This window comes from Polyodon spathula, chromosome 11 (genome assembly GCF_017654505.1).
Source record: "Polyodon spathula isolate WHYD16114869_AA chromosome 11, ASM1765450v1, whole genome shotgun sequence".
NCBI classification, from domain to species: Eukaryota; Metazoa; Chordata; class Actinopteri; order Acipenseriformes; family Polyodontidae; genus Polyodon; species Polyodon spathula.
In genome coordinates, this window is record NC_054544.1 from 38,970,003 (window position 1) to 39,035,705 (window position 65,703).

Consider the following 65,703-nt stretch of genomic DNA (forward strand, 5'->3'; position numbering starts at 1 on the left):
AAAAATAAAAAAAAATATGCATTAGCAATTAAAGTAGGTGAAAACAGCTTGAAAATATAACCTGTTATGTAAACCAAAAAAGAAGAGTTACCTGTGCAGTTAATAGTCCTGAAAAGAACCAAACCACAAGCTGGCCATTTTCAAAATATTTTAATCCGTGGAAAAGCGCGCCACTCAGTCTGGTCTGCTTCTTGCAGACACTCGGCCTGAAAGTAAGCAGGATACATGACTCAATATAGGATTCCTAGTGCTGCATGAGCCAATATCAAAGTTCTGACATAGCTATCAATTATAGCTTAGGTTATTTGTGTAATTAACATACAACCTCCCTGGAAGACCTTATGTTTTTAAGATTGCTCAAGTATTTAAATAAACTCATTCTTCAACAAAATGCTGTGAACAGTAGTAGTTTTGAGGAAATTAAACACCACAAATATTTGTATGTTTACAAAGAATGCTAAATTTGCGCTTATATGATTAATTATTGCACCACTAATTCACAATTGCATATGTAAAATGATAAAGTTTTATATTAATATTTATATTTTTAGGACTAAATACATAAAGGTATATCTATGAATGTTTTATAAAATAGATTCTTTTTGTTTTACTATTTTGACCTCATGGTAATGATGTCCCAGCTTCAAATGTTTCTATGAAGCAATGTCAGTATCATGCCATTGTAGTTGCTAGTCCATAATATTTAGTTTAGTCTGAAATTTAGAGTTTAGTTTATCTCACCTTCTTGACTGTTTAGATAAGGTACAGAAAATCGATAAAATCCAGACAGATGTGCCAATTTAGCAACTTTACTGCACTGATTGTACAGCTGGATTGATGTCTATGGTTTCCCATGAGAATACTGCAAACTTCTCCACTGAATAATAATTGCTGATGGGTCCTTGTCTTTGCAGATTGTTACAGCAACAAAGTGATCAATGCTTCAATGTTCCAATGTTCATGGATTTGTACAAGACAGGGTACAGCAACTCCTATTACTTAAAGTGGACTACTTAGTCTTTCTACCCAGTTAAGTTCTCAACTGGCAGTTATTGTTTCATTGACTCCCCAGATAACACAGTAAGGGCTGCTCTGGAGATGAGGTTGGGATGCACATTGTATACTATAGTAGGAACAGCTTGTATAACTCAGTCTCCTCTTTAAAGAGCCTGAAAACAGTATGTATTTATTGTCAGCCGGCTAAGCTATCCCAGGCTGGTGTCAATTTTCTGAAACAAAAAAACAAATCTATTTAACTAAACAGCTGCAGTAACTATTTTGAGTTGTATGAAGCATAATTGATCACAAAGGGGAGGCAGTGTCCCAGTTAAAATGTATAGCTGACTTGCAGTTTACCTGTCACAATGCTGGTCTCTTCCTGCCATCAAAAGACACCCATGCTGTGTTTCTGGCATCCAGAGATAACATTATCTAAAATGACACAATTACACAATAAATGAGTTGGATTACAGGATCAACAGATTTTGAAATTGTATTTAGGTTTAAGTAACTCAATTTAAAATGATACCATACAATGTGTAGGTTATTATAGAGTACATTCACACATTTCATTGGTGTTTATTACAATCTCTGACCCCAACCTCTCACAATGACCTCCACTCCAGCAGGCACGCCGATGGGTTGGAATGAGAAGGAGTGTGGGCAGATGGGAGTCACTATGATGGCTGGAACATTGGGATGGATCATGGAAGCTCCCGTCGTAGCGGCGTCGACACGATCACAGCTGCACAACACCAGGAAAACATCTGTTCAGTTACAGCTCCTATCGCCTAGCTCCTACCAGGGCTTGTAACAAGAAATTCACCGGTTCAAATCCCACCTCTGCCACTGACGGACTCACTGTGTGACCCCGAGCAAGTCACTTCCTTCTCCTTGTGCTCCATCCTACAGGTGAGATGCTAAATCAATATCCTATTGTAAGTGACTCTTCAAATATAATGCACAGCCTACCTCTGTAAAGCACTTTGTGATGGTTGTCCACTATGAAAGGCACTATATACAAATAATATTATCAATATTCCATCAACAATAACTACAGGACACATGGAGTGTATGGGGGTCCTCCCAGTGGATACAAATCAAAGACAAGCTGTAATATTGTTATAAGATTTTAAGTGCTGCATCCACTCCGAGTATGACAGGTCGCTGTGAACTCAAATCTGTTGCAACAGGTTAATAACAGCTATTGTATATTGAAACAGAAAATAAAACCATTTAATATCGTTTTTTATCTTACCATCTCCCTGCACGGAGGTAATCAGTCTCCCATCCAGATACAAGTCCATGTTGGAAAGATAGGAGGAAGGTCCTCGGTCCACAACCACGTCATTGAGCGCTTGAGAAAAGTTTAACCCAGAATCTACTACTATTTTCAGTCAACACACTATGGACTTTTTCACAAGCACTTACCACAAAACACCAACTAAACATCCACGAAAACAGAACACTAATGTTCAAAAGCTTCAAAAAAAAATAACTCAGGGTTGTCCTATGTGGACCTAGTTTTTTGCTAGTTTTGTGACATCAGCAGTTTGGTTTGAGTTTTACAAAGCAAACAGTGCAAACTTTGCACAGTGGTAAATGCTTTTTCTTAAAATGGGCCTGTTCCAGCTCAAGTGGATCAGTGCGGGTTACTCAGCCACTTGCATCGATGAACTATGGAATCAAACATGCTTTAAAATTATAATAGCATGCTTTGCCATGGTAATTCCCCACTTGTAGTAACATGGACATGAGCTACACAGCTCCTCTTTTGCACACAACCCTTCCATCACAAGTGCTTTATGGATCATAAACAGTCACAAATTTAAATTAACATCTCCCCAGAATGTGATCTACTTATGCTGGACCAAATATATATTTTTATATAAATATATAAATGTTAATTTCTAACAGCACACCTAACCAACTTATGTGTCAACAGCATACAATTAAAAATGTCTAAAATTAACATTTCTTGGCAATTTATGGTTTGGATTATGTATGTGCTATCTCAGGAGTATGTGATTAAGGGATAATGGCTGTGGCACGGCAACAACGGAACTTTAGTGTCAATGAAGCTTGATCCTGGAGGGTATCTAGAGCAGGTGCATTAATTAGCCATCTCTGCTGTGCTTTATTTGCCATGCTGTTACTGAGTAAAAAGAAAACTGCAGTCTTCCGCAGAAAGCAAAAGAGAGCAGTGTCTGGCTGTTGCACAATACAAGGCAAAGCTCCTTTGCTGTAAGGTTCTTACCTACAACTGAATGGTGATGGTTCCAGCTTTTTACTTGATTCCAGTCGCCTGCACATGCTTTATGTCTTTCACCACCTTCACATTCAAACAACTATGGATGACTATGGCTGCATTTCCTTTAAAAAAAAAAAAAATCCTCTCTCAATAACCAGATTTCTTTAAATGATGACTCATAAAGGCAAACTATTATTTGTATACTGGACCTTGGTGCACATGTCTTGCAAAATAGACATGGAGTAGCAAGTTGCATCAAATATAGTTCTCCACAATAGCCAGCAGGAGGCGCTGATGTGCAAGCAAAATAGCACATACTTGTAGCAAGATCAAGCAAGTAGTTCTAAAATTATTAATCAGAAAATATCAGGTTTCCAGCTGTACCAGCAATGCGCTCTAGTGTGACATGATTATATGGCCACTAAATATTGCTGGCTATTTAATATACATAGGGATCCATAAGTCTGGCATCATAGGCAGAACTGCTAGAACTGGTTGTCTTGTGATTTCTTTAAGGTGTGAAATGCCTTTAAACTAAAAGGGGCAATACAGATCATTTTAATGTGATGCATGCAAAACAAAGGCCACCATACTGAACACATTCTGTAATGATACTGCATAATATATCATATTGCGTATGATGATGCCTAACTTATGGGACAGCATGTCGTTTCGATAGATTATCACGTTGCATAAAAATACATTATGATAATCTGTCACTGGATTTCTTTCTTACTTTTGAAAATCTTGGTCACCTGTGTTTTGTATGATTCAAATTTGAATGGTGTGAGAAACCTCAGGGAGCCTCGATGGAATGCCATGACTGGAGGAACACTGCCCTGGATTAGAGAGACTGTGGGGGCATTATATTTGAAACGGCTTCACTGAAATGGATTTGGCAAACCAAATCCACAAAACATATTGTAGAACAGCTCCAACCATACATGTACATAAAACTCCTCAGAACCGCATGCTAACTTACTCATTCCGGGACTATACAATTGAGTGCAGACTGTATTTGAGAGGCTCTTTTTGGTAGTGCGGTGGCCAGAACTAGACATCATATTCTAAGGGGGGCTAACTAGAGCGTTATAGTCTTAGCATAATTCTTAGATTTGTATTCCACCCTTTTGGTAATGTCACATACGACTATATTTGTCTTTTTGGGAGAAAAGTGTCAAACAACTGTGAAGTCATTATTTATTCGTTTTCAACCACATAAGTTGTCCTTTATTAGGATTATATCATTATTCATGTGTCAAAAAGAGTGCAGACCACTACAAAATCTTCCATAAGCCAAAAACTAGTACTGTATTTACCTGGAACAGAGAAGATGCATATAAAAGTGTTCTGTCACCCCCCAAGCAGTCAATCAGGTCTATACATTTGGAAATGTCGTGTTCCAGAAAAGCAAAGGGAGATCATCAGCAAACAATGGCATGTGTTCTTCTAGTGTTTCTAAATGTACCACTATTGGGCGTTTTACATAGTTATGGCATGATTGGCTATGGTAAGCCATAGAGACCAACGGTAAAGCACCATTGTTAAAAAATGTACATCAAATTTCCTTTGGTGGTTTCTGGTGTGTTGTTCCACAGTTTCATTACAAACTAGTATACCGCTCTTCCCACACCCCATAAAACAATCAGCTCAGCTCTGTGTACAGCTTTTCTCCCATGGTAAAGCTTTAGCATGTTCTGTGAAAATTGCAGTTTTGGTTTGATTCACCTTCTCTGAAAGAGCGCAACTAGTTTCAGATACTACAAAAAGCCCTGTCCTTTGAAAGAGCAGAGTCCTCCAGGGGTCGAGGGTGACACCGAGGTTCCTGGTAAATGAGGAGGGAGAGATGGTGGTGGATTCAAGAGGAATAGAGATAGAGAGATTCAATGGGAGAGGAAGAGGGGAAAAAAGGAGGTCTAAATTAAGATGGTGCAAGTGCATCCAGGAGATGGCTGAGAGACAGGTAGAGATATGAGAGACTGAGTAAAAGGGGGGTAAGGAAAGGAAGATCTGGGCATCATCAGCGTAGAAATGATGCAAGAAGCCATGGGGGGGGTCTAGGAAGTGGGTGTAGAGAGAAAACAGGAGGGGCCCCAGAGAGAGAGAGCAACAGATAGAGAGGGAGCCATGCCAGGACACCCGGTAGGTGCGACTGGAGAGGAAGGAGGAGAACCAGACAAGAGCAGTGCTGGAGAGTCTAAGGACAGTGAGGGAGGACAGGAGAACAGAGTGGTCGACTGTGTCAAAACTGATTAAAAGGGTGCCGAGCAGAGAATGTTTTGACAGGAAAGCAGAGTGCTGGCAATGTACCGCTTGTTCAAGGGTATTAGAGAGGAAAGGGAAACAGAAAGGTAGTTCTGGAGGGATGAGTGATCAACGGAGGGTTTAAGATGGCGGTGATGTAGGCCTGTTTGAAGACAGAGGGAAAACAACCAGAGAGCAGAGAGGTGTTGAGAAGAGAGGAATGAAAGGGAGTAGAGCAGGGGCAGCAGCCTGGAAAAGGTGAGTGGGGTAATAGAAACATAACATTTAGGAACATGTGCAACTCCTGGTCTCTGAATTATCTAAATATGTTGATGATGTTGTGAGCCAAGAAATTACTTGGTTCAGTACAGATATACAGTTACCTTACGTAACATCCTAGACCCAGGGTGTAAGACCCAGCACCAATAGCAAAGGTGAACCCCTCTGATAGGTTGTGGAGTTGTATAGGAATGTCAATTAATCGTAGTTAACTTTTAGCACGTGAATCAAACGTTTGTCTTTGTTTAAAAAAAATAAAATCCTGCTTTGCATACTGTCTCTTTCTGTCACAGCTGATGTGAAGCAGTGATATGCGATGTAACAAAATATCATACCTGATATATATATATATATATATATATATATATATATATATATATATATATATAGATATATATATATATATAATATATATATATATATATATTAAAATACTGTAGGTTATATTCAAAGTAAAAAGCTGTATTGTAAAAGGCAGTCAAAATGACTGCTCTGGCGGTTCTAGGTGGGCAGGATTATAACTTCCTTATTTTCATGATCCTGCCTTTCAAATGCTGTCAGGGTATTTAATACATTTATAGGCTTTATAAATGTGAAGCACAAATTCAATACTGTTTTTTTTTTTTTATTTTGATTTGCAAACGAGGCCACTTTCTTCATGGATCATATCCAACAACACACTTTGGCCCAAGGCTTATTTTCTTCCTAAACCTACTCCTGTCATATAAGTAAAAGCAGCTTGTGTCTAAACTGTCAATATCAGGAGTATCTGAATTTAACCATCTGGGCATCTGTGCTTTGGAAAACAAATCTGGAAGGCAATCGGCAGCAATGTAAATACATCAATTGAAACTCAGATGTTGGGGGGCAAAATGGTGACTACACTCTCCCAGAATAATAGTTCATAACTAGGGATGGGAATTTCGAGTAATTTAGTGCGTGAGTAATCGAAAATTATGGGTACTTGAGTACTCGAACCTAATGCCAGACAATATTATTCTACATATGCGCCACAGAAATGACCATGTTAACACTAGAACCACCGCGGTTATACTCATACCTAAAACCGCTGCCGGCAGTCATTATCACAGTTACATTGTAAAACAACATCAATATCAAAATGAAAGATAAACTATCGGATACAACTCAAAGGTTTTATTCAAGCACATCATATCAAACATCTGCACAGCCGAAACGCTGTATTTAAATAAACTTGCCACACATAAAGCACTACTTCAAAAAATGAAAAAGTATAATAAAATAAACTAGTGTGTAAACAGGTGTATGTACACACAACTGTAAAAACAAAAGTAGTTTTTAATTTAAAACAAAAGTAACACGTGTGTTAGCTCTTGCGCGTGCCACTCGGTGCAGCGCAGAATCCAGGTTGAGCTGCTGCAGCTTTTCAGTTTTCTGATCGAAATGCTTCTGTCAAAGCGCTGTGGCTAACTTCAAGATGAATTCTCGCCTACTGATATTTTCACCTGTGCATTCCTTGTACAAAACAAAGGAATTTATGGTTGCAATAACAGGCTTATGTGTGTGTGTAATGTAATTAATAATATATATATATATATATATATATATATATATATATATATATATATATATATATATATATATATATATATATAAACTAAAAAAATGCTGAGAATCAGTACAATATACAGTCTCTGAATTCGGTTCAATATTGTGTATATTGAAATTAAAACGTGTGTTATTAACTTAAATGTTATATCATTGTACAGCCATTGTGTCTTGTTTTAATTTGACATATTTTAATAACATCACTAAACAGAATGCTAAGATGTAATAAGTTCTGTTGAAATCAGATTAGCATTTTCTATTAAAAGCATGTTATCAGTATGTACATATGGACACACACAAAGGTTCTTCCACGATATCCTGGTCGGCTTGGATATTTATCCTAAGCTATGGATTATCACTCCTCATTAGACTATCTGCACCTGTCCCATCTCTTAGGAGATTCGGTTGTCGTCATGTTCTCCAGTCACCCTAGTAACTGCTCATCTCTGCTTCTGTGCATCTGCTCTTGATCCATCTTCCTCTCCTGTTGCATTTTCACTTCCTTTGGTTCCCTGGGTGACTTCTGTGGGGCTGAATGACATCTTCTGGATCCAAGTTATGCTTGGACAATCTGTCCAGATGTTTACATGCAGGCACCTGATCTGCACTTATCCCTCTACGCTCAGCCCTCTCCATTCTGCAATTACATGAAGTACAGCACTTATAGCAACCTCATAACATTCAGAAATTCATAACAAATATTTCAAACAAACATTTTTGTCTGGTTTCATAGAACCAGTCTTGAGCCCCCTTCACACCAGCATGCTCAGTGTTATGCAGGTCGGCTACATCATTTCACATTGCTTTTTGAAAATGGAACATACAATACTGGGTGACAGACGCCAATACAGTACAGATGCATTCATCCAGGTTTCTCTGGTTTGAATCGTCAGCACAAATGTTGATTAGATCAAATGTTTCTTCATCCCTTAGGGATATATATATATATATATAGATATATATATATATATATATATATATATATATATATATATATATAAAAAAAAACGTTTAAAACATGACCTATCTTATCCCCATACTGACATTTATTTGAAATGTTAAATAAATATATGATGTTTAATATATATATATATTATATATTAGATTATTACAATATATATATATATATATATATATATATATACACACACACACACACACACACACACACACACACACACACACACTCACTACCATAATGGGTTGGGCTTCGAGTGCATCTGTACGACATTTTGTACCATATAATACCTGGGAGAAGAAAAACACGATTCCATACACTTCTAGCAGACTGTATAACGTTAGGTTACTTATCGTATCCCTGGTTCCCTGAAAGAGAAAAGGACCACCAATAGAATTACATATGGGATATGTCTGCCCATTGGATAGGTGTCACTGAGCTCTCTATACTAGAGCTGCCGATAGGCCCCTTCCTGAGATTATGCACTCGGTCCCGCCCACCGAGGGGATAATACTATCATCCAAAGGAAGCCATTTCTCTTTTTCCATCAATCCGTGAGGGTGACCAATGCCACCTTGTGGTTGGTGGTCGACTTCTTTTTCAGGGAACCAGGGTTACAGTAAGTAACCTAACATTCACTTTCAATTCAAAGATGACCACTAATGACATTTCGTATGGGATAATGTATACCAGAGGCATCACGAGGAAGAAGGAATGGCAGCATATGAGGGATTCACAAGCACGGTCTAACCCAGGGGTTAGCAGCGTGAACTTACACCCTCACGGACCCTTGTGCCTATAGAAGGCAAGACAGGGTCTACCACATTAAGACAGTAGAACCTGGTGAGGGTATGCAGCACAGCCCAGCCAGCCGCAGTACAAATATCAGACATCGAGACACCTCTGAAGAGGGCCCAAGATGTAGCCAACACTCTAGTGGAGTGTGCAGCTATCCTACCATGTGGGGGCAAGCCAGCACTATTATATGCAGTCAAGACAATATCCACAATCCAGTTTAACAGACGCTGCTTAGAGAGGGGTTGACCTAGGGTCCGTGTCCCGTGACAGACAAACAGATGGTCAGATTGACGCAGAGCTCTTGTCCTATGCACATAGCATCTCAATGCCCCGTACTGGGCAGAAGAAATTTAATCTCTCATCCTCCATTGAAGCAAACAGAGGTGGATGGAAGGACTCCAATTCCACAGACTAGCGTGGAAGGCTGTGATCACCTTGGGGAGGGTTGGTGCTGTCATCCTCCCAAATACGGATGCAGGAGCTGTGCACAGACAGTGCCTGCAGCTCATTGACCCGCTTAGTGGAGGTGATAGCCAAGAGAAAAGCTGTCTTCATAGACAGGTACTCGTGAGAGCCTCCAGTACAACTTTAAGGATCCATTCGGAGAGAACAGTCCTCCTAGGAGGGCATAATCGCCGAGTGCTTTTAAGAAAACAGGTAGCCAAAAAACGTGCGCCCTGAGACATTGAATCTACGGGGCATAGCAAGCAGAGTGTCTCGTCTGCTGCGTTCACAGATTTTTACGTACTCTTTACTCTGCACACACTCCTAACTCAGGGGAGACGTTAGGAGGACAGAGATGTTATAAACTCCTAGTGGTTTATGTTCGAGCGCTGGATGAGCTTGTATGTATGTCCATATAACCCCTATTTAATCAAGAAAAAATACTCAAGACTCATTCATCTGAAGTTTTACGAATCAGAGCAATGCTCCTTCGCTTTATTAAAATGCTTTTAATATTGGAAAGGCAGTTTGTGCACACCACCAAAATCCATAAACATGCAATAACAATTAACGTTTCTAAGTTAGTTGCAAATTCAGCATTAACACTTCAATTGGCATGACACATCTCCGTGTATCAGTGCAGCCACCGGGCCAGCTATACACACGCCAATGACCTAATACACTTATATGTATTTGTGCATCCACCGGGCCAGCTATACACGTGGTCTAATAAAGCACCCACTTCTATATTTCAGTTCATTCAATATAACACTCTCTCAAAAACTAAACCATAGTTTCAATACCTTATAGCAATGTAACCAATACATAAGATATAATATTGTAGATAATATGCTTATCTCCTATTATAAGGAAAAGTAGCATGAACAAAGGAATCAGAATTGTCTTGTGGAGATCTACAAATGATGGCCCACTTCACTCTACCAAGCTGAGTCTTTTTTGTGGTACCTCATTGTAAAAGACATGAGGTTTTATAGATCTTGGTCTCATTGAATTACATGGAGAGACTTAATCAAGTCCAATTATTAATTTGTTTAGACACTTATCTTTTTTTTGGCATGCAACAACCTAAAATTTTAGGGCCATATGCCAATAACTTTCCAAGATATGACACCTGTTCCAAACACTTGACCATGATCGCATCCACTCATTTCTCAACCCTTCCTGTATCTAAAAAGTTAGGTGAAACACACTTCACAAGACCCTTGCTATTCCTTTATTTTATATGTGTGTATAAAAAGAATAATGTTACTTTGAGTATGAGTGTTGTTTAAAATATATACAACACTATTAGTTATGATGTATTAATGTCTAAGTATATATTCCCTCATGCCATTCTATTCTTCAAATTAGTTTTCCTTCTCTCTTTACAGGCATGTGCTTAACAGATATAATAGGGAACTTCCATCTTATGTTTTTCTAATAGTTTCTCTTCATGGATAATCTATTTGTTTTTTATTTAAGTGTAAGATTGTAATGTCTCTGTCCTATGAGTTTCTTAACAGCATGAACTCAGCTGAACTACGGCCGACCTCCTATTTTTTCAGTAGCACACAAGCCAGCTAAAACCAGTTCGCTAATGGCACACCAATCTTCCTAATTTCCAGCGATAACTAATGTCTTTTAGCAATGTTCCCCCTTCTAGGGTGAGAAGATAATTTCCCTTGTTAAATTTTAACCTTGACACTATAATCTTTTTGATAAAAGAATTCTCGCTCTGTGTGCCAACTAGGCCTCCCTTTACCAGGCATGGCTTTCTCTAAAAAACAGGCTCACAGAAAATTTGAGAAGAAAGTTCACCTTTTTCAAAACCTATCCTCTACTTTTAAAATTACTTTTTATTATTTGTTTAAGCTTCTTATTTTATATCTCAAACAACATCTCTATGTTGCATCATCTTTTAACTCAGAGTCAAACTAAACAGTTTATTCCCTATGGCACACGATTACTAACTATTTTAAATGTAAACTTATCTTGATGAGAAATAATTTCATGTATATTATTATAACAGGCAGTGTTAAGCATATGGTCTTACACACACAAATAGTTTAAAAAGGAAGCATATTAAACCTTATTTCAACATTTAACAACATTTTCTTAGGCTAAAAAGGGTGCTGTAGAAACTTAGCATTCAATTCTGGGAATCAAGCCCATCTTGATAAGAAACTGCCCAAAACTAGCCACTTGTATCAAACTGTACCAGCTTCTAATGTATGATTTTATATAAAGAAAATACATAAGTTTCACAATTACTGACTAAAACAGCATTAAGCGTTACTTTTGATTACACACTTACATAAATCTCCAAACTAAAGATTATACAAACACTACAAAGGATCATAACACATTATTGCATTAATACATTTTATTTTAAATCATCCAATCCATGTCCAGGGTTTCAGCTCGCTCCCAGCAGGACTCCACTTCGGTCTCAGGCTCAGCTCGGGTTGGTTCAGCGAACACGACTCCATCGTCTCGCATCACAAGTGTGAGTCACCATGGCCTTGACTTTGTACCTACAAGACACTTGTACACGCTTAGCAGAGACACCTTCCTCACATTCTAATTTTCCCCAGATGCGCTCATTTCACTAAGTGACCTTTTTCCTCACAACCCATGCATTCAACTCTTTTTACATCCCGTGGATTCACATTCAGATGAGAGAAAGAGATCCCCTCGGAATCATTACATTCAAACAGAATCTTACAGTGTCTCACTAAATGACTGCAAGCTGGACATGGCTTGGGCCCGGTCAGGAGCGATTCACCTCTGCATCTATCACATCCACACATGACAAGAGGATTAGCTCTTATTTCGTTAGTCAGAACCAACTCTGTGCCTCTCACAAACATTCTAGACTGGTACATATTTCTTTCATTCATCTCTTTCTATTCACATAGAGACACTTTAGAAGGGATGCCATTCATCCAGAATACAGTAGGGGGCCAAAACTCACTGTTTTTCATATCAGCAGGCACTCAACTTGTAGTTTGTTTATCATCATCAGTGGGCAAACTCAATACAACTGAATCAATCGAGGAGCCGTAAGCCCTAGCCACTGAGATTCTCCATGCAAAAGGATCCAATGTTTTACTACTTATAATAACTGGTTCGGGGTCACCCGTGACCAGAGACAGCCGCTAAATACACCTTCAAGGTGCAAGGTGACCTACCAGCATCAAGCAGTTCTTGCAGAAACTGTAAGATGACTGACAGAGCAACATATGGGGTCATGGCTTCTAGCCAGACACCAAGCCTGGAAATACCTCCACTTGTAGGTGTACAAGGACCTAGTATGCCCTAGCTCTCTGCAATGTACCCACAACTGCATCTGATAGCGCTTGGGCTAACCGGCGGCCCCTTTCAGGGGCCAGACCCATAGCCAGAACCTGCCTGGATCCAGGATCCTGAGTCGCCACTCTGACGGATGCGGACCGCTCATATGCAATGTCATTGGTGGGCGTCTTCGAATTGAAAGGGAACTACCTCACGCACATGCTCATCCAAACATGTGTCATCGCTGCAGTTATATTCTTGTTCTACCCTTAATAGTAGAATGGTTTTATTATAAATTAAGTGAGGATAATTATTAATGCCAAATTGACTAAATCAGACTTAAGCAATGGTTTGTTAAGTTAGACCAATGTTTCCTAAGGGGCATTCTGAAGCCAAAGGGGGGGGCGTTTACATCCAAGAGGGCCTGAGGGGGGCGTTTTATCTTTTAAAAAAAAAAAAAAAAAAAAAAATGGGGCTGTTTTCTTATTTTAAATTAAGTAAACTTATTTCAATACGCTGATTAACTACTTCCACACAATGTGCCAGAGATGTACTCGGGCATTTATGCCTGTTGCCGTGTTACGTTACACATCTGAATTGCACAGTTTATTCTTGTTGTTATCTAGTGATGTGCATTTAAGGAGATTTTTGGATTCGATTCCGAACCAGGTACTTTGATTCTGGTTCTAAAACTATTTAGAAAGATGTCCGTATGCCAATGGGTGAGCAGAAGTACCGACAATGGTGTGCAATCTATGAAATCGCCCTGTATAATTAAAGTTAACAAAATAATCAATAATCTCCAATTTTCACAGAAACAGTTTTATTACAACAGCGAAAGCCATTGTGTGCTTGCATTTGAACCTTGTTAATTGCAAATTTCACAGAGCTTACAATTAAAAAAAAAAATCTTTAACGACATGATACGTGCAAACAGGTAGGTGTATGTTAGGATCCTCTGCCGAAATACGACCCCATCGGTTTAGGGTTAAATTACTTTTTTAGACCGCTGAAATCTTGTAGTGTTTCACTTTACCCAAAGCCTTTTCGTCACCATCATCATGTAAAAGTGACACTGAATTATTCTCCAGATCTTTTTGCAGAGTGCAAACGTGTCAATTAAAGTGATCAATGTATTTGACAGCAATGTTTTAATAAAAACATAATAGTCGTCACTGCAACCGGATCCCTGATATTTGTATCAGTTCGCCGGTTCCAAAGCAGGCACCGGATCGCATATCTCTACTGCTATCCACAGCAGGTCGCAAGCAAAGATGATATGTCGGCAATATTATTCCAGAGTAAGTAGTTTATGTATGTACACGTACATTATACCAATGACTTGTTTTTGTTTTATGAATTATTTCTCTAATTAAATATAATTGATAAGTTATGTGAAAAAACGGCTTTATAATCGGCGGTAACTCTTATTTATTTATTTTACTTTCGAGGACTAGTTGCGAAACAGTCAGTTAAACAATAAATTAAAAACAAACAAACAAAAAACACGTATTAATACAAAACAACCTTTTAAAACTATGCACTGGCTAAACTGCAGCTAGGTATTGTAAACATAGTTACACTGGAGATAAGTAAACTGCCGTCTATTCAGTTACCGAATCGAAATCGTTGACAGTAGATGTGCTTTAATAACGGGTTATATTACGGTTCCAGTACTAGAACAACAGAACTTAAACGTGTCCCAGCTGCTGCTATCCTTAAACAACCAACAATGCTGGTATTGGCCATTGAGAGAAAGCTAACTAAGCACTGTGTATAAAGCGGCGTTTCTGATTGGACAGTGGAACTTTAAAAGCGTGTTGTTAGATTATGGGATTGGGTTCATTCTACTTCTGTTTATATGTAGATACGTTTTTAGCTTTTTAAACAGATTTAAAGAATGCCATCATTGTAATCACTGTAAAACGATAATTAGGAGGAGGTATTTCGGCAGCAGTGCTTCCTGTGAAATGATTTAGTGTAATAAAACACCTGGCCGAAATCTTCCAGTTTGCAACAGTGACATAGCAGGAAACAGGTGCCTGAGCTACAGCACATTTTACCTCTTGTAGCTGGGTAGACAACAAGGTCAGCTTTATGTTTTCACACGGTAAACACGTAGCCCTTTAGAATGAGCAATTAACAAGCTGCTAAGTAAAATAAATACTGGTTTCTGGCTATACTTGTTTGTTTATTTATTTGTTTGTTTATATTTTAAAATCCCCTGTAGTGGTTGTTAATTAAAATTGTTCAAATACTGTGTTTTAAAAAAAAAAAAAAATTAAAAAAACAATAATAATCCAGTGTCTTGTGTGTCAAGGCGCTGTGCTTCACTTCCGTTTCCTGCCATAGATCACAGAAAGTGCCCTTATGGTTATATTTGTTATGCTGGTGATATACTGCTTTGCACTAGAAGGTGCGGTGGAACAGGACCCCTTCACATCTATCAGATCATTCGAACTGAACATTCCTGAGCACTTATGGAGACAATTAAACCCTTCGAGCTAATGACCCTAGCTATGACTCAGACACGGGCCAGGTGAAAGGCTGGTGAATTAGCCTAATATGCAATCTCCTCCCATCTCAACATGATGAAAAACAGGTTAGATTTCTTGGGTAGATAGACTCTCTCCGCCCCTCACACCTGTTTGGACAAGATTCTCCGATTTCCAGAAAGTACCCTGTTACACACAGAGAAACAAAGAAATATCACAATATTTTATAACATACCTGCATATTCCAAACTAGAACAATAAACACAACCAAAATATCTTCATAGAAGAAAAGGGGAGAACAGCAATAGCATTGACAGGACTAACAGGCACACTTTACTAAATATTAATAACTACATTAGGACTTGATGACCCTTTGTTTTTTCACTCAATCATTTAGAAGAAATCATTTAAGGGTTTGTCAGAATTTATGTACATCTTTTCCTGCACTGATCATCATGTGCGTAGAACATAGATCAATTTGAAAGTAATATATACACACACACACACACACACACACACACACACACACACACAGTACCACTCAAAAGTTTGAGTACACTTTCTGGAAACTAATTTTTTTTCCATAATTGACAATGTTTGACAGCTTATATTTCTATAAATACTTAAAATGAAAACATGTTACAATATACAAAAGAAAACAAAAAGTATCAAAGCAATGTTCAAGAAAATTGTCTCTAAATCTTGGATTCCTCAAAATAGCCACCCTTTGCCTTAACAAACAGCCTCACAAACACAAGGCATTCGGTTAACAAGTTTCAACAGAAAATCACCCAACATGTCTTCCCAGCTCTTTTGCAGCAATTCCCAGAGATGTAAGGCACTTGTGGGTAGCTTTGCTTTGACTCTTCTGTCCAGTTTGTCCCATACAAGTTCTATGGGATTGAGGTCTGGAGACTGGGCAGGCCAGGTCATTAGATTGAGTTGTCCTTCACTTTCCTTCTTCGCCCTATAGTTCTTGCACAACTTTGAGGCATTTCGGGTCATTATCTTGCTGAAGAAAGAAGGACTTCCCAACTAGCTGTAATCCTGATAGAATGGCATGCCTCTGAAGTATGCTATGATAGCCATGCTGGTTGAGCTTGCCATGGACTTGGTAAAGATCACCAACTCTGTCACCATCAAAGCAACCCCAGACCATGACACTGCCTCCTCCATGCTTGACAGTGGGAACCACACATGCAGAACTCATGCGCTCACCCCCTCTGCGTCTTACAAATACTCAGCGGTTGGACCCAGATATTTCAAATTTTTACTCGTCAGTCCATAAGACTGACTTCCACTCCTCAAACGTCCAGTTTGTGTTTTTTGCCCCAGGCAAGTCTTCCTGTTATTCTGCACTCTTAACAGTGGTTTCTTTGAAGCAATTCTTCCAGTTAGGCCAGCTTCACGCAATCTCCTCTGAACAGTTGATGTTGAAACTTCTGTACTTGTAGTAGCATTTAGCTGAGCTTATATTTCAGGGGCAGTTAATCGCCAGTTTCGTAGACTTGTGACTCGATTGAACTTGTTCTCCGATACTGAGGTCACCCTTGGCCTGCCTGACCTTGTTCGGTCCTCAGGAGTGCCAGTTTCTTCAAATTGTTTGATGTTCTTGGCCACAGCAGTTATAGACACTTGCAAAGTTCTTGCAATTTGTCTTAGATTGACCTTCATTTCTTAAATTAATTACATCTTTTTTCTTTGCTTAACTGAGTATATTTTGCCATTTTCAGCTCCCTTACATTCAGGAATGACAAACTTGTGCTTGTGCTACCTATATTTATCGTAAATCATGGACCATCACCTGTTAACAATAATTGGTGACAAAAGGTTACTAAGTTAACTCAGAACATCTAACAAAGACACTTTTATACTTAGGCCAGTGTTCCAACACCGTGTTATACACATTTCAGACTTTTAACGGACTTGGGCTTCAGACTGAAATCCCTTTGCTTTGGGTGACCATTTCATTGAAATTGACAGGATTGACATTTTCATTTAAAAAGAAAATTTGAATGCAGTTCACTTATGATTATCAGCTTATTAGTACACGTATCATATAATGAAATATTAAGTGTTTATAGACACGTTTATACAGTTACAAGCACAGATAATCATGAAAAACCTAATTGCAAGCAGCTGTACTCACTTTTGACTGGTACTAATTTATATATGTTATACACACACTTGTGTTTAATAGTAGTGTTTGGTTTATTAATGAACAAAAAAAAAAAAAAAAAAAAATCACAAAACTGAACTTTGACCCAACGTTCTGAGTGCAGATGAAACCAGTGCTTTATTTAATTTGAGAAGCTGGAAAAAACACTCTGAGAACAAGTAGAGATTAAAAAAAAGATTTCATTCACTTTTAGCTGTTGGCTACAGGCAACTAACAGCTTTGTTTAAATAGCAAAATAAATATTCAGATATCTATTTACAAAAAGGTGTGTTTAATTTCCATAGTCCACACTGAGCATGTTTTTAAAGATAAGACATATGCAAACATTGGTCTGCTGTTCATGTCAGAGTTATGGAAAGAGCAGTTTTATACAATTGCATCATTTTGTGTGTATATAATAAATGTCACATATCTAAAAGCATAATTTGGTAGCAACCAGGAAAACACAGTAGATATAAACGTGTTGTAAACAAAGCATGTCGCTGACATTCATCCCATTCCACTGCTGGAGATACACACTTAGAGCTAGCAAGAAAAAGTAGATTATAAATGACAATGACCAACATTGCTGTATGTGCATAGAAACATTTGACATACAGATGACCTCATATACACCCAGATTCTGATAATCTCAATAATACTACTCAATAATAGGTTCTCATAACTGAACATGCACTTCTAGATAGATGTAAAATGGAATACTGTAAGTTCATACACAGATGGTCTGATACACAGACATCTCCCATAAACCTGATGATGAGATAGTCAATAACACATGTTAAAGAAGGCCCTTAAAGTTTCATCACAAATGTACCAGCGTTTACCTACATATATGTAAAAAAATAGTGACATTTAAAATGGGTTGAAGCTATTTGAAGATGGATGCATATGCATTTCAATAGTTTCAAAGGATTGCACTGAAGAAACAACTGAACAAAATGCTAAGGCAATTTGCAGGCATCATTGTGTAACCAGTTTGATTAAAAGAGAGCTTGGGTATGGTAGAAAAGCTCCTTTTAACACAAGGCAATACTAGGAAACAACTTCCTGTTGTGCTAAAGGTAATCATCCCAAGCAAGCTAACACCAAGCAGTGTTAGTCAGAGGAGTACGTCACAGAAATGACCTTTAGAATGAATTATTTCTGTTTGGGAAAGGTGTTTTGTAGAGACAGTCACTAGAAAAAACAAACAAATACTACTACTAATCACTTACTACCTGTGGTTTACTTTCACTATACTTTTACGAAGGGAACTGCATTTCATTATTGGTATTGGGGTTACAATGAATAGTGCAGTACACTTTTATAAGGACAATTAAGACATGCCTTGGCCACTAAGGCATGCACTATGTGTACTAACATGATTAGTAGCAGAGCACTAGAGCAAAGGTAACAAAGTCACAGAACACATGAACATAAGAAAAGTTATAAGTGAGAGAAGGTCATTTAGCAGCAGATTTATCCAATAACTTTGGCCGGTTCTTAAAGGACACAGTTCTGGAATTAACCCTAATCGCAGTGGTACAAAATGCAGACTAAACATTGCAGTAGATAGTCTAGTTGAGCTCTACTTCAATTTTCACAAAGTAAGGTTTCAAATGTTAACCCAGGACAAGACAAGAATGTGTTTTGAGTGCTTACGATATATTATCAACCCAATGGTCATTTTTAGAAAGTTTAAATAGGCTGAAATGTGGGGGAGGGTGTATGGTTGCTTCCCTTCTCTGGTAATTTGTTTGCCTCATCCAGGTTTGCTGTTCTTATCCCCAGTATCCACTTGCAGGTAGGCAGCTGTTCCTTTGATGGATGGGAAGTGAATGGTATGTAATGGCCAAACTGCTGATCTCTAAATAACTAACATTAGACATATACCAAAAGAAGAGCTAATCCTGACTAAGACATTGAAACAGCATGTGTGTAATTGAGCCTCTCTTTCTTGCATGTCCCAGCCAGGTTATATAGTGGAGCTGGTGTATGTCCATGTCATACTTTAGAATTTTACCCACATGTCCAGTTGTGCTCAAACTAGCTAAACCCTGACAAGTGAATACATATTGTGTTGGCCAACTATCAATTTATTAAGTGTATCATTATCTGTGGCCTTCTGACTGTCCAACCATCTGTCTGTGTATGCCACACATACATTTGTCCATATAATGAAGTTTAAAAACAGGTTTGGGAGGAATGTTTCATTCTATAGCAAAAAGGACAAAAAGTCTGGAAACAAGAAAATATTATACTAGTACTACTACGACTAATAAACCATTTAATTTAAGCCAACAAATCTCTACATTTTTAAGTGAACACCTTGTCACATCACAAACAAAACCTTATTGAATTTCATTAAGTTAAAGGATTTTTTAAAATAATTAACCAGGATAAAGAGCTGTTGTGATTTACATTTCACTAACAAGGGAGTCCAGACAGCAGCGGCACGAAACCTCACAAACGGATAATGAAATTGTAAAATAGCAAAACTGTTTCAAACTTACCAGCATTATCTGCACTTCTCATGTGCTTTGTGCAAATCCTGATAGTTCATGTTGCACAAGTCAAAGACTATGCATGTGCTGTTATTTGTATAGAAGTCTGCCCATGTTCAGTTATCATTCTGTTACATCACCTGTCAAAGTATTAATGGAGTTTTTCACAGTGCTACATTGCACTTATGAAGGTTCGTCAAAGGAGCTTTGAACAGAGATGTCTATCTTGCTATAAATTCTTCACGGTCTACAGTAGAAACAATTGGCATTGATAAAGGAAGGATTCTGAGCTCAGTGTTAGCTTTACTGTAAGCACAAGAAGTGGCAGCATAGGCTAATGCATGGGTGTGGCACCCAAGGCAATGTTTAACACTTAGAGTTCAATTAGCTCAACTGGTTCAGCCAGTTTCTGTATTCAAATGAAAGCACGGGGCAGGAAATGGGGTTCCATTTGAAGGATTCCACCACCTTAAAGAGGCAGTCTTGTATTAGCGGTATGATAAAACTAGACTGGTTATACAATGCTTGCTGTTAGATAAGTGCTAACAAATGCTTTGAAGGACATGTCCTAACCTTTATTAACATTAATATTACCCACACTTTAATTGTACTGAGAATCACATTTAGGAGTCAGGATATACAAATATTCTAAATACACTGCAATATAAACATTCTGGTACCTTTGCTGTTAGTCACATGGTTTGATGGCGCCTAGACCACCGATACAAGATGAAAGATGCAATTTTATTGTTTTTTTTTTTTCAACCTTTCTTTTACAAATGTAAGATGTCTATTTGCTACCAGTCTGCATTGTTTTGAGTTAACTAATATTGAGATTGAATCCCCTCTGTCTATATCTAGCTTTGAGAGGTTGTTAGCAGGTGGCATTAACAGAGATGTGTCACGAATGAACCAAACCTGTCCTCCCTTGTACAGGGTGTGATCACCTTTGAGTGAAAGGTGTATGCAGCAGAGACAGATGGTTATTTGATAGAAACTTTATTTTATTTGAAGTCTTCACACTTATGGTGGGAATAGGAATGTTGAGATGGAATCTCTGCTAACAAGATTGAAGTTTTTGCAGGTATCAGGCTTTTAGAGACACACCTGTGGTGGCTTTGACAGACTCACAGAGCAGAAATCGACCCAAGACTGTGACAGCTACTGGAAGCATGCTGATCTTTGGGATGCAAGTTTAACATTTGTGAAACTGCATGTGTGTTAAAATGTTGTAATAACTGTACTGTGTTTTAAAGAATACAAAGCCAGCAGAAATACTAAACAAATTGTTAAAACACACTCTATATTAACCTATAGTTATGTTAGAGTATTCTATATCCCTGTTTATTCTGTTATAACAGTAAAAAAATGTTATTGTATCTTTAAGTCTGAATAACAAGGGTAGCTAGGTTGGGGTCTTGCTACTCTGCCATGAAACCCATTTTTACCCAGTGTCTTTCTGATGGGAGTCATGAACACTGACCTTAGCCGAGGCAAGAGAGGTCTGCAGATCACTGGATGTTGTTCTAGGGTTCTTTGTGACTTCCTGGAAGATTTTCCGCCTTGGTCTTGGAGAGATTTTGGCAGGATGGCCACTCCTGGGAAGATTCCCTACTGTCCCAAACTTTCTCCATTTGGACAATATGGCTCTGACTGTGGTTTGGTTGAGTCCCAGAGCCTTAGAAATTGTTTTGTAACCATTTCCAGACTGATAGGCATCAACAACTTTTTTTTCTCAGAGGTCTTCAAGAACTTCTTTTGATCATGGCACAATCTGCCACTTGAACCTGTGTGCTGACAATTTCACTCTGATGGTTAGGGTCAAAGTTAGTCAGCTTTATATTGGGCAGGGCTGGCCCAAATCAGGCCTGATTGTTAACCAAAGTATTCAAACAGCTGACCCTAATTATCCCTTTAACTGGGTTGAGTTAACTAGAGGGGCATTAACTTTTTCACACCTGAAGATTGCATGTTTGATTACTTTGCACACCAAACAAATGAAAGAAGCACCAAACTTTGTTTTTTTCTCTCAACTCCCTCTATATACTACGACTACAACCCACAAAAAGATCAAACCAAATTCAATGTGAAAAATGTGCAAAAATGCAGAAAATCAGACAGGGGCAAATACTTTTTCACGGCACTGTATATCAATAAAAAAAGTACCTGTGAATCTGACAGATGGAAGGTCAAAGTTCTGTTTTAAAAATAAAACAACAAATCAGTTTAATAAATAAATACAATTATTTATATTTTCATAGCAGTTGTAAAGGTTAAATTTTTTTAAAGTGAGTATATAGTATATTGCATGCACTATTACCTGCAACCAGAAAATGTGCAACCAAATATATACTTATGAAATAAGAATTTGTACAAATGCAACAAATAGTACAGTGTCAATGAGTAAGGGTTATGGTATGAAATAAATATAGGCTACTTAATGGTTATTTAAATAGCCATCCTCTCATTCTTAGTATTATCATTTTAACTAGTTAATTTCAGTGCATTATTATTATTATTATTATTATTATTATTATTATTATTAGTAATATAATACTGTAATAATGATAATTAATTCTGTAGATAAGTCATTAAAAATACATTTACGTTTTGCCATTTTTCTTGGGCTAACCCATCTGAACTGAACAGCTACAATACTAAATTCACGTATTACACATAATTGTATGTTCATATTGAATATAAACTAAATGAAAACGCACGTACACTGAGGAAGAAGCTTGTACGTCTATCTGTGTTAATCACCACATAAAAATTATGTTCTTGATTACCCTATCCCCTTTTTTTTTAAACTAAATTATAAAGCGGTTGTTTACGTTATTTTGACAGAGTAGTAGCTGAAAAACCGGACATTTAAAAGATTTTGAGTAAAATGTCGTGACACCAGGACCTTTAATGGAAAACCGTGAAGTCTGACCACCCTAAATATAACCTATATAATTATAAAATTAAAAATTATATAAAATATATAATATAAATGGTGAAAACATGGTGCAAATATTAATGTGATTTGAACGTGCACGAAAAATGAAAAACTGGCATGAGCACAATCTGTATGAAAGACAATATAAACGGCCAAATTTACAACACAAATTACAGCAATTTTTTTTTTTTAAAAAAAAACACAAAAAAAGTTAATTTAAGAGAGCCATGTCTACATATTTGCTTGAAACATTCACAGTTGAAACATAAATACTGTATTGAAAATTGATTACTAATTTGTTAAAACTAAACAAGCAAAACTACGTTTAAAATCTAGCAACGCCGTTCACACTGCTTCTGTCTGTAAACTTCCCTTATCACTATATAACAAACATGTTAATGTTGCTGTTATATTTGTGTTCAGAAATTATGCTTTGAATAACGAAGTATTATAATACGACAGTGTTTTTTTTTTTTTTTTGGACAAGGCTATGACTGTAGACTGCAACAAAGGTGTGTTCTTAATCTCATTTAACTCAGTTTCCTGCAACTCGCCCCACCCCTGTGTTTGGATGTCGAATTTCAGTCAGCGAGTTTGGAGGTGTAGGCGAGGTCTGCTCTGAGATGAATTTACTTTTGTTGTCTGGAGGCAAAAGAGAAAAACCACAACAATTTGTTTGTGAACGACGTTCCTGATTGAAGGTAATTATTGTATGTTTTTTCGTGCCCGCGTTTTGTTGGTTTTTACCCTAATATTAACTTCTGAAATACAATAATTTGTAGTTCATCTAATAATTTACAGGTAACAATGTCTGCAGTTGCAATGAAATCAGAAGAATGGTTATTGAATGATATAGGAAAAACGTCTCTTTTTTTTTTCTTTTCTAAATGTATATAACAAAACCACTTGACAGCAGTTTTGACTCGGCTATGATGAGACTGCATCGGACTGCGACCATGGTCACCAAGTTTAAACTTGGACATTGTCTACCGTTACGACTGTTTTACAGCAGAACTGAGTGGTATCTTTAAACAAAAAAATAAAAAATAAAATAAATACAAAAAATCCTGTACTTACGCGACGGATATATTTTTTAAAAGAAAGTAAATCTGACAACGTTGTGATAACGGATGTCATAAACCAAATATTCCTGTTTAACGCAACCTGAGGTAAATATACACCTGAGTAATGTTTTGTACTTTGTCTAAAAGCAATAGAAAGTATAAAGCTGATTCAAAGATTGCTTCAGTATGTTTTCTATTGTTCCAAGTATAACTCAGTTGAAGTGAAAGGGCGGTATTGCGCCTAAGTAAACGCCGCTCAACAAACTGTTTATAACACGCACTGTGAAAGACTTCTTGCAGAAACGTTTCTTTTAGTGATATAGTTTGGATTTTATATAGCGTAAAATCCCAAACACTAACTGAATAAGATGTTAATATTTCAGGGTTAGTTTACGAAAACAACAACAAATAAACTGACAGTTTAAAAAAAAAAAAAAAAAAAAAAAAAAAAGGTATTGCTTGAGGATTGTGTGTTGTATGTGTGTGTGCTACATCTCTCATATACTCGTGACTATAGAGCATTTCAAAACGGCATGCTAACCAAGCCCACGGAGGCATTTCCAGCAAATAAGTGTAAAAATGGGGTAAGACATGACTTATCAGCTTCCCAAATCTCAGAATCTAATTTACATACAAGCAATCCGATTCAGAGGTGAATATCAGGTGAATACTAAGGGAGGGAGGGGGGGTTGGGGGGGCACAGAAAAGCAGGTTGTGTGCTTCAGTTTTGAATGCTGGCAGACGACTGGGAAGTTGTTCATAGCCTGTATCAGTTCTATAGTATGTTAAATAGATAGCCTTGAATTGCGCTAAAACTATTATTCATGTTTTTTCTTTAACATTTAAAGTACTTTAACATCCTTGAGTGGTAAAGTTTGCATGTGAAAATCAGTTAAAACTGCCTAAAGCTTTAGTAAACCCTGGAAAATAAACAGCCTGTGTATTAGAGAATGTGGATCACATTTAATCTGTTTACGAGAAAGTGTTTTAAGTTTAATTGTTGAACCTCAGTTTGTGCTTTTAATTTCAGACCAATACCAAACAACTGATAGTCTCCTAATGGTGCCTACTGTATCTTCAACCCCTACATCACGACAGTTTGGAAGATCTGCACCCTGAACAGATAATGGATGTGGTAAGTGACAGCATCTGTAGGATACAGCTGGCACTGGCTGTGAAAGCCCTGTTGAACCTGGCTGTCATTGGTTTGAATTGGCAGTACATGCACAAGAGCTTCATGGGATACTTCTGCATTTCTCTGTCATTCCTTGACCTCATCCACACTGTCAACTTCTCCATCATTTACTGGTTGACAAACTTTGCCATCCTGGGTTTCCATATTACCGTCTACCACATTTACCTCCTTCTCCAAATCTCCACGCTCACATATAGCATCCTGCACTGGCCCGTTTTCATAATCGCCGGGCTGGACTACTACTGGACTTTCCCTTTCTCCAAGCCTTTAAGCCCGACCCGAAAGGCTGTGTATGCGGCGTCCCTTGCTCTTGTGTGGATTTCAGCCGTAATGTATGTGTTTTTTTTTTCTGATTATGATTCTGAAGACAGTTTCTCACCCATGGAGCACCAGAGTTTTCTTCTCATCAAGTCCCAGTGCGCATCTCTCTCCTTGGTGGTCCTGGCAGTTATTACCTGTGTTGTTATTTACTGCCGGTCTGGATTACTGAGTTTGTTCAAATCCTTCAGGGGCGAGCCCTACACAGAGGGGTCTACCTGTGTTTTCTTCTACAAGCTGGACTTGGATGAGGGATACAAGAAGCCGACCTTGACTTACATTGCTGTATGCTTTATTGGTACCTGGTTTCCATTTGTTTATTTGCAGTTAATCATTATGGTGTTCAGGATAGAAGTCGTCCCCTTCCTGGAGTTGAATGTTCCTTGGCTTTGCTTTCTCAATAGTTTCTTGATAGGAGCAGTCTATTGGCACTTGAACCAGGACGTTGCTGTTTTAAAGCACTCTGAAATTCCAGATGGTTTCTGCAACTGGACTTTTGCCCCCAGTCCTGATTGCATAAAGAAGGCATTACCAGATACAACGTCAGTTACAGTAGCACTAATTATCACTCCCTAGAGCCACACTGGAATAGCCAGAGATGAGGTCAGTAGACCCAGGCAGCAAGCAAGAATGGTTAGAATCCTGCTTGCACAAAATTGCTGATATTGGCAATGGAAAATTGGATGGGAACGATTTACTTTGTCACGTAAAAGGAATATTTGGCTTGACACTGGAAACAGAGGTCAGCCATTGATCTTCAGTTCTAATTGATAAGTGAGTTGTAAATTGGCGAGGTGACATTTGAATCAGACGTTTCAAACAGGGTACAAAATCCACGGTAAAATTGGCAAAAAAAAAAAAAAAAAGATTTAAGTACACATCAGTCTACATACGATATTTATGCATGCACTTCTATGTCTTTTCAGGGACTCTCTTAGCATTGCACAATGCACTCAGTTGTACTGGAGCTATTCTTTACTTGATCTAAAATGACTATCAAGGAGATTTGAATCGTACACACTTAAAACATACCAGAAAGTATATTCATGCACTTGTTAGAGTGTGTTATGTAATGCACCCAGCAACACATTATTTTGTAAAAGAAAATGAGTCAGACAGCCAACAGTGTAATGTGAGAGCAAGGGACGTAAACACAACAAGTCACTAAAAGTTAATGTAATAGATAACCAAAAAACCTCCAAAACAGCCTCATAACGTTTGATATGAAAGCAAACCTACAGTCATGAGTAATTGTTCTCTAAGATACCTAGATTCCAAAACCATTTGAAAGTTAAGAACAGCCCTTTAAACTCCTATCACAAAATAAGCATGCATGTATGACAAAGTAGGTCTATCCCTTAAAAACATTTACCATTGTTTTATTAAAATCACTCTTGCTGTTACAGTAGTTTGTAAAATTAATAAATACATACATTTTATGTTGCTAGTAAGGGGGCTCCTGTTATACACTTTATTATACTAAATTTAAACACAAAATAAATCGAACATTTGTCAGGGGGACTGATGATTTGCTTCATACTGAACTACTGTTCTGGATTTGCACAACAGAAACCAGTTTATCTAGTTGTGATTTAAATGCTTTTCCTATTGCTATAGACTAGTGTTTGTGCCTTATACAAATTTTCATGTATATGTACATAGCTTTTATGTATCTTTAAAAAAAAAAAAAAAAGTTTTTTTTCTATTATACTTGTCATACAATGATTGTATATTTATCATATTACCTTGAATGTATCTGAAATGTTCTGTGCCTTCATAATTGTTCTCTTTGTATGTATGTTTATACCACTGTCCTGTTGTAGGTAGTATACATCTGTTTAGAAGTAAATAAATGCTTTTGTTCATTGTTATGATGTTTAATTTCCAATTGTGACTCCGGTTGTATAGAACAGGACCAAGAAGCCAGTTTGTTGGCAAACATGATTAAAATGTGGTATTGGGGAAATCTCAGTCGCCACCTCAATCATCTCTTATGTAACAAGGAAGGATTGCATCTGAAATTCAGCCATCCTTGCCTTGTATTTCACAACATGAAAACAGAAACTGTTTATTTGCATTAACATTTCCCTTGTTTTCATAGATGCATGTGTTCCTCACCACCTCTTCTTGCCTGGAAATGGTGACCCTTAACTGTGAAGCTAATGGTACAACCCCAGATTTACCAGCATTGGGAAGTTTAGAGTAGCCTACCAAAATATTTTTACACACACATGTGTTCTATAAAATGGCATTTCCATTGGTGACTGACATTCCAAATCCACAGCTTAAATTTTCTTTAAAAAAGTGATGCAACCAGTGGTTTGCATCGGTATAACCAAGCTTTTTTTTGGTATTATTGGTTACTTTTAGAAATGTTTATCTATAAGGATTAACGTGCATTCATGTTATTCATTTTAGTGTCCAATGGCATGCATTTGCCTTCCAAAGGCTCATCATAGGTGCAATCCCCAGTTTAAATTGTAATTTAGGCCTGCTTAGACTATGTACATGATTGAACAGTTCCTGAAATTAATGAGGGCCCATCCATCTTCCACCGGACCATTATCCAGTGCATGAAACGCCCTGCCATGGCAGTTTACGTCCCTAAAAGCTTCTTAACAGTAACAGAAGCAAAATGTGGTTATCGAAAAAAAAAAAAAAAATGCTTTTATGAAATTGAAAGAAAACTCTCACAACCAATGAGCTTGACACTACAGAACTTTACTTGAATTTAATCCAAGTTCTATACAGGGTATTTACAAGAGTGAAAAATGAAAATACACACAAAATACAATTGAGGTATAAGCTGAAAGCATGATATAGTCTTTTAAAATACTATCCATTAAGATGGTTAGAGAGATAGATCTGTGTCATTTGCTTAGATTTTTTTCTTGATTTGTTATCTTGAGGTAGAGGACTGTCTTGTTTCATGCAATGCCAGAACATTTGTTTTATCACACTGTATATTACTGGCAACTTTAGTAAGTTATGCAATAATTATATATAGACACTTTCATATGAGTATTAACAGCAACATTTTAAAAAATAAAATAAACACATTTACAAAGCCATATTGAAATCATAGCAAAAGTTTATTTTTCTTAGTTACATTTTTCAGTTTGAAAACAAACCTTAGTACCAAGAAAGATAACTCATCAGCCTCCTCACAAATGATGGTTTTATTTCCAGTTTTGTGCCTTTTGCATTTGGACAAAATTGAGTAACTTACATTGGAGGAAAGATTTGAAAATTGACTCCACAGACAAATTTAATATCTGATTTAGGCTTTAGTTTTCACATAGTGACTGGGGTGCTAACACAAATAAGTCAATTAGTTTATGTAGACATATCAGTGTTTGCAGAGGTGGTTGTGAATTTGAAGCCTAGCTTTATATGAAACCCTTAAAAAAAACTAAAAACTTTCTATTGTGATGCTGGTGTGTTATTGGCAATAATTCAGTTATTACATTGTTAAAAGTGTAATGTCTGGTGCCAGCTGATAATTAAAGGGCATAATCCAAATTTTGCAACATCAAAAAAACTGCCTGGAATCATCCAAAAGGTTGGAATTATCCAGTAGAAATAAAACACTGTATGATGATAAAATGAACAATTCAAGCACATCTCGTTATAAATCACTTTAACATTTAATTGATCAAAAAGACAGGATGCTGACCACTTTATTAAATGCCCAAAGCACTGGACATAATATAAAATAGTTAAGGAAATCTTTCAATAGAAATAGAGACTGCTGCCTTTTAGATATCACACGTTGGCTTTTTTTGTAATTCAAAATTATCTGAAACAAAAAGATAGTATATTCTCAAGGCAAATACCAATAAAGGACAAAACGAGCAATTAAAAAGATAGAGACTGCACACATGCATTTACAAGTAAACACCTGTATCTGTTTTTAGCAATACAGGTGCAACTATCAGGCCTGTGCTTCACTTAGTGGGCGCTATCATGTCATCAGGAAGACAGCTGCAGAAGCGGTCCTTCTACTTTAATCTATTTAATTATAAAATGTAGATCAAAAGCGCCCCCTAGTGCCCAAACAGCAGTTGCACTTAAAGCAAATGCTGCAGTGTTTGAACATTACAAAATACTGCAGAAGAAAAACAAAATGCAGCGCCATACACTTATGCTAAAATGTCAGAAGTTGTAATTACCAGGCTAGATGTAACTGTTTATCATTGCCATTCACATAAAAAAAAAAAAAAAAAAAACATTTAGCATGTTTATTACATAATGTATTTAAATACTAATTATTATTAATAATAATAAATGCATTTTCCCCATAAACACAGAGCTAATTCAAAGTATGCATCATTCTTTGTTTCAGAACCAACAACATTGCAAGCCATTTTAATACTTCTATTACATTACCTACACTTCAATGATACAAATCTTACTGTGTAGTCTGTCAGAAAGCTGTTCTAGTGTAACAATGGATTGATATAATTAGACAGTTCGAAATAGTGTACCTTGTAATGTGTGTGTGTGTGTGTGTGTGTGTATATATATATATATATATATACACACACACACACACACACACACACACTCAATCGTAAAAAAAAATTCAGGTACAAGTCTCTATTTAACCCTTCAAATACCCGAATACGTTTACAGAAATGTGGAACTCAACCCTGTAAAATACTGAAGAGCTGTCCAAGCTTTTTTGACAAAAAAGAGCCACACTGTTCACCATTAACAAGCCAGAATACCACCATAAGCATAATTACAAAAAAAATGTAATAAAGCCATTTCAAAATAGGGGTAATTGCACCCCTTTCCACCAAAGAAACGTCTGCATCACTACCAAGCATGTCTTTGTTTGTATTAGACTAAGGTAGATGAAACACTGACCAGTTCTAAACAATTACGATTTCAGAGTCCTTGTCTGGTGTTTTACACATATTCAGGTCATTTTAATGGTTAAATTAACTAGGTATGAGAGCCTTAAATGGTTAACCTTTACATAAAGAAACCGTTATGGATATTTACAGCTGAAGAGCCATAGTTTGGACAGCCCTTGGGTACAGTATTCTCAGTTTAAAACAAAGTGAAACTCGTTTTCTGCCAGCCGACAGTCTAGCCTTGGCATACATACCTCAAATCAAAAACACTTGCAGCACAGCTTTGTGGAGAAGTAAACAGACTGCAGTTGTGCAGTTTGCAATTCCTTTAGAAAAGTTTTTATTTATATTTCTTTTTTGTGTTTTATTTCCAGCCTTTATTTCAACTTTTTGCTGGACTGGTACTACTTGAACTAACCTTTATAAATTATCTGTGTTAATTATAAGAAGAATAACTACAATATAGATATACAAATGGAATATAAACCTTATTGATTCAATACAATAAATATTTGTTAATATAGTAATAAAAAAGATAATATATGCCTTTTGACTGAGCCAACTACATGACATGTTATGCATTTTATTTTTTTAATATAAAACATGATTTTCCATATGAAAAAAAAAAAAAAAAACACAAGGTTACGCTCTAGTGTTTGAGACCAATATAATCTATCAAATATATTTTGTGGCTGCAAATTAAAAAAAAAAATCCTCACTTTCAGATATTTATATTATATATATATTATATATATATATCTATATATACTTACATATATATATATATATAATTCTTTTCATATACACATATCATTAAGAATTTTAATAAAGGAATTAGGAATTCCATAAAGGAATGTATGGTTTTGTTTGTTTTTATTGCAGATGCATACCCAAAGTTAATCATTTAGTTGGACTGGGCCATGGTATTTTGTTCTTGTATTCTACATATTTACATGTGTAATTGTAACCGTACTTGTTGCCCCATAAAACAGAAAGCTGATACTATCATTCAATTAGAAAATGCATTTTACACAGACTGAAGCATGCATTTATAAAAATCTAACCATTGTGTCTTTGTGGCTCAGCATCTGCTATTTATTTTATTTTTTTTAGACATGTACGCATGGTTTGCAGTTCAGTATGTTCAATGTCATTTAAAAAAGGAACCTTAGGCACCATTGACCATATTTAAATGAAGCTGAACCCAGTCTCCATGCCTGCAACACTGAGTCCATGTGAAATCTGCCACCGTTTAACTAGTTCTTCATCCATAACCTAAAAACACACTGTCATACACACCGAGGTAAAACTGTGAAAGAATCATGATAGCAATGTGTTAAATGAATCAATTACATGTTCTGAATTGGAGCGATCAGTGCTTGCACACACGTCATGTTCGTATGTGGCCTAATTGATAGGCATATGACAACTGCAGAATGTCAGAAAATTCAAAACACGTCTATTTCCTTGCTTTCAGTAAGTGAGACTTGATGGCTTCAATGTGTTTAAACCAAAACTGTGAGAGTTTTACCTCAAACCCAGTTCTTTATTTTCAGAGCATTTATGAAACACTTACAAATTTAAGAGGGTATTTCCATTTGAAGTTAAAAGAAATATTTAGGAATACAAAGTAAGCTCCCTGTCGGTATTTTGAATTATAATTCTCACTTTAGACACTCAGATATTTTTGTTTGTTCAGTGTCTTCTTTTTTTTGATGGTTTACATCAAACCATTCTTTTCCTCTGACACTCGATAGGACTTTCCAGTATATCTCAGCAGGCCACCTCTTCAGCTGTGCCGAGGACAACAAGCAATTTCACACTTGAAAAAGCTCAGGGGGCTGGAATCAACCAGTCAGCCCAACAAAGCTACTGTGGTCATCCGGCTCAATTCAGGTGTGATAGATTACCGAAATTCAGTTTGCATCACAAGATGCTGAAAAATACATTTCAAATCAGCAAGGTATTGTTCTTCCACTATTATTGCAAAAAGTTACAACCAAAATTTAAATCAATCTTTTTTTGTTGTTCTACCCCTACAATCTCAGTATGCTTGTATATACTTGTAGTTAAATGAAATGCAACTCTTTAGTTTTGGTCTGTTTTTATCATGATCATGTTTCTGAATAGCTCTGAATGCATGGTATAATGAATTGGGAACAGTGTAGAAGCTTATTTATTCCAGGTGACTAGCTCAACCTTAGCACAGATGAGGATCTGTAGTGAGTTTTGACAGTCTGTCCATTTCACTGAACAGATATCCTCACCACCAGAACTCATATCCCAACTGGACACTATCTGTTAGACATGCTAGGAATTGGTCAGGTACGAGGAATTAATTACAGTCTCTCAAGTGCAGAACCTTAAACTCTTCACTGCCCCACATCTCAAAATATAAGGCATGAACATGCTTTATGCTGACCAGTGGCTGATTTGCCATCAGTTTCTTAGGGTCTTTCACACCTAGTTCGTTTGGAGAGGATAATTCGTACTAGAGTTCAGTTAACACCTAAGTCCGGTTCTTTTGTGCAAGTGTGGAACATCAAAAATATTAGTTTCACATCACAGTGAGCACCAAACAAGAGGACTAGGACTCAAACTCGTGGGGAAATAGTGTTTAGAATTCACAATGTAACAGAAACCGAACTGACTGGTGGTGATGTAATGCATAACCCACTGTATATATTATAATTTATATTTATAATTATTATTTTTATGTTCATATATAAATATCTTGCATAATTGGTCTTTCTGCCTTGACATACTTTTTCTGCGTTTATGTGTCATTACAATACAGTCATATTGAGATGAGAAAGGTTGATCAACAGGGTTTGACAGGGACAGCTTACAACTCATCAATGTTGGGAAAAGGCCACTGGCAATGCAACAGCCGACAAAAATTGAAAAAATAAAGCATTCTTGGACTCGCTTGGAGGACAAATGCAGTTTGTTTGAGGTCTTCTGGTGTGAAACCAATCAAAGCAAAATTGCAACATTTTAGTTTGTTTGCAAGTGAATTCTAAATCGCATCTTAATAAACAAACTAGGTATGAAAGGGCCCTTAAAGTTATCTTATCTTCTGCTAAATCACACATCTCAAATGATTAACTGTGCCATTAAACCTTAACAACCATACCGACTGGAAAACAAAGGCATTCTACCCAATCGACACAGACAATGACTCCAATGGGAATACACTGTATTACAAATAGGAGTACAGCAAAGCTGAAAACTGTAGTGCAATATTGGGAAGTCTGTGAATGCCAAAGAAGTTTCTTATGAAAAACACATTATTTACACGAAACACCTATTACACAAAATAAAGCTTTGCATGCTTCACAGTTTCAGATGAGGTTTAACAATAACCAATGTAGTACGTACCATTAGATAATAAACACGCACGCACACACACACACACACACACTGTTGTTCAACATGTGGCTCAGTATTTAAGGTAGTATAAGTTGAATATTGGTGAAATGTATCTTTGTTTTTCTAGTAGTCGGCTTGGTTACCCATTTACAAGTGACCAAGTAGTTCAGGTTAGTTATTCTTGGTTATGTGCCCAATGTAGATCCACAGAAGCAGGTTCCTGGTCCTCTTCACAGTGAGAGCAGCCTGTTTCCCAATTCATTCATAGGAGGTTTATATGAAACTCCTAAACCAGGTGACGTTCAGCTCGTGTACAAATACATATAATGCCTGCACTGTCCAAAGAATTGTTTGAAAATTAAAATACAAAAGGCAAAATTCTTGCAAGTAAAACTTAAACACACACACACACACACACACATATATATATATATATATATATATATATATATATATATATATATATATATATATATTTTCAAACTAGGCATACACTTGCTATTAATACAGCTCTCCATTTTAACATTTTTGTCCATAAAAAAAGAAAAGAAAATGTCAGCAAGGTCTTCTTGCATTTTTTTCCCCCTCCAGTAACGGCTGTTTATTTGTTCTTGGAGTTTACCTTCGCCTCCTGGTTATTTTTCTCAGCGATCTGCAGCTTCATCTCAGTAATCATCTTCTCCAGTTTCTCCCGGGCCTCCCGCTCCCTCTGCAGATCTTCCTGCAGCTCCTGGCGGTCAGCCTCAGCCTGATCCAGCCTCTGGCGCAGCTCCGACAGCTGTGCAGACACAACAAGCAAGGGGGGCTGTCAGAGGCTTTACAGCACAGAGCTCCCCGCCAGACAAAACACACTGCCAGCCCATCTGACAAAGCTGCCAAGAAAATGGGTGCAGCAGGCAAATCACCACCTGTAGCTTTGTGTGTGTGTGTGTGTCAGAAATGAAAAGGTCTACTCCCCTGCATAATAAAACCAGGGGCCACCAAAAATGCTGGAAATGAAAGCTGTTAAATATTTAACACAGTCAAACAACTGGAAATGTTATTGTAAAACAAATTAAAAAAATAAAAACAAAACATGGATTGTTGCAACATTTGGCCTTTACACAGTACACTAATAATAATACTGTCTCTTAAATGTCGACAAGTTTCTCATTTGTACTGGTTGTCTTGAATATCGGAACATGTATTCAGGAAGTAACAGCTTCCAACACAGACTTAAAAGACAAATGAAAAAATTAATTTCCAAGATAAAACGGGACCTGAAATTGTGGATCTTCAGGGCTGTAACGCAGCTATTTTCATTACACTGAAAGCCTCCTTTTAGAATGCTGTCTAAAGATCCTGGTTAAATATATGCAGCCTGTTTTGGAAGTGGTGCCTGCTGTTGGATTTGGCTTACCTGTGCTGCATACTGTGCCTCCCGGTCTCTCTCAGAGGAGCGGTCACATGCACAGCCCTGCTGTCTCAGCTGCTCCAACCTCTTCTCCAGCTCCATCTGCTCCTCTCTGAGCTCCTCCAGCCTGCTAGCCTGCTCGCTCTGCACCAACTCCAGCTCCTGCTGCAGCTCGCACTGCTCCGACAGCTCCTTCAGCCGGGTAGACCTGCTGGGGCTGCGTAACAGATCCAGCTCCTGCAGCCCAACAAACACACCAACACTGTTAATCTAGGGCAGACCCAGGGGGTGGGGAGGGTGGTCTTCCACTCTGGGTTTAAACAGGTGTAATAAAATACTGGCTGGGGGTTTTAATGGGTTCAGTTAAATCATTGTGTATAAGGCAGCTGTAATAAAGGCATGGACTGGTACATCCTGCATTGCACTCTCTAAAGCTGCTTCTTCATAATCGCATTCTGACATCACTGTCATCACCTGCATTAGCTGGTAACTCCACCTAATTGAAAGTTGAAAGCCAGCCCTTTACAATAAAGACTCCCATTGTATAGTACTTGCAGTCATTCATGTCTAAATCCCACTTAGTAACAGGCACAGCTTTTGGAATGGCTGAAATTGCTATTTTATGGCTACCTATATATATATATATATATATATATATATATATATATATATATATATATATATATATATATATATATATATATATATATATATATATATATATATATATACACACATACATACACACACACATATATATATATATACGACAACTATTTTAACAGACGTTACACTCTTGCATATTGTCTTTAAAAATAAAAAACAAAATAACCAGTGCAATTTAATTATTTAGCAATACAATCAAACCAGTATCACTTGGTTAAACTAGTTACAACAACAATTGTAAGCATTGGCTCATTGACCTCAGCTGTGGCTGTGATTTATTCTGTATCCTAGTCCCAGTTTGAGATTGTGATACAACCATGAAGTACCACAGAGCTAAGAATACTTTAAAAAATTCACATTACATTTTGGGTGGTTCTTACTGCAATTTTACGGAGTTCATAAACATAAATACAACCTTGACTAGATCAGCCAAACTATATTTATAATAGTAAGCGCCAGCACGACACACTGAACAGTTTTACCAGCAAAACTAAAGGAAATAAAGAATGAATGTCATAAAAAGGGGACAAAAAAAATAAAGAATATTCAATTTGAAACTACTCTATTTCCAGAGTTTACAATGGAAGAGAACTAAATTAAATTAGGCAGAAAAACAACATCAAGGAAGCGCCATGACACACGGAAAGTTTAAGTACCATTTGCAACTGCATTTTCTTTTCCAGAGTTGCGTTGAGCCTCTCCTGCTGTTTAGTGTACATTTGCAGAATCTCCATCACGATTTTGTCCTTGTCATCCTCCGAGCTGACGTCCTTAATGAAAGGCAAGAAGGCGTGCTCACTCGGGTGGGTTTCCATGACAACAGCCAAGGGGCCACGCTCACAGACATTGGGATGTTTGGATTTCACTTGATCTGCAGAACAACTTCTAGTGTGGTGATCTTTGTGGGAAAGCAGACACATACGAATACAAAAATGTAATGATACATTCAGCAACTTACAGTCTATATGGCTAATCCTACAAGCTCTGTGGGTGGTTTTTAGACTGCACAGTCCACACACACACACACACATACATACACAAATTATCCTTCTACTCCCGGAATTTGGCAATTAGCAAAAGCACAAAAGTGAAATGAATGAAAACTCTTGAAAATCGATAACGGGTGTTTTAGGGGTGGGTAGGGGGATGCTTATTCCACAGATACAGGTAATTGACATACTGTAGCTGATTTATGCTCAAATTTGCTTGCACTTGATGTACATAAAATTGAGCTGCTCAATTCATAGTCAATCATTTGTTAATCAAATCATTATAAACGATGCACGTTCTATCAATTTATTGAATTAGTTGATATTTTCTTAAAATGCTTTTCCCATATGTAAGTTGTTTAAACATGTGATTTTAGACTCAAAAAGGACAGATGTTCCTTATAAAAGAAAATTACCATGGTAAATTTGCAGAGGAATTTTGTCATTCAGCATATTTTTAAACTTGCTTACAATACTACAGTGTGCATTTCCTGTGCTTTAGCACACTTTGCTATATGCTTGAAACATGACATATAATTAAAAGACTTTGCCTAGCTGTAGTATTAAATATTATAAAAATTCCACTCAGTAACAGTAATTCTGAGATTAGACCACAGATTGCTGCTTGGCCTAATATATCCCTCCCACAAAAAAGAAAACACACACTCAGGAACCCCCCAGTAAGACTGCTTAGACTCCTGTGATGGTGTACAGGACAGGAATAGATTAAGGCAGAATTCTTAGAAATCAGAGAATAAACTGGGAGGCTCTGCAGAGCTTTGGAACGCTTTGTTTTAAACGTCATCTGCATAATGAATGTCTTTCATATTCCAATTTGTAACCAGTGCATAACAAATTAAAAAGACCAATATGTTTTTAGTTTTTTTAATACATAACTGTAGTCACACCATAAAATGTATCACAAAATTCCCTTGCTGATTTTACATAGATCTCTTTGTAGCAATTGTTACCTGCTCAGTGCTTGGCTTCTAAAACACGGTATTGCAGACTGCAGTACATGCAACATGCTATGAGCGTGCTTGAACATTTTATTCATATTGTACTTCTGATCTCTCCCTGTCATCCACATATTTACCCTAGTGTAATGACCTGTTTTATATGAAATACATATATATATATATAGACACACACACACACACACACACACACACACACACACACACACACACACACACACACACACACACACACACACACACACACACACACACACACACACACACACACACACACACACACACACACACACACACACACACACACACACACACACACACACACACACACCTATCTATCCATCTCAGGGTTCACCCTAGGCCTTTTCAGCCGGACAAGTCACCCGGCAAAGAGGCTGTCCTCGTCTGGCTGAAAAAACCCAATCTGCCCGTCTTACAGATGCTACTGTGGTTACTTGATTGCGCTTTTACCAGACTAGATCATTTGCGTGTTGCTGGGTGAAAAAAAAAGCTTGGAACCACATGACAGCTGTGTTACGTCATGACACAACATTTAGCCAATCGGACAGTTGAAGGGGCGGGTTTTCTGTGAAGCTAAAACTTTAAATTAGTGCTAAAAAAATAAGCAATTATTTTCAAAGCAAAAATAGTGACAATGAATGCAGGGGGTCGAAATAAGCCGGCGATCGGTGCAATCTACTGCCGGCTACTTCATTAAAAAAAAACATTTATTAAAAAGATTAATTTCAGGTAATATCATTCAGTCCACTTGTTGTCATATTATTGTACTGTAAGGCGATATATGTACATAATAGCTATATAGAAGCACCAAAAAAAAAAAAAAAAGAAGTGTTGTAATATTGTAAAGTGTAAGAGAGATATTGGGGGATCATTTATAGAGGCTGTATGCCTTTAAAAAGAAAGGCGTGATGGGATATCAGCTGTTGTCAGCTGACATACAAATGCTTAAGTGCAAAGGTGATGGATTATTACACTGTGGTTTCATGCAACAGTTATGATGGTGACCAAACAAGTGCGAGTACAGCTGTGTTAAAAAAAATGGTTAAAATCAACATTTGCATTTAAAAAATGTAGAATAGCGAAAAACAAAGAGACGTGAACTAACCAAATGCCTTGAAAAACTTAAGATAAAGAAAACTATTTAAATGAAGCAAAGCTCAATAATGAAGCTAAAAAGGAAGTGAAAAGGTTACTGTTTTTTTTTTTTTTTTGAGAACTCCAATACCTCTACGTAATATAACTCTATTACCATAATAAAACAGTAATGATAAAGAAAATGTATAACACACACACACATATTAAGGGCGAAACATGGTGATCTGGCAAGTCTAGTTTCACCAAGGGCTTCTGGGCGAATCCTGAAATTACCACTTTTTTCTTCACTCGCCCGCATCCAATCAGGTGAAACTAAATTGGCCCAGAACATGAAAAAGATGACTGGGCGAAACACGTTTTTTCAACAATCTTTACTGAATTTCGGGAGTAGCCCAGGTAAGGTTTCTTCCAATGCTTCAGAGTCGATCCTGGGTGAATTTAGTTTGCCCATGCCATTCATTTGGGTGAGTCTAGTTTTGCATTTCTACACTCTCCTCTGCCAGCTTCCAAGTGTGTGCCGGGGTACCTGCCTTGCCTACACTTCTGACAACAATGTAGCATTGATTTTGAAGCGGTGGACGAAACTAGATTTAGTGAAAACTGTTGAAAAAATGGGTTTCACCCAGTCATCTTTTTCATGTTCTGGGCCAGTTTAGTTTCACCTTATTGGATGCGGGCGAGTGTTGAAAAAAAGTGGTAACTTCAGGATTTGCCCAGAAGCCCATGGCGAAATTAGACTGACCCAGGCAAAACTAGACTCGCCAGACCACCGGGTTTCGCCCTTAAACACAAACACATACACACACACGCACACACACAATTTATGGATACAACCACAATCTGAAATTGGTCAACGTACAGTATAATCATCTGCATTTTTTTCTAATAAGAATAGTTAGTGAATGTTAATCAATTTACCACCTGGTCTCAGTAAAACTGCTGCCTTACTGCCACCCCTGAGAAAAGGATGGCTGTAGCTCACCTATGGCACCAACTGATTTTGCCACTCTCTGAGATTCTTCCTCTTCATCAAAAGATCCTTCAGAGCAGGATGAAGCCCTCTTCTGCTCCTCGTGGTAATGGTGCTTCAGCAGGGCACCAAGGACCTCTTCATTTCCCTCTGGAGCTCTACCTGGCAGCTTCCCAGAGTCACAGCCGTGGGTCAAGGTGGCAGGCAGCGAGACGTTGGGGGCCACTACTTTATCATACATGTATAGGTAGTAGCTGTACACAATCGAAACAAAAAAGACAAACATACTATTAATACAAAATTGTCTAACAGGTACATGCATAAGAGACCATTAAAAATGGTATATAACATTTTAAATATTGAAAAGCATATTATTTCTCAATTGCAGCTGATAATTCCTTAGTTTTCAGTGTATGGAAATTATTTTACAATATTGCTTTTTTTTTTCTTAATGTTTTCCTCTCTGATCCTTTACCAAAAAAAATAAATAAAAAGTGTTTTCATGATAAGGGTGAACAAGGACATCATATATGCTAACAATTGGCAGCCAAGGTAAGTATATTTCATGGCCAGACAAGTGTTAATCCTGCCAAATCCAGCAGTCTAGCCAGGTTACTAGACAATGGGGACACTTGCTTTTTTAAAAAGCACTATCAATATAATCCAGCTATTGCTAGCCTAATCTGTAATTGCAGAGATAAAAATAAACAGAGACCAATTTCCCCCTTTAAGAATATCAAACAAATAGTAACAAATCCATTGCAAACAAAGCAATTTGCATTTAATTCTTTGAGATTCAGAAAATAATCCCCTATTTTAATAACATTGAACATTTTCATTTTTAGATTAGAACATGCTGTATTATCTTATTATCGATTAGAAGCGCATAGTCTGTCAATACCAAGTCAATGCACCCGGGACATCAGTTCAAAATCAGTGAGGAGCCTTGGCTTAAAGAGGGTGCATCTGGTATATAAATAATACCCAGATGCTGGTGGCATTAACATTCAAGAAAAAAAGAATGTCAAATCAATAGGCAAGCTAAGGGTGCATTTTTTTTTGTCTCCATCAGCAGAAATCTCTCGTTTCCAGCAGAGGTCTGGCTGTGTAGGTAAAGGAAGCTTCTCAGAAGAGAAGGGCTGCGGGTTTGTGGAGGGTGAATTGACAGTTTGTAAGCAGCACCATGGCAGCTGAAGTCACACTGAATTAGACCCCTCTTCTCTTATGCTCTTCCAAGCTAAAGACAAAAGAATAGTTCTACTGGAAGAGGGGAGGACAAAAGCGTAATGAAGCAGATATGTGCTTTTCCACAGGCAAAGGAAATCACCCAATATCATACGTTAAATAAAAGAAATGGAGACAAACAATTAAGAAATCAAAACGAGTACTGTATGAAGTAGCACCGTTCAAACACCCATCCCAGATGGGCAATGAACTAATACTGTATGACTGTACTGTGTACCTTGGATGGACGCCAGAATCCTGATCTGGGTCCTGCTTGATGTCTGCATACCAGTGCTTGAACAGCACATCCTGCTGGGGTTCAGTCTGTGGAAAGAGTATCATGTCTTTAGTCCAACTGAGAGCCACTTTTATTTAAATGCAGTTTTTTGTATGTAGCGACATGCAGTGTATTATACAGTGCATATACTCTTGGTTACATATCCTGGATCAAGGTACTTAAAGATCTCCTGTTTTAACATTTTATAACTTACAGACAGAAACAATATACCGCTGACTTTGAAAAAGGACAATGAAAGCCCTGTGTTGAAACAAGAGCGTGTCATCTAATCAAGCATTATAACAATAACTGTACCTTTTTGACAGAGTCATTGTCGGGTAGCTTGCCCTGCAGATTTGAGAGGTTGTAGCGTGCCTTTTTCACCTGGAAATCTTCAGAATGGTCCTTCTGAGGTGGGGGGAGAAAACATAAGTGGTTTGCTTTCGGTTTTACTGTTTCTGCAACATTACTTACTGGTACAGTATTTCCGGAAGCAAAACATGCACTAAAAAGGGTATTGTCTTCAGGTGTTTTTTTTTATATATTGCTAACGATATATAAGAAATGCTGACATTTGCCACATTGGTATATGGAGCTCTATACCTACATACTACACCATGCCTGGAGCCCTATACCTACATACTACACCCTGCACAAGTTCAATAACGTTCAGATTCTATTGCCGTTAGTTAATACTGAAGGAGGTTAGAAAGAGCCATGTCCTTGGCACCAGATGTGGTGCTTTTTAATCTCCTTCAATTTTTAAATAGCCTTGAAATCCTCTGAGATCATGGGGACAACACCTAATAGAAGAGCTTCAGGGCATGCTGGTCAAGGGTGTAATGACATCCCATTCCAAGCCATGTGTGAGAGGTTGCTATCGACGTAGCACAACAGAGGGCCCCAGAGCCGCATTAGAAGACAGCTAAAGAATCCTGTAACTTGATTTGAATATTGACGAAGAACACAATTCAGTCCCTAGGGAGATGCCTTTTAGAGAAAAAAAAAGATATATATATAAATTAAAACAAAGCCTTGTTAACATGATCACTGGATGCAAAGATCTGAAAACAACTGTCATGCCTATCATCCCACTCCCCATACAAGGGAGAACATAAGATTCCTCAACAAAAAGTGAAAAGTGCTTCAAACCCTAAGCTATGGAGTGTGTACAACAGTGAACCATCCCTGGAATTCGAATGGAACCAATATCAGCTCATATCTCATCTCATATCAGCTCTCCTTATTTTTGGTCTGTTTCTTCAAAAAGTAAACTGCATCTTCTGACTTCATTAGCATTGTAATCATGCTAAATTTATTCTGTAAACAAACTGGCTCGGCCCTTCCATTGATAAACCCGTTCTTCGAATTTGAGAAGCAAATCACAATGTTAATCCAAAAGACCAGGTGCAGATTTATATCTCTCTCAGACAGTCCCTTGGCTTTATTAATGTATGATCTAACTGGAGTCTCCTGTTCTAGAGGCACGCCCTCCCCATTTATTCAACCAATAATTGGAGAGAAGGAGGGGGTGGGAGGCTCCGACAGGACATGCAGTCACTTTTACAATCACTATGAAAATATGAAGTTTGTCTTTATCACGATTAGTAAAAAAAAAAAAATTATATATATATGTGTGTGTGTGTGTATATATATAATGTACCAAATGTTGAAATATGCTATGTGTCAATAGGTTGTGCATAGTATGTCATTTTGTGAAGTCTGGGGTGAGAGAACTGTTCTGGCTGATCAGACTGTGCAAAAAGACATCTCTTACACAACGGGACATCCTACACCAACACATTCAATATCATGAAAATTGTACACAAGGAATTGGTATAAAAACATCAAAAGTGTGTTTTCTTTAAACTTTGCTGTTGTAGCCTTCAATGCATAGCAGAATACCTGTACTGTAATTTGGACAAACACATTTCTTCTGTATGACAATGTATAATGTTGCCACTAAAGTATTAAAGAATTCTAAGCAGTGATAAACTAAATATCATAAGCATTCCATCAAAACCCTGTCTCCAACCCTTGTTTTATTCATGGTTAAAAAATGCAGATAAATCTAAACATGAAATACACAGTACCGTTTGATCCTTTACTGCTTGTAACAAAGCATCCATAATGTGGTGGTATGAATGCCAAATGGTATGTTTCAAATGGTACTCTATGGATCAGCACAAATTCAGCCTGTTATACAGCAATCCATGTCCACCATGTTAACGTTGTGCTATGCCTGTGATGCCAGCTACAACACAGCATAAACCGGCTTTATCCCTCCCGGTTAGGATCTACAATCACTTAGCTGACTTCACACAGACTGCCCAGACTAGCACCTGTTCTTAAGCTTCTTTAGGTCATTTCCATGTTGTGATTGGCTGGGCTAATCAATTTCCAGTTACATGAAGGCAAAACTTTTGATGTACAGTAACTGCAAAAACATACGAAAGCCTATATTGGCCAGTAAATATGTACACATTTTCTTAAACCAATGCTGGTTGCACAGATGGGAGTATTGAGGCTGGGTAATGTCATTAGTTTTTAGGCAGTTTTAGAAAGTGAACAGTGATCATTTTGATAGATTATGGCCCCAGACTATTAAAATAATTGCCAGTAAACAAATTAAGCAATGTTTAAGTCCTAACAATTACTTTCCCCATGGTTAACTTTAATTAACATATTCACATACACCACTGAAACAAGTAATGTTCTGGCCTGTCTCCCATCGGGATGCAGAAATCCCCACAGAAACCAGTACTGTATCTGTGCTGGATATACTAATACACATTAAAACATCAACATAAAACAATGGCAGTAATGAAATGCACAGAGAAGTACCAGTAACTTAGTCTACACAGCCCCTTATGTGTTAAGTAAGGAGCTTTGTGGACTAGTAATATGTACAGGATTATTCTGCATGGCTCTTCCTGCTTTTCATTAAAACATCAATAAATTCTGAAGGGACCAGCCGCTGATTTCTTTAAAAACAAGATCGGTCAGGGGTTAGTGAAAATCAACATGTAATCCTGGAATTCAGCTTGTTTCTCATGACTGTACATGAGTAAATCCCTTGTGATGAGGCTGGTCATGAGGAGTCCTTCTCTTGCAATACACATGAGACATCTGGAATTTCTTGTGCCACGATTTATGATCCTCAATCAACTATTTAAAAGGAATTTTAATTCATATTTAAAGAGCGTGTCACTAGACTTTTGTTACTTCAAAAACAAAAAAAAAACACGTGCGGCCAGTATGTGCCGTGGACTCGCAAACATGCATTGCCAGGTGTGATGAGCGGTTTGTGCACTGCAACCTGACTATGGTATCCCGCTCTGTGGCGTTCTAAGCAGACCATTTTTGATGAAACTGGCTGCTCGCGCCCCAGGTTGAAATTTGCTGTCAATTCGAATTCAAATTCATGCACGGATATCACGATCCTGGAGTATGCGCTTCCGCCCACTGTTGCCCTTTGCTGATGATGTCTTTCCCTCAGAGTTCCATGCCGGCATCACCTTAGACACCGTTGCTCGTGAAACATCAGCAAGTTGAGCTGTCTTAGTCACTGAAACACCCAAATGCGCCCCAACAATCGCCCCTCTTTCAAAGTAACGGATGTCTCCTCTTGCAGCCATGCTAGCCATAATTATAGGCAACCAGGCCTGTCCAGCATTTTTATACATGACCCTAAGCATGCTGGGATGTTATCTGCTTAATTAACGCATGTAACACACCTGTGTGAAAGCCCTTGCTTTCAACATACTTGGTGTCCCTCAATTACCCGGGTGTTTCCATTTTTTTTCCCCCCACTACCTGCATATATAAAAAAAATTGTAAAGCCCGATAGAGAATGACACTCTGCAATGCCTGGAGTTTAACTTCATGATAACTGGATTGTCATTCAACCTGGGTTTAAATCTGATCTGCAAACCCCTGACCCTGACACAAGTGCATTTCTCCACTGACAGTCTAGTCCATCTGCCATTTACTACAGTAGTACTGCACCAGGAATTGTAGTGCAAAGTTTGAACGCCTACTACAGCTTTTAAATTCTGTCTGCACAGCATACATCAGATAGAATTGCCATTAACAAAACAAGTCAATTTTTAAAGCCTACATCATGGTAAAACGAGTCCAGTAACTCAACCTAAGGCTCAGTAGAAAGTACAATGGTATTACAGTACAGGGACCCCATTGATTTTGCCACTTTGATACCTGAATCCCACCCAATATCAATAACTGTTACTGGACCTGCAAATACTGTAAAAGACATGGCCTGGTTTAAGTGGCGTTATTGTACAACTTATCAATACTGCGCAGTATACTACATAGCTTCAGTACCTCTTACAGCTGCATTTCACTGTGTGACAACAATCTGGCTTCAAGGGTAAGAGGGAGCTTGTGTCCATCCAGCTACATCCACAGGTGCTTTGAAGACTGTCAGTAAGGTTTTCTTGCTGATAAAGTAGGGTGGCAGATGAATAAACTCAACAGCCATCAATACCTTATACTTTAATCTACAACCGAGCTGGATTGTGGGATACTGCTGCTTTAACATAGTAGAAAGCATTTATAAAATAATATTATGTTCATTTATTTTTGCCATTAACTCAAGATAATCCAATTGATGTAATCCTCTAGTCTACGGGGGTGGGGGGGTCTTTGCTCCCTTTACAGGAGGGTGAAACTAGAGGGAAACAAAAGATTTCAAATGAGTGTCTTGCCCAACTTCACACACACTGCCAGACGCTGACCTGGGACTTGAACTGAAGATCTCTGGACAGTTATTGCAAATTCCTACAGCCACACTTACTCAAACAAAAACACACGTCCTACCAAACCATTTGCTATGTATATATGTGCAGATCATTGAGAAATGATAGCAATCTTTCCAGTAGACAGACGTTTATGGCCTATAAATATAACTTGTCAGAAGAAAATGTTACTCTTTGGTCACACAGTTTCTAGCAGCACTTGAAATCACCCCCTTTTTGTTGTCAGCTGTCAACTACAGATTGCTGCAGATCCAAACTGCAATCAACAATTCAGTTACTATCCCTGTTTGTTTGTGAGGCTCAATCTTCTGGAATGCTTGTGAAGTTCAAATCAGTGGTCAGGGTGCACACATCTCAAGTGGTAATGGTGATCAAACAGACATGTGCATAATGCTTGAGCACAGGCTGAGCTGAGAAAACATTCCTAAGACTTACTCACTGTGCACATATCCTAATCAGTCATTCTAAAATATAAAAAAAAAATCATAACGGTTTGCCCTAAAATCCAATTTGTTACAATAAGTCCATTCTATTTCTAGGGCCCTATGAAATTCGTGTTGCGGAGAACATGGACTGAATCACGGAATTAAGAGAAAAAAAAAAAACAGAATTAGGCGCTGCCTCTCGTGCCACTTCACTTGCTAGCTACCATTATCGCTTGGGCAGTGCTTCACTTGTAAAGAAAGAGCTGCTCTGGCGCAAGCAATGACAATAATACCTACTTTAAGAAGCGCATATTCAAAATCATAACATGTGCATTGTATGTACTAGTGTTAGATGTTTACAATCACGTACTCTACCATATACAAAGTAGTAGTACGTGCAGAAAAAATGAATTAAAGGCAACCACAGGACAAATAATAACAACAAAAAAGCCTGTATACATGTTTTGTTATGGTTTTGCATTTAAATGGTTTAAAAAACAAACTAATTCAAAAGGCATTCAGAGGACGACATTGATTTAAAAAAAACAAAAAATACGCACCCCCAACACGAACATTGGTTTCCACAGTCTGCACTATTATCAGCGATGTGTATGCAACAGAAGCCGCTGGTAGATTACAAAAACAATTAATTAAACTTAGGTTAAGTAGTTGTTACCTTAGTATGCTTTTATTCTCTATTAATTAAATTATATTCATTGAAAAAGGCAAGAGAGTACCAGATAATTATTATTTGTTATTGTTTTGGTTTAATATAGCAGGCTAATGTTCCTATTGAAGAATTTTTAAATATACAATGTTCCTAGTTTGTTTCTAGTACATCGTGCCAATTTGTACCTTTTTTTCTGAAAGCACTTTGATTCAAACTGTTTAGAAAGTTGTTTTTTTGTCATATTTTTTCATGCATTTCTAGCTTCATCATTGCTATCAATGCATCAAAACGCTTATAAAAAAAACTAACAAATTACAGATTTTTTTTAAACCAAAAAATCCAAAATCAGGAAAAAAAAATCTGAAAATTCAAAATAAAACAGATTTCATAGGGCCCATTCCACAACGAACGAGGGAATCATTTCTAGTGAATTGACGTTATTGATCACTTATAACATTGCCTTAGATGTTGCATCTCAGCACTTGACTCATATCTTTAAACAGTTATAATACACTAACTGTTTTTCTTTTAAGAACCTGCAGATACACAGTGACATGTTGCAAGGTTGGTCCTCCTTGCTTTAAGCACAAACAAGTGTAAAAATTATTATGCAACTCCCTGACAAACAACTGCAGCTTCTCAGTTTCTCCAATTTTGCAATGTGACTGTAAGATATACCTCTTTACAGCCTTTACGTTCTTAGCAAGTGCAATTACTGTACACCAGCCCCTTCTGTGCACTTTACCACAAGTCATTACAAAAATAAAGTTAAATCTGGAAAGCCAGTGACAACACTACCAATTTAATACCAAGAGACTTTTTATTCAGCAGTCTGTGATACAAATCAGTTCTGCCAGAGTCATATTCAGGAATGGAAGCTTCTCAGAGCCTTTACTGCAGCTGGGAAGCTGACGCATAAAAAAGATTTAAAAAACCAAAAAAACAAAAACCACACAATACAGAAAAAACACAGTCCCGGTACATGAGCTTTATAGATTAATTTCCAAACAGGGCTACGGCAGCAAGGTTAACACATTAGTAAATGAAAAGTATCACAATATATATTGTAGCTTTGTCAGGTTACTGTAAATAGCAATCAGAAAACCGCATGCTATTAATAATCTACTACTGTACTGTACCTACCACAATTTACTACATGATTCAGAGTTACAGTAACTCTTAGATCTTTATCATCTGCTCAACCTAAAAGTTGGCAGCAGTGTCAGGCAGCATTTTAAATATTATGCAAGTCTCTTACAGTAATGCATTTTTCTGATGAATGAAATGGTACGTCCTATTGTAAAGCTCTGGGATTCATTCTACTGTAATGGAATTTTAAATGATTCCCGTTTCCTCTGTTGCTTAAACCAGGCATACCCTAACTAACACCAGTTATAGCCTGTTTCATCAAAGTAAAAACACACCACCACAAAAAAACAAAAAGAAAAAAAAGAATAGTTCACCTTGCTATTTGCACATTTGCGCTTTTAAAATCTTAAATCTGCTATTCAGCAGTTTCCACGGCAGGTTCTGGGCTGTGAAAAGTTGCGGAGCGACAGTTTTTAGCAGTTTCTATACAGGCTCATCAACTTCAAAAGCAAACGCACCTATAGAATAATGCTGAACCAGAACTCAGCAGAGGAGAATATGAATGACGTGCCATCATTTTTTTTTCATTTTTTTTTTATTGAGGTCATGATTAGATGCTGGATGATGATGATGATGATGATGATGATACAGTGAAGCAATGGCACTGCCACAAACTGGTCTTTGAAATTAATTTTTCAGTTTGCTATTAATATGCTAAATCAATGTAATCATTCATTACTGCAAAATAACTTTATACTGCACTTGTGCCAGTTCCATTAGCCGAGCTTAACGCACCAACATGCGTCACAGAACCTTCCAGTCAACTAGAATGTAGTAGTGCACAAGATCACTGTCACAGCTGAACTATAAACTCTGCACACCTGTGTTACTCTTAGAGGAACAATCATATCAATAAATACAAATCTCAGTACAGGTGATACTGCAATACTAGCAGATACTGCTTAGTTATTTTAAGAAAATAATCAATGTTAGATATGAAGAAGAGCCAAAGTTTCTCTTATAGTTTTACCTGCTGTAAGTGTGTGTGTGTGTGTGTGTGTGTGTGTGCGTGTGTAAAATGTAACTGCCACTGTAAAAAGTACATTAAAATATGAGTAGTACACAAATGTAATCGCTACTGTAAAAAAAAAAAAATTTAAATCAATACTGAAAGATAACCTTCTAGGTTGTAAATGTACTAGTCAAAAAAAGTTAATTAAAACAAATACAAAGAATAGAAATAAGCAAGAAAGCTTACAATTAAAATAGCAGTGCACAGAGGAAACATTTGTCTACCCGAACTAAGTAATATTTTAAAACAGGTCATTCTAGACTTTTTAAATACATTCGAGAATGTCAACTTTTTTTTTGGGGGGGGGGGGGCAGGTTAAAACAGTACTATTAACCTTATAACTTTTATATTCAATACACCCTTATATCCAAGGAATGCACCAATGCAGAATGGAAATATAGCTGTGCATTACAGCTCCAAATTATATTATTTGCAGTGTATGTATTCTGAAATATATAAACTGTTTCACTTTGATACCCACGGCCAGCCCTGGGCTGTGCTTGCCATGCTCTGCGAGTTCAGCAGTGCATGTTTACCCATACTGATCACATCAATCTCACTCAAGTGTTTTGTGAAAAATAAATACATCTGGCATTGTAAGAGAACTAGTGAGACAGAAAAAGTCAATTAAAAAGGTAGGATGACCCAGTTCTTACTCTTCCAATTAATCTGGAGCCTTCATTTGTTGTCAAAAATGTTTTTTTTTTTTTTTTTTTTTCCTTTCACAAAAAAATTGTTCAAATCATACTCTGCCTCGGAAAACAGATTTGACACCATTGTACCCAATTACTTGACAGCACTATTTATAGCAGCAGATGGGTTTTGTATGGAGTAGTACACCACTAGCCTGCTAACGTAGATTCAGGAGCATAAAAGGAAGAAGAGAATGAGAAACATGACATCCCTGATGTTTGATGGTGTTATAGCACTGCAGTTCTGACTTTGCTGAAAGCTCAGGCTCACAATACATCAATTTAGTTCAAAATTAATCAAACTTCCTCCAGGGCTTTAGACAGCTTTCAAACCAAACCTGACAGGTTCTCTTTTCATTACAAAACCTATGAAATAAGCGACAGTTTATTTATTTGGGTTGCCAATGTTGTTGTTGTTAATAAACTGCATTTCCACTGACTTATGCTGTCCTCAATATGACTAAGAATTACCCTCAAAATCTGGCACTGCCTGCCACATTACTGACAACAGCTAGGTCAATAACTTGTCCTAATCAAGTTTTAACACAATCCGATAAGCAAATGTACAGACTATATACCACTTGCTGGATAATGAAAGTGCTGGTACTGTAGACACAGATGATGTCACTTTGTTACAATCTGCCTTTCATATAGTGCTTTGGACTCAATCCTCCAAAAAGGTCTTTCAAGTTGAATTTGGTCTCCATGGCAACGAGGAAGAGAGACAAAGCTACTGCTCATAAAATTATCTGTTTTTACAACTTGGATAAGGTACTAACTGTCAGCTGTTATGCACTGAAGCCATCTACAGTGTTTGCCTGGTGATTGTTTTGATTGCTTTAATTTGATTAAACACACGCAGCGCAAGAGAATGGCATATAATACAGCAGAGATGGGTAAAGGACAGGAACAGAACAGTAGTCCTGCAGTAGACAAAAGTACACCATACTCCATCTGGCATCAACATTATTATATTATTATTATTATTATTATTATTATTTTTTTTTTTTTTTTTTGTAATACAAAAATGCTCAACTATAACTACTGATTAACAACTGAACTAATGAATACATCTGACAACACTGAATAACAAAAAGTGTTCGAACAGACGCTCCTCAGAAATTCGCGTGCACAGTGACTGATACTACTGGGTATCTAGCACATCAGTTCACAAGTACTGTGCATACAGTGTGGTATACTCCAAAGCATCATTTACAGGTCAACACAATCTAGGTCATATAGTGACCTCCCCAATTTATCACAGACACAGACGATCGATATTATGTTTTAGGAAACCTCTATATGACCTTTGTAACTGTAATGAGGAGCTTATCTGATAATCTGTCTGTGCTTTTTGTTATTGGCTGCTAATTGGGGAAAAGGTATTGACAAAGAACAAGCTAAACATCACAAAGTGACACCTAGCTTGCATAACTGAGTGCGCCAGGTCTGGGTGTGAATTCTCAGCTTGGTAACATTGAAGAACGTTTGCGAAACTTTTTGTACAATACTGCTCAACTGTTCCAGGTTTCTCAATCAACAGTTAGCAGATTGTGGGCCCATCATTTTACACTATAGGTTAAGGACAGGTAGAGGATGTCACATAGGCCCCATACAGTTGCAATGCAAATGCAACACTGCAGCGTTTATATGCAGACATATACAAGAAAAAAGTGTGCTTGCAAACAAGAAAGACTACAAACTACAATACTGGTCACCATTGAAGAGCAACACCTCTCACAGCTATGCAGAAGTGAGGCAGACTGGGCTAGTTTATGGAACTCAGTTTTATACAGGTATTTTAATATGCTGCAGGTATGGGATCTGTGCAGTGGAAAAAAACTCCACAGAACTCACATTGAGAAGATACCGGCCATGGGAATACTGTCTCGGTATAAAAAGGAAAAATAAAATTAGGATCAAAGCTAGTACATTAAAAAATAGATTAGAACAAGGTTTTTTTTTTTTTTTTTTTTTAAGTACTGTACACTGAGTAAAGAGTTTTCCACAAAACTTACCACTGCATAAAGTGAGCCAAACTGCAGAGATGGTACTATGCAGTAAGATGCTTACAATTGATGTGGAGCAAAATGAGCACAACAAATCAGGCATGACCTTCACTACGCTAGTTCAATCCTTGTACACATGCTTATTCCATTGTTAAAGCTCAGCTCGGTTCTAGTAACTAATTTAATGTTAAATAAGAGAAGTATGGATGTTGAGGTGTAGTGGAATTGCCAGTGATGTCAGACAGCAAGCTCAGAGTGGCTGTCTGGGAGGAAGAGGCGTTGTGGTCTTAAAGTCACAGGTTTCCATACAGAGACATATCTGTGGTTGTCTATGTCTGTGCCGCAGTTCTTGTTTTGTTCTTTTACAAACTAAATCTGTTGCAACCCAGAAGCGAGAACCACTAAGTCTGGCAACTGAAAAAATAAATTCACAATCCCACAGTCGACACGTCGACCTAGTTTTAGCTTAAAACGAAGGCAGATTCAAGGAAAAGACCTGGACGGAAAGCTTGACTTTAAAGCCACGTCATGTGTAAAGTATTTAAAATGCAGATCTCTCTCTCTTAATTACACTGTAGACCCAGTTATGAGGTACCCATTTGTCTTACACTGTCATTCCACTGGCACCAACAGACCGGCCTCTAACCATGGCACCTGACACAAAGGAGGATCACTGTAACTGTCTTTTACTACAAAGAACCCAAATTTAAAGTTTGCTTTAAAAACCAACCAAAAAAAAACAAAAACAAAAACACACATAATTGATATTGGAATTGCAAGTAGACAGAAGTCTGCTCTGGGTCCTTCCAATAGTTCAAATAATGGCACCCAAATATAATACAATACATTGAACAAGAACTACCATGCTTTTAACACAAAAGAACAATCTGTAGTTTTTATTTGTTCAGTTTCATTCAGAAATTGTGCAAATTGTTGGTGATGAGAGTGTAAGGCTGAGGCGATGCACCAATTTACAGAGGAATCGTATCGTTTGACAATTAACGATAATCAAGCCTGTGCATCGTTTTTGTGTAAAGGGTTTAAGCAAAGGAAAGCTTTTATTTTTTATTAAAACTTGGAATTGGCAATTATTTTTTGCATTAAGCGCAGAGCTCTGCTCCCCTCAGGCCTGACTCCCTCAATCTGCATATGATTGAGTTCACCTTCTCCCTGCCCGACCCCGTGAGCGTTTACTGATGGGACTGGATCTGTGCAGAAGTCTTCAACGTAACAAGTTAAGAGCGTTGTGCTAGAAATACAAATACTGTATCGACCGTGTGACCATTTAATGAGACCATTTAATCTGTGTTTTCAACCATAACATCTGCATTTTCCATATTGCATCAACACACTATTTTCCAGTGCAACTATTTCAGGATTCACCAAGTTAACATGCAAAACAGTACACAGTATAAATAATGGTAGTAGAAAAAGACAAAGACAAGCTTACCATGAAATGTTTTCTTTTGAAAATCCCCCGCTCGCGACGCAAAAATCAGCATTGTAGAACATGTACCAGTGTCTCTGCGGGAAGCTGCCAACATCGTAACTGTTTACAGTTTTGCTGTTTAAAGGTTCTTTAAATGTTCCTTTTAGGATCCAACTCCAAAATGACTTGTGCTCTCTCCAAATCAAAGTCTTAATAATTCTCAGGAGCTTCCATTGAAATTGTCATGTTTTAGATGATACTCATGTAAACGAGTGTGTTTGCTGGTCTGCACTCTGTTCTGAAACCCCTTTCTGCTGGTACACAAGGTTCAGGTATTGTAATTGCAATTGCTGCTAGTTTTGCGAAAGCAGGAAAGATGTTGGAATAGTTCTCAATACAAACCCTGGAGGCCTCATCCATGGTCTTAAAAACATGATTTTTGAGAATGTGTTTTACTTGTCCAAATTCTTGACTGAGAGTGTCAACGGGTAAGATGCTTAGATACAGATTACAGATTCGCGCTAATACCAGGGACGAGCGCATATTGGATACTGAGACCTCCGCAGGTTTTTTTTTCTTCTTTTTTTTTTTTTTAAGAGGATGTAGGGAGCAGTGGAACCATTTTTACACGTTAGGCTACACTGTATAAAATGACTTCATAATATAAACTAAATTATTGGATATGGATGAAAATGGGAAATGTTGTCTTTTACATCTGAGTTTTAGAAAAGTACTGCTGTTATTGTTTTGCGTTTTACTAAAATGTCCTGTGTACATAACACAGAATTCAGCATAAAAACTACCTCGGGAGATGGCAACCTACAAAACTTCAAACAAAATCAGCATTTATTCATTTGAACTACCTCTGAGTAGAAATCAAGGAAAACAACTAAAATCGTTCCAAAAGTTGTATTAAGCATCCCGGCAACGTCAGTCCCCAGGTATTTCGTAATGCTGGGCAGATTGTAAGCAAGTTCCAGTCATCGCTTAATTAAAACACATGTTCCTTAACATAATTCAAATATAAGCAATGGACAACACTCTTGTTACTAAACCGTTGTGGACAGTGATAATTTTTTTTAATTAGTTTTTTTTTTTCTCTTGATTGGTTGTTACTCTGACTGGTTATAGATTTCAACAACTTTTGCTTTGACCCCCAAATGGAACAAATCATCATTAATAAGGTTAAAATAAAAAAAATAAAAAATAAAGTAATATGTTTAATTACTACTGTATGCATAAACTGATGTAATCAATGTAATACGCATAGTGGTTTTTAAAGCATTACTTGCAATGTTACACAGTAATCCACAGCTCCACATGTATTACTGTATTTTTTTGTAACCCTTTCATAACTTCGATGAAGTTATGCTGCTTTTTTGGAGAACGATACATCGATAGTGAAAAATTAGGCATTGCCCCAGCCTTAGTGTTTACTGAAACAAAAAATACAGGCGTTCAATTATAATAGAAAGCAACAGCACAGAAAATATTAAAAGGCTGTAAGTGCCATGTTTTCTCCCCAAAGACAACTAAAACTGTAGAGCGCAGTACAAACAAGAAGTCAGAGAGAGTGGCATGGGGGAAATGGAAAAAAAAAACAAAAAAAAACAGCCATCACAAAACGAAATTAGCAGAGAAAACCACTCAAGGTGTGAGACACTGCCAGACAGAAACGTGTCACAGCCCAAATTTTTACAGCTCATTATGCAGTGAGAAAATAATTCGTTCCCAGACCAATGTGGGGCACCATGCTCTGAATGCGAACAGAAATTACAGGTGATGACGGCTTGCATCATGCCTGTGGCGTACAGAATTCTGTACAAACTGTCTACAAGTCTCAGTAGATGCAAGGGTTTAGACGACACAGTACATAATCAGCTGTATGGTTTACAGCCCAGACCAGACGCCAGACAATATATCTGGTACCTTTTTTTGTAAGACTATTGCTAACCTACTAGTATCACTGTGCTGAAGGTTATTTCAATCATTTTGAAAGAGCACTAGTGTTGCTGCTTTACACTGTAAAGCACACTAGGGGGGTTTCCAAGAAAAGCTATAACCTAGCTTGAAACCCCACTGGCATTATACTACGGCTGCCACATCAATTATCTACAATAGAATCACAGAAAAACAAGCTGGAGTGCACATACAGTGCCAAGGTTCTCCCTGCTACAGTATTACACTCCATTTGTGGGCTGCAGAGGACTTCACTTGCTGTTTTTCCAACAATCTCACATCAGGTGTGGATTTAAAAAAAAGAATTCTATTCAGACATACTAAAGCACACCTTCAATTTCTTCCATCAGCAACACCTGGAACGGACAAATCTGCATACTGCACTGTACCGAACAGAACCCTATTTTTTTTTTGTTTCAGAGTCCAATCTAAATTTCGCAAAACAAAATCATAAGGAGCAATCAATGTCCTGAATGTCTACTGTATGGTAACTCCTGCAGCAAAAAATATATATATATATAATTTGGGTCAACAGAACAACTCTGCCACAATGAAGTGTGTAGGTAGCATGTTGATAATCCATTAGAGGCATTTTCACCAAGTCAGTTTGCAAATATTAAAGTAGGTTTTGGGATGCCAGTACTGGGAATTAAACGTGTTAATTTGTAAAGTACAAGCAAATACATTTCACATTACAAGCGTGCGCACACATCTTCTAAAGTATTCCTAACGGCAATGTTGCAATAGACAGTTTTAAATGTAGGGGCCAATCAGTTAGGCTTGGCTGCATGGAATACCTACAGATTCATATAATGTAATTCTGAACAACTGTGATACCAGGGCACTGTAGCTGGGATTAGTGCTCAAAAAAGTACTAGGAAATTGGAAAATGGAAAGCTGGGAGAAGTGTTAATTTAAGAAAAAAAGGTAATCCATCTCTCCAAAATGTTGACTCAGATTTAAATTCTATCTGAAGTACTGATTACATTTTTAAAGGGAATTCATATGACGGTACTACAAAGCGAAAAAAAAAAAGTCCCGGGGTTAGCTGCAACTTCACTAAAATTGACATATACAAGTGATCGAAAACCTTTCACGCATGCAAGGCAGCCTTTACGTTTTACTGCACAAACCCAGTAATCCAAACCACTAGGTGAACAAAGAACCACACAGTGTGCACACAACTTACCTTTTCAAATGTCCTTTTCTGCTGGAAGCTGAACTTCTCCTTAATTTCTTCAAGCCGCTGCTTCAGCTGCTTCTCCTCTGGAGTATTGTAATACTTTTTCCCAAGCTGGAGGTAGCAGTGCCACTTGGCCGAGTCGAAGCCCCAGTGACAGGTCCTCTTGTCAGGTGACTTGTGGGAATGCATCACAAACTTCTGGGGAGAAAACATCAGCTGGCACTCCAGGCACTGGATGCAGGGGGCATTAGGCTGTGTGTATAACTGCATCACAAACAAGCCCTGACACTTGCCCAGGCATTCATGCTCTACCTTGAAGTTTGAGTCGGTCTCTTTCAGTTGAGTCAATGTGCTCTTGCTTGCATGCTTGCTGGTATTCTGCATAAGTGTTCCCGGGCGCAATAAAGTATTGCACAGTCTCTGGGCATCTGTCAGTGTGATGAGTCCACAGGAAGGTGCATTGAATGGCAGAATGCCCAGCACTTTCAAGATGTGAAGCTGGTCAGTGTTACACCTTGAACAGTAGATGTACAACTCGTCACAGACGGTGTTAATCTGCTGGAGGGAAAAGTCACGCAGGACCGAATTAAGGACCTGGGGGAGACATAGTCTATTCTCACCGCCAACCATGAAGCAGGAAATGGATTCCCCCTCCAGCAGGGAATCAGTAAGCTCAGTGGAAGTGTCAGAAGGAATAAGCAGGGGGCCTGGCAAGGCTGGTGGTGATGCAAGTGGCATGAAGACGCTGGGAGACATGCATTCTTGGGTATTTCGAGCCGAAAAGGTTGCTGGTCCACCCAAGGAGACCTGGCTGCTGATGTGGAACTGGGCCAGGGTGTGCTTCAAGCCTGGGCTCAGGTCCAAAGGCTTTGGCCCAGGAATCGGAACCTGCCTGCCACACTCATTGGACTCTGATTCCCCAGTCTCTTCCACAATTTCTTTCTTTATTTTGGGGGTTTCAGGGGCTCCCTCTGTTCTGCCATTCTCATGCAGTTCTGCGACAAGCCTTTTTTTAATCGGAGTGTCCTCCATTTTTTCCCTACTCAGCTTCTTCATCACTCCTTTAAGAAATGGTGCTTCTTGAGAAATGGGTTTTTAAAGTTATGTGCTGGCCATTGTTTCCTCCTGTTAAAAAAATAATGTGGTTCAATATCGCAGCTGTCCTTTTACATATTTTTTTTCTCTCTATTGTTATATATTGTAAGTCAAATGTCAGGTATTAGATTACATTTTGTAGGGAAAATAATTGACTCAAAAAAAAAAAAAATTATATATTGTCCAAACCCCAGTGAATGATACTGAAAATCACCCAGGCTTTGTATTTACGTGGGTTATGAACCAACCTAATTTAGTCTTAATGTCTGGCACACACTGGGAGTCCACAATAACAACTTTAGAGCTGAATCAGCCCAAAATCGACAATGTTTAAACAAACATACAACTGAAATCAGTTCATGTAATCCAAAAAATAAATTACATTTAAAAATAAATAAATAAATAAATAAACAAACAGACGTGTTGGTGATGAGCTATTTTTTACCTGATCACGGTTATCTTCACCACATCGGTTATCCAAATCGTGTGCTTAGTTCCAGTTCAGGGCGATTCCAGACAGCTCGAATACACACACTGCAAACAACGGCGATCTTTTGTACGTTTTACTCCAGTCGGTTGACTGGAATGGAGTAGATTTTCTTGTAAGCAGAAAATAAATAGCATCGAGAAGAAACGGGAAAATCCGATGCGCCTTAGTCCTAATAATTATGATGATGATAGCCCCTCTGGTAATCCAATTTAAAATTGTCCGACCATCCACATTCTAGCCTCAATCAGTCCCCACAGTGCTAGTAGTAGAGGGGGTGATGCGTTATGGCTGATTAATGACACAGTCTGGCTTGCTCAATTGTCAGTGTGTGTGTATCCCGAGTTCTCGCAGCAGTTAATTCTTCTGGCCAGCTCTCTCGCTCTCTCTGCTGCAATGTGTCTGGACTTCGCTGATTTCCAAACCCCCGTCTGCGTTGTGGTTGCTGATATATCCTGACATTTCAGCCCTTCCCTCCTGACAAGGACGCCGCCTCTACACACTACTCTCGCTCTACCCCTTTCTCTCTGTCTCTGTCACTGGCTCGCCTATGTTGTGTTAATGACATTCACATCCATACCTTAGTTTCACGGGGCTGCTTGTCTGCTCACCTCGCTGTGTTATTAATCAGATTTCCCTATCCCTAGCTAGTATGCCGAAACGAATACAGGTTCCACGAATTAAAAAATGTAACAGCCACATAGAAAATGCGTCTTTAATTTCTGCCTTTATAAATAAAACATACAATGTTACAGTCGAGATAATATTACAATACAAAACGCTATCTATTTTGTTTTTTTTTTACAATGAAAAAGATGCGCTCTCGCTGTCTCTAACGAGGCAGCGTTGTTCCTCGATTGCACAGTTGTATTAATTAACTCCAATAGAAAAACTAGACCAGTTCGCTCGTTTTTCCACCCACAGTATAGCGTCCTGGTTGCAGTCTCTCTAGTCGGTTTAATCTACACCAAAATTAAAATCTGTAAATATAATCTATAACCCTTGCTTTGTGTTAATTTATGTTTTCAGTCTTGTCTTTCCAGTATTTTTCGCTTCAATTTATCGCTAACGCCACCTCTTCGGTTTGTGCGCTGTGCCTGCCTGGCCGTCAACACAGCACGCCAGCAGCCCAGACACTACTACACACCACACACACCACACACAGACTCACAACGTCACTCCCACGCACGAACGATCGACGTCACGCTCGAATATGGCCACGTTACAGAAGCTATTCGGCGTGTCTGTGAGTGTCTGGTCTGGGAATGTGGATTGTGTTTAGTGGAACAGCCAGTTTGTCTCACATGTGACCTACAGCCCACTGTAAAGCCAGAACGGTGACTGTAAACTAGTAAATATGTGTTCAGTCAAACATTAAGAAATACCCCGGGGGGTTTTTCCATTCAGCGACTGCAAAGTCGACTGTGTGTCTTACGTGAGGGGACGGGCAATTAAATTAAAGCTGAACCTAACTGTATACGTTTACACATTAAAAAAGTAAATAAATAAAACTATAATTGTTAAGCTTAATATGAATATTAAAGTTAATATTACAAATACCAGTCTTTTTTTAAATGTAGCGATTGTACTATTTAATACAATACATTAACATATATTATTATATATATATATATATATATATTTATATTATATATATATATATATATATATATATATATATATATATAGAATAATCCCTTATTAGGATCATAAATAATATGGTGGGAAGCATTTCTAAATCTAAAAAGAATTAGATTTTCTAATATATATATAATATATATATATATATATATATATATATATATATATATCTATATATTATATTCTGCATATATTATAACAAAGTAGTAATTTTGTTTCATATATCGTTTCAAACTATAAATTTCTTCGGCATATCGAAGGAAATTATATCAATACGTAATAGCTTCCTTTTTAAACATTTTTGTTAGAAAAAAGCAACTCAATTTAATAATCCATGGAACATGATTCAATAAGCTCACAGTTGCTGAAATAATAATAATGACAAAATATGCAGTCAGAAACATTGCTCTTTTTTTTTTTTTTTTCAATATTTATTATTTATGGCTTGTGTCAACACTCATCTGAAGCCTAGACAATTAAGGATATTACATTTCAACTTGTCAAGTTTAACCCCCAGGCTATAACTATGTTAAGCTAGATAAGAAATATGATTGCCAATTTTGTTATTTAAATATTATTATGATCTAAGTGCTCCTGTGTGTGTGTGTGTGTGTGTGTGTGTGTGTGTGTTAGGTAGTAAAGACAGAGAAAACCATCTGTGACTGTTTGGAAGGTTTGAATACTGAATATGTGTTTGGAGCCTGTGTTTGATACAGACCAGGTATATGAACCAAGTTCTGGTGTTCAATATGTGTTCTGGTGTTTAAGTATAATATGTTTGCTAATTGGTGTTGACTTTTCTTGGAGAAAAATTGCAGAAACAGCTTTCATGAACTATTGTTTAATCAAGCAGACTTTAATTGAGAATGTTGTAAAGTCCTCAATTAAATCTAATTACTTAAAAAATACTGTACACTGTGTGAAAGTTTGTTTCTGAGCTAATTTAGGGAGCTTTTTCTGTGTAACAGTACCTTGTGTCTTTATTACCACAGACTGGGCCCCAAAAAGCACCAACATAGAATGTGTGGTGTACAGGCCCAAAATGGTCGTCTCATTCCATCCCAGAGGCATCTGCACATCAGTGGTTGCTTAGTGATTCATTTGTGTACAGCGCTTTTGATCCTGCGTGGATGAAAGCTGCTACATATTCCATGACTACAGCTAGGCTGACAAAAGGCACTGGCACATAGACAACCACTCCAGTGAATGAAAAGAACTGTTTTGAATATTCAGCAATGTCATTAACATAGTGAGCCCCTGCTGGAGGTTATAATTAAGCTGGATACAATGCATGCATAAAAAGGTTCATACAGGCTGGAGGGATGGCTCAGTTTATTTTCTACATGAAACCCAGGAGTCTTGTGTATGTGGTCTTGGGAGGTGGGGGGTGGGGTCTGCATTGAGAATTTGACCAGGCAGTTTAGAGGTCACTAGCAGGGATGTTTTTTGCCATGTGGTTGATGGAACAATGGGACAGAGCCCTTAGTTCTAATCTCCAACAGAAAGGATGACCTCCCACGGTATCCAGCCTCTGCACACCATGCTGAGGATTTGGCATAAAGGATTAGGCTGATGCATGTCTAGGTGCCACTAAGGCTAGCTTGCTTTCTTTTTAGCATTTGGTTGTGGGTGTGGTGCTGGAATATTGACAGTATCATGAGGTGGGTTGTACAAAAGAATAATGGCAAGATTGGTGGAAGATTATGAAGAATAAATAAGACTTTTTCTAAAGTTTTTTTTTTGTTTTACTGGGCCCACCGTCTTTCTCTTGAAAACAACAGCACAAGAGCTAGCCAGCCAGGTACTTGTGTAGCACACACAATTTATTTATTAAACTATTGCATGAGGAAGTTGGATAGAGAACAAAAAATATTGCTGCACCCTGTCATACTTGTAATATCTGTGTCTTATTGATCAGTCACGCCATATACAAAATACTACAGTACTACCATCCTAATAGCTATCTATTGTTTACTGCAATACAGTATATACTATCATGTAAAATATAGGAAGTTATAGTTTTTAGAGAATAGTATTTTTTATATGGAGTGACTGAATATATTGTACTTCAATAAATTACATTTACATTTAGGAACACAGCCTTTAAAAACTGAAAAAAAAAATTCTAGTAGTTGTTTGACATCGGTGCCTATTTACAAAGCTTTAAAGCATTTATAAATTGTGTTTTCAGTCTGTTTTTATGAATGAAATTAAGCTTTGATTTTGTGTTCTTGACTGCTGATGGTTTTATTAGCAAGAGCTATGACCAGTATAAAACCTTATTTTGCAAAGAAAATAAATAAAATAAAATACTGAGGTTAAACTTTAAAAATAGGAGCTGTAAGACTGGAGTAAATGCTTTGAAAAGATCTTAAAGTATGTAAAATCTTTTTTTTACACTGTGCAATATATACAATGCTAGTTTTTGCAGCAGTACCCACCCAACCAAAACCGGACCAATTCCTTTGTGCCTTTGAAGAAATCTAAAACTGTACTCCACACAGAGTGAAAGTTGATCCAGAACTTGGAGACAGTAAATGTCTGGCTTCTCTTGCATGAATTAAAGGCGGAGTTACATGCTGTCTACTGAGTCACGTGTTCAACAATGATCAATCAGATTCACAAGAGGCCACTGTGAAAAGTTAGTTTATTACCATAACCCTGGTTCCCTAAAAAGAATGACAACCATTACCGAATGGGAAGAGCCTCTCAATGGTTGTCATTCTTTTCAGGGAACCAGGGTTATGCTAATAACCTAACATTCCCTTTCAAGTGGAATGACAGCCATTACCGAATGGGAAGCTGTACCAAAGCTGTCATGGTTCCAGATTACCGACAGTAAAGCCTCATGGCAATAGCCTCAGAGCCCTCATGATGGTTAAGGGCATGTCGCCTGCAACACCCTAGAGCCCAGAGAGGGCCTGGTAGAATGGGCCGTAAAGTCCCCTGGCATGGGGGAAGTCAGTCTGTTCATAAGCCAAGTGTATGGCATCTGCCACCCAGTGCGCTAGATGTTGCTTCGATAGGGCTTGACCTCTGAACGGGACCCATAGCAGACAAACTGGTTGGACTGTCTCCAGGACGCTGTCCTATCCAGGTAACAGCGCAGAGCCTGGACCGGGCAAAGCATGTGCTGTCTACAGTCCTCCTCCTCCTAATCGTGCAGTGGAGGTCTGAAAGCTTCCAAAACCACCGGTTGGTTAATATGGAATGATGAGACCATATGACAGAAATATGAGTTCTGGTGGTAAATCTTCCTCCCGACCTGTGAGGGCGCTAAAGAACGAGAGAAGAAGTATCTGGAAGAGCATGCCTGACAGTTCGTTTCCGGGACCGGGAAGTGGGTCAGCCTGGAAAGAAGCGAGACCGTATTGACTTGAAAGGTAAACGAGGGGCAGCTGTAAGTAATAAGGCAGCTGCAACTGTTTACCTAGATATCATGCGGGATCACATATAGGGGCCAGGGTAACGCTGATCTTTTCCTTCGTTTGGGTAAAACGTTTGGAGAAAGAAGGAGCGAGAGTGGAACTCGCAGTGTTTTGATACGTGTTGTGTTTGTTTATTAACTGTCTGTGTTTGTTTCACTGTAGACAGTTAGAGCACTACTCCGGAGCTGTCGCAAAGGGCCAGCACTGTCCGGAGCACCCCTGCACACCACGATATCCGTGTTTTCACCACCCACCCTCACGACTGCACTCACCCAGGACTAGTGACCGTCTGTTTATCTTTGTTCGGGACTGTGCCCTGTTTCTGTTATCCCTGAGCTTTACACATCGTTGTGTATTACCGGGGATTGATTTCTTTGTCGGTTACCAGACCTGGAAAAGCAATAAAGCACTTTTCACTGGATTATCGTTGTCTGCCTGTCACTCCTGCACAGCATCACCGCTACACCCGTTCCCCTTACCAACCACTTTGCCATAGACCACTTTTGGCAAAAAGACTGGGTTTGATCTTAATGTTACCCATGAGTCATTTACACTGAAAGCCATTCATATGTCATCGATGGACAGCGCATGAAGCTCACTTACTCTTCTGGCAGACAAAATGGGTAACAAAAACACCACTTTGAGGGAAACAGGGCGCAGCTCTGCTGAAGCTATGGGCTCAAATGGGGGACCCGTAAGGACCCCCAAAAACAGCTCCAGATCCCACTTAGGAACCATGCTTTTCATCGGCGGACGGAGCCTCTGGGCCCCTTTAAGAAATTGCACTGCTAGGAAGTGTGCCTCAGCGGACACAGAGTCAATTTCATCGTGGCACACCGATATTGCTACCAGGTAGACCTTCAGAGTGGATGTAGATTTTCCTGCACCAAACAGGTGTTGAAAGAAGGTTAGGATTGTCTCAATAGGGCAGGTCACAGAATCGTGATCCTCAGCAATGCACCAGTCTTGGAAAACTTTCCATTTATGTGAATACTGGGCTTTAGTGCTCGGCGCCCTAGCAGACTGTAGTGTCTCTACATCTGTCACTGCATCTGGCAAATCTTGTCTGGATAGATGGCTCCGTTCATCAGCCATACCCAGAGTTGGAGCTGGGCTGGTTTCGGGTGCCATAATAACCCCTCCGCTTGGCTCAGGAGGTTCTTGCGGAGCGGGAGCTGCCACGGCTGATCCGACAACATGTTGGAGAGGAGAGCAAACCAGGGGCACCTTGGCCATCTGGGTAGAGCCCAGCAAAACCTGGGCTCTCTTCACCTTGATCTTCTCTAGTGTCAGGGGTAATAGCAGTAGCGGAGGGAAAGCATACAAGATCCCCTATGGCCAGGGGTGAGCTGGCGCGTCTACTCCAAGGGGGCCCCCGTCTCTCCCCATAGAGAACCATAGGGGGCAATGAGTGGACTTGGCTGTGGTGAAGAGGTCAACTTGTGCCATGCAAAAACTCTCCCAAATTTGTTTCACAACCTGAGAGTGCAGTCTCCACTTCGAGCTGTCTGGAGCTCCTCTGGACAGGAAGTCTGCTGCCTTGTTGTCCACACCAGGGATGTGAACCGCCCTGATGGAACGCAAGTTTCTGTGCGTCCAAGACAGGAGTCTGTGCGCTGCGTGGTGAAGGCTCTGTGAGAACAGACCTCCTTGATGGTTTATGTAGGCTACCACTGTCGTGTTGTCCATCCGGACTAGCATGTGTTTGTGCGCTATCTGCTGACGAAAATGAGACAATGCCAGGGCTACCGCTTGCAGTTTTTGGGCATTTATATGTGCTTGCTGCCAATGTCCCTTCCATCGATCTCTTATCCCCCTATCATTCCAGACCACGAACGTGTGCAAACTAGTCAATCGTCCAGGGAGTTCAAGATCCAAATACCCCACAGCCTGAGTGGAGCCAGTGCTGTATCCATGCACTTGGAAAATCTGTGGGGCGCCAGCGAGAGTCCAAACGACAGCACACAGAATTTGTACGCGTTGCCTTGAAAGGCAAAGTGTAAATATTTAATGTGCGCGGGACGGATCGGGACATGGAAGTAGGCATCTGCAGGTCGATCGATGTGAACCAGTCGCCCGGCTGGACGGACTGGAGGATACGCTGTGCGGTCAACATGTTGAACTTCCTTTGTTTGAAAAACATGATGAGGACCCTGAGGTCCAGAATACGTCTGAAATCGCCGTCCCTCTTGGGCACCAGGAAGTACCTGGAGTAGAAGCTGCTGAGGGCATCACTTGGGTTTACCAAGCGCACAGTGTTCTTCTGTTGATGATTGATGATATCCTGTTGCAGGAGAATCGCGCACGCTGGTTCGATGGTGGTAAAGCGCACACCCTTTAAGGGTGGCGGGTCTAAGCAGAATTGTAGAGC

At 38.2% G+C, this 65,703-nt stretch overlaps 3 protein-coding genes across 3 annotated transcripts; 1 reads left to right on the forward strand and 2 right to left on the reverse strand.

Moving 5' to 3' along the window:
* Positions 1–1,359: 1,359 nt before the first annotated feature.
* LOC121323481 (NAD kinase-like) lies at positions 1,360–4,236 on the reverse strand. Its single transcript, XM_041264565.1, has 4 exons — positions 4,233–4,236; positions 2,258–2,356; positions 1,609–1,766; positions 1,360–1,431 (listed from the first exon to the last, which is right to left on the reverse strand). The coding sequence occupies exons 1-4, from the start codon at positions 4,234–4,236 to the stop codon at positions 1,360–1,362; spliced, it is 333 nt and encodes a 110-aa protein (XP_041120499.1).
* Positions 4,237–23,508: 19,272 nt separating this feature from the next.
* Positions 23,509–27,400, forward strand: LOC121323493 (probable G-protein coupled receptor 160). Its single transcript, XM_041264579.1, has 2 exons — positions 23,509–23,653; positions 25,047–27,400. Exon 2 carries the CDS (start codon positions 25,143–25,145, stop codon positions 26,103–26,105), a length of 963 nt encoding a protein of 320 aa, XP_041120513.1. The 5' UTR covers positions 23,509–23,653; positions 25,047–25,142; the 3' UTR covers positions 26,106–27,400.
* Positions 27,401–34,256: 6,856 nt separating this feature from the next.
* On the reverse strand, positions 34,257–59,407 carry LOC121322547 (ski-like protein). The gene is made up of 8 exons (XM_041262654.1): positions 58,222–59,407; positions 56,688–57,806; positions 41,691–41,783; positions 41,337–41,422; positions 39,887–40,128; positions 36,479–36,720; positions 35,163–35,393; positions 34,257–34,541 (listed from the first exon to the last, which is right to left on the reverse strand). The coding sequence occupies exons 2-8, from the start codon at positions 57,735–57,737 to the stop codon at positions 34,365–34,367; spliced, it is 2,121 nt and encodes a 706-aa protein (XP_041118588.1). The 5' UTR covers positions 57,738–57,806; positions 58,222–59,407; the 3' UTR covers positions 34,257–34,364.
* Between the last annotated feature and the right edge of the window lie 6,296 nt (positions 59,408–65,703).

Coding starts and splice junctions, on each gene's coding strand:
- LOC121323481 (XM_041264565.1), bottom strand. Junction 1,767..2,257: donor TACCTCCGTGCAGGGAGATG/GTAAGATAAAAA, acceptor GTAACTGAACAG/ATGTTTTCCTGGTGTTGTGC. Junction 1,432..1,608: donor CTGCTGGAGTGGAGGTCATT/GTGAGAGGTTGG, acceptor GTGTCATTTTAG/ATAATGTTATCTCTGGATGC.
- LOC121323493 (XM_041264579.1), top strand. CDS start 25,143: ATGGATGTGGTAAGTGACAGCATCTGTAGGATACAGCTGGCACTGGCT.
- LOC121322547 (XM_041262654.1), bottom strand. CDS start 57,737: ATGAAGAAGCTGAGTAGGGAAAAAATGGAGGACACTCCGATTAAAAAA. Junction 41,784..56,687: donor AGAAAAGGACATTTGAAAAG/GTAAGTTGTGTG, acceptor CCCCCACCTCAG/AAGGACCATTCTGAAGATTT. Junction 41,423..41,690: donor ACAATGACTCTGTCAAAAAG/GTACAGTTATTG, acceptor CTCTTTCCACAG/ACTGAACCCCAGCAGGATGT.